The following is a 72089-nucleotide window of genomic DNA, read 5'->3' as shown; positions in this document are numbered from 1 at the left end:
TTTGTCTGACAGGCAGACTGCAACTCACACCACAAAACACCAGCTTTTACCACAAAAATGGGGACTGTAGGCACTTTTTAAATAGCCTTTGTAGACATAGCAAGTCTTGTAAGACCTGATGGCTCGCCCATAAAAAAAAAAAACCTCACATGAAGATGGAGCTATACTGATCGATTTCACTCCAAAGTCCATAAATCAATGAGATTGTGGTTTTCTCTGAAGTTTCTTTGACACCTCTGTCTGCTTCTTTCTCCTTACCCATTTTTTCTTTTTACAAGGTTGTACAACAGAATTTCATGTTGAAATTAAGAGCTTACAGAACGTAGTCAAAAAGACCAATCTGCCACATGCCTCTTCAGTCTCTTCCACACATCTTCCAGCTAACTAACTTGATCTCCAGACTGTCATCACACACCTCCTGTCCTTCTTCATTCCCGCTTCTCCTGCCCTTCTTTATTCTGTCGCTCCTTTGTCCATCTTCCTCTACATATTTAATACTCTTCGCTGACTCCTCTCAACCCTCCGTTCCTCTATTCCTGAAAAAAAAGGAGCTGAAATTGGCTGGAGAGATGAATAATGTCAACGCCATTAGCAGTGGCGGGGACGGATCAGCCTTTTCATGTGTGTGGAGGTGAAAAGATGAGCTGCAGGAGAGGAGAGGTGAGGATTGGGTGGGCTTCAGTCTTTGTCATTCTCTCTAACTTTTATTCAGACTATACAGTGGAAAAACAGACAAGAGAGAAGGACTAAACTGGATGGAGTTTTTCTCCATAATTTATGAATAAAACAACCCGGTCTTTACTTTTTAGGCTTCTGAAAAGGGTGTGAAAAATAAAAGGCGAAAAAAAATGTAAAAATACAAAAACACATTTAATAGTTTACACATTAATATCAACAGAAAGAAATTACTATCCTGCGTGGCCAGTAGGGGGAGGTAGTGATCCACAACAAGCTCAACTTCACTGAACCAAAAGACAAACAAGGCCCGACTGACACTTCTCGTGGCTGAAAATGAATATGTTGTTTGGAAATGCAGTGAATGTCATCCACTGGCAGAAAGAACATCTGGTGCAACCTTTGTGAAATTAAGACATGGTGTCATCCTCTAAATTCCACCAGACGGCTTCCTGGGAACATAATTGGCAAACTGTTGTTCATCCGTTTGAATGATCAAAGATGGGACACACATATTTTCATTTAACATCTTTCAGTTTTGTGACTTGATTGAAAAGGTGCTAAATTAAGCTTATCATTATTAAGATAAATAATGCGCCTCACACTGTGTTTGACACATTTTGAAGGTTAACCTTTTCTTCTGTGGTTGATGGAGTGACCATGAAAGTGATGAATCCTGTTTTATATGTTCACCACAGTTTTTTTTGTTTTTTTTCCCCCAGACTTTATCTTGGGTGGTATCTCTCATGATGGACCATATTACCGTCCTTGAACAGTAAAACGCCATGAAGACTGTTACCAAGCCTACGGTCCACTGCACAGGATTCATTTGAACTTAAGCTTCAGAGATCTATTTGTTCTTTCTCTGTGTTTGTTTCTCTATCTGCCAATCCATCCAGCCATCCACTCATCCATTCATCCATCCATCTTGCAAATCCTCTTCAATTTGATTTGGTCTTGTTGTGATTGGGAGGATGTTTCCGTGAACTTACAAACTAAAGGTTGCAAAGATTTGACTCTTTTTCTCCATTCCTCCCTGAAAAGCAGCACAGATTATACAGCCTACAGCTTTTATCACATGTATGCCCCTCTTCAAGCTTCTTTTTATTCTCATCCTCCCGTCTCTCGACTTTCAGAGACCTGAAGATAACGGTACGCCACATGACGCCATTGTCCTCTCTCTCTCTCTGTCTGTCTCTCTCTCTCGTAGGTGTAGATTTAAAGTTCTGTTTTAAAACTGCCACTGTTCCAATCCTACTTAACCCTCCCCCCTCCTTCCTCTCCTCTCGTCTCCCCCTTCCTCTTGAGTATACTACCTAACCCCTCTGAACTTCAGTCAGAGTTACTGAAGACCCAGAGTACACTGGGGAGTCAGCGGCACCGCTGAGAGAGACACAGAGATAGACAGAGACTTAGCTGCCTGCTATTCTACCACTCTGGTAATAAGAAAAGTTTCTGTTCTTCTCTGTGCTACAGCAGGGAGATATAACTAGGGATCACTCACACTCTCACACATGCACTTTTAAGTACACACACACACACACAGCACAGATCTGGGAAGACACAAAATGGAGGAACAATATGGACAAAGTTGCATTCTCTCTCTCACACACACACACACACACACACACAAATTTAAAGTGCTTCACCCTTTCATACCCTTCTTTTTGCACAAACTCTTGTAGACAAAGAGAACTAAAAGACAAGATGAAAGCAAAAGAAACAAGTTTAGTCTGTAAACGTCTCAACAACCTGATTCGAATTAGAGGGCGATTTCCACAAAGGTCAATGTATTCAGCTGATACCCTGAGAGGGAGGAAATTTAATACCCCTTTTTGGTTGAATTAATTAATTATAATATTAGGCTAGCTCTAGGGGCCCATTTCTTCAGTGATTAAGTGAGCACATATCTTTAAAAGACTGTGTTGGTCTCTGGGGCCCTGGGCTTCTGAACCTTGGGGTGAAACAGAGAGAGATGTATTATACATGAGAGGACGGAAAAACAGACCAGTCTGCTCACCTCCACAGCAGGACATTCCGTGTTCCTTATTTAGACCTTCGGAAGCATTCGTCTTTCTTTGCAGACGTGCTTTTCTCTCACTCTTTACCTTCCGCAGGTGTCCTCGGTGTTCGGCTCAGCTTGACTCAGGTTTAAATGTCACAGACATAAGTTAGTGCCGAAAAAGCAGCGTGGCAAAAATGTAGGGAAAAAAACAAAAACATCACAATATGCTTAATGTATGCAACTTCCAGAGTGCATGAAAATTTGAACAGCAAAATATATTCAACCGTGAGAAGTGAAAGAGCTCATTATGCAGAGTCATTTCTCAACTGTGATAAATTATTGATGCATTAACCTGTAAGCAGCATTGTAGAGTTACAGGTTACTAAGGTATGGATGAATGTGATACATCTAGACTAGATCTAAAGGGTTTGTATTCCATAATTTTACACACCTGCACATGATAAATATATATTCTTAATCTAACTTTTGTATTTTACTTACTGTATTTTCCAATTTGTCTTGTTAGTTCATCAACAATTCAGATGATCAGCTGAATGAAAAGTGATGAGCAAATTATGGTTTATTTACTAACTCAACCACATCTAATAAAGCTAATAAGCACACGGATATTTCTTCATGTTGAATAATTAGTTTTGAATCTATAAGTAAATTAACTGCATATGTGCATAAAACAACACAAATTAAGCTCCTCAAACAAGACGCCACTGTCTCATTTCCAGCACCTGAGTGAATCGTCTTAGTTACTTTCCAGATTTGTGGAGGTCTTTATCTGCACAGGTGCAGTTGTGCAGTTTCACGTGTCTCCATGTGCATGTGCTAACCTCTGTGCTGAGCCGGTGCGAAGCCTCCCAGCTGTTACTCATGTCAGGGTTGTGTGTGCGTCTGTCAGTGTGAGTGACACATCTCTGACATCAAGTCTAAATCATGGTTACTTAATGGTTGTTCTCTGTAAGAGAGGCCGATGATGGAGACAAAAAGGAAGTGCAGTGACGACAGGGAGATGACAGAGTGGCAGTGGAAATTATAGGATGCTGCTGGAAAAATGCAGGCTTTTAAATGAATGTGTGTGTTTATCTGTGTGTTATAAACACAACTATGTGTTGAAATAAAATGCCTCTGACCACGTCCATATCAGTGCAAAGGTGTTATGATCCAAAACCAGCGAGTAGGTATGCATAACCGCTCCCCTCCTCTGTATACGTGCACAGTATAAACACACACACACACACACACACACACACACACACTCACACAGGCACAAAACCGTAGGCATCCTGCCCCCACTGCCTGACCCTGCTAAACATTCAGGTACAATTAATTATTCCTTCCTGATCTAACGAACGCAGTTCACTGATTGGACACCCTCAGGGTGTGAGGGCACTATTTTAAAAACACTTTCTGGTCATGAATTTTAATCACTTCAAATGTATTGATAAATTATTAATTAAGTGACTTTAAGTGATGCCAGGTGGGCATAATTTCAGAAAGAGAAATAAAATGCTTTTGGGGGTGAAGTGCTGTGATGTGGAAGCAGAGCAGAAGAGCTTGTTATTTTCTTTTAAAGCAGCTGTTTTATTTAAAAGCGATTCCTCTAAGTGTTCAACAGTCTACAGGGCTTGTTTGGTCAGGCAGGAAGGACGCGCCATTTTCTAAAAATTAAGGCCATTTTTCAGTCTTTGTTTTACTCCAGCTGTAGGGTTCTAAAAGTAGCAGTCCTAATTTTGGCTGAATAGATTTTTATTTTGTAAAGATACACCAAAAGAGTCTATTTATTTTGTGTGGCCTTAATCTTACAGAGATGACATTTTTGTACCAATTTAATTATTATAGCTCCTGTTAATTTTTCTCCCCTCCCCCCCTTTTTTTTATTTTTTTGGTGTCATTAGGTTCAGGTGACTTTATTTGTACCTGTAGGTAGATTTTTTGTACAGCATTTTCAGGTTTAGTGTCAGAGAAGACCGTAAATGAAACAAAATAGACACATAAACAGACATTCTGACATTCCCATTGGCTCACAAAGTCAAAAATCAATAAATAGTTTTATTAATAGACAAAAATAATTTAAAATCCTAAAATTTATTAAGAAGGACTGCTGCAGATGGAACAAAACTGTTCCTATAAGCATTAATTTCTTATAAAACTGCCAATATTAGACAAATGTTTTAAAAATGAAGGCTGCATCGCTACATGACTCCTACTGGCGGGTTTCGAGTAAAAACACAGGATGTTTTAAGTGTGGGTTCCGGTGTGTCAGTGTCGCTGAAGTCTGTTCCACACGTTCTATAGGTTAACCTGCCGAACAAGACCCGAGTGGGAAAAGCACAAATTACAAATTACCTCCCTTATTAGGCCTGACCCCAAATTTCCTTTCATGAATATTCATTAGAGTGGCCACTCGGCATGCCAAGAAATGAATTTGCCCTCTTCTCGGAGTGGACTGTGAATAAGGAATGATTAATGGAATTCTGCGTGGTATGAATCCATCATTCCAGGGATAGAAGCTGGCTTGGTAATAAGGATCCAATTAGAGCCACAGTGGGTGGGACACAGCAGGAGCCAAGGCAAAGACAGGCCCTGTAACACCTACTCGCACTCATACAAGCACACACACTCATTCAAACCCACTAACACACTTTCTTCTTTAAATTTTTTTTTTATCTTCAATTTTCATTACAAGAAATTTGAATGTGTAAATTCATTGTGAACAAGGCTAACTTATCCAAAATCTCCTCATCTGTCTCTTGGCTTGCCGCTGAGTTTACAGTGGTGCTGAACAGCCACCTCTCCACCTCTTTCTCCCCATGTGCCTCTCCTCTCAGTGGGGTGTTTTTTTTTTTTTTTTGAGCTCCACTGGTACCTTCACCATCCCTGGTTAATTTCATGTGCCGGTGCGTCCTGAGACAGCTCATCCTGCTGCCAAATATTTGTGCTGGGAGACTGGCTTAATCTGGAGCGGGGTCCGTGATCCTGTAGCCCTCCAGAAGCACACGCACACACACTCACACACAGTTATCGTCACATGACTGCATCTTTGTGCGCACCTATGCATATTTGTATGTGTGGTATGCTGCTGATATCACTGTGACTTCTAGCTTCTTGACCAGGGAATGGATGATTTGGCCAAGTTCCAGAAGATTAACAATATTTACTGCTGAAGTGTAACTTCTCTGTTTACAGGTGAAGAGGTGGCTGAAAAGTTTCTTAGTTTCTGTCTATTTTCTTTTTTAATAAAATGCCTCAGATAGCCTCCACTTACTCTGGGTTTGTGCAAGAGCACTGTGTGAAAGAAATATATTGTTCTGCTAAGTCCACATTAATTGAAAACAGCCCATGTTTCACCTGTGGCCGACGTAAATCCCTCTTCCTCTGCTTCTTTATTGTCCATTCATCTATTTTCCTGTGTCTTCTCTCCTCCCTGACTTTAATGAGGTGTTCTTTCCTTCAGCTTCATCAACTAAAACCTTTTAGATGAATTACATCTCCTTAAGATTCATCTCCAGCGCCGTGGCTTCTTTTCCCCTTTTATGATTGTATTTAATCCACATCACATCTTTATTCAGAACAAATACCCCCATATGACGTGCTGTAGAGAAGAAGGATGTTTCAGCCAAGGTAGGCAGACGTGGAGATGTGCCAGCACAGCCGCCTCAGCTTGTTCTCTGATGATATCCTTGATAAGACTTTTAGCTAATTACTGAATGATGCCTCTGAATGCTGCTTGAGTGAAGAGAAAGGCAATGAACCTGCCTGGTAGCTCAATAGAGAGGCAGTAAGAAGAAAGAGATGGGACGCAGCTGTTGAAAGAGAGACAGATTAACATTTGTTCTTTTACATGCCTCCCTCTGCCACACACACAATAACTTTGCTTATACTAATTAACAATTAGCAAAGACTGGTTGGCTAATTGTGTTATTGCTCCTAATCAAGAGGCTAATTACCAGAATGTCAATTTAGATTTAATTACTAAGTGCTTTGTTAATTCCCACTGAGCATAAGTTACCCTTTCTCCCTCTCTCTGCTTTTTTTCCCCCTCCATTTCTCCTCCTCTCTCTTTTTACCTTTCTTTTTCTCATGTTCCAAGTTGAACCTTGGATATGTTCTTTTACCGCCGGGCCTCCAATTAGCCAACTCTCTCTTGCCAACATGACGGAGAGGAGGGATCCAGTAAGCCATACTTCTACTCCTCACTGCCTCCATGCCAGCCGCTCACAGCTGTCCAAGAGACACAACAGGCATCACTGCTATGAGCCCTTAATGGCATTCAAGACTGACCCAATCCATCAGGTGCACTACAACAATTTATTTTTCAATCCATTAATTTATTTTACTTCTTACTGGGGACCAGGCTGCAGAGGCTGCAGTTGGAGCAAAGACTTCCCCAGACCTTTATCTCTCTTTCAGGTGTTTTTGGGGAACACTGAAGCTTTCCCAAACCAGCTGACAGACAGATATAATCTCTTTGGCTATCCAGGGTCTGGCTTTAGGCATCCTCCCTGTGGGACATGTCCAAAACACATCTCCTGGGAAGCATCCAGATCTTGATCACATGACTAAATCACCTCTACTGGTTTCATGACGGAGCATCAATTCACTATTATTATTATTATTTATTTTATTACAGAAACGACAACAAAAAGACAAACACTGTGATTTCCCTCTGTAGGATAAATAACTTAAACTTTCATTTATTTACATTTTTTATTATAATAGATTATATTCTGTTTTATTCACTTTTACTCTGTGATGCCTCCATTTTATGGTGTTCATTTATTTTCTCACCTAACTTTGTCTTCTGATCTATGAGGCTCTTCTGTAAAGCCCGGGGCGTTCTATGGTCATTAGTTGTCTCCCCGTCTTAGACGAAGCAAGCAAACCATGATACATCATACTCACATACATACTTCATCCCATTCCCATCGTAAACTACATTTGTTCTGTCCAAGGCAGACATTTATCTCTCTGGGTTTTTCCTCTTACATTGATGTAAAGTCTCCAACAGACTGTATTGGAGGCCATGACCATCACATTGTTGTTGGGAATTAAAGGCCTAAATGTAGGTCTTGTTGTTGTGTTGTTGTGCATCTGTCTTGTTCAACCACTGCTTGGTGCTGTTGTCCTACATTCATTCATCCTCCTGGACCATTGCTGAAGAGCTAAACACATATATGCGTGTGTGTGTGTGTGTGTGTGTGTGCGCGCACAAACACACATGTGCACATCTCTGCCTCAAAAAGAGCAAGTGCTTTCACTCTCCTCTCTAACTGCCTGGCTCCTCATACTCCTGCCAAAATACCATAAGACAGGGTATAATATATATAATTATCCCCACTTACATTAGCCATTATGCCAGTGGAGCATTGCCTGCAGAATGACACACGACCTGTCAAGACTTCATTCACGCCATTAATAAGCGTCATTAGTGTCTGCTTTGAATACCCCTCTTGCACACTGCAGTCATTTCAACATGTCATAGATTTTAATTTGAGGGTAAAAATAGCTGTGAGGATATTATGCACTCTCGCAGCCAGTCTTTGTGGTCTTCTGATGGGGAGGAAGTTCACAGTATGACCTTGGATTTTCTCTTTATTGGAATTAGAACCATTACTGTTCTTTAGTGCTATGGGCCAGCTTCTAGCACCAAAGCTACTAAGCTTAGTGTGCACCTTCCTTTGTGGTGTCCATCAACAGCATTCAAAATCAGAATTGAAACTATTATTTTGTCACAAATGACAACGAGGCAATTGACCATCAAGCTTGTGTAGGCATGCATGAAGTCATGCTGTCCTAAATTATTTCTATAACGTAATACGAAGCTGATAAATGTTAGCTGCTTATCAATTGTTCACTTCACTACAATGAGTCCCTCGTGAAAGACGTTAGCCAATGGTTAACTTCTTTATTCTTTACATAAAATATTCCACTACTGATTAAAACAATTTATTTTCATGTGATTACAAGTTTAAATTTGTGAATTTGTTTTCATGATAAGTTGTTGGTAGACGCCACCAGAAGCCGGATTTAAACACGTCACTTTTCATCACCTTAAATATTTACTTTCTGATTTACATTTTATCCTGTTTGTCTGCAGCATATTTGTCAAATGTACTAAAAATGCAACATTATTTACATTCTGAAGTAGCAAAGAACCTTTAGAACAGTTTCAAACTTTTCAGATTTTGGCATAAAATATGAAAAAACAAACTGCCTGACGAAAAATGGGGAAGAACCCAGTTTCTAAGAATACATGGTTTAGCTGGCTAGCAATGCTGGATGGGCTTGATAAAGTTACGACTTATGTTTTCATTTTGATAAACAGCTAAACAACAAATGTCTCACACAGTGTGTGCAGTATATGACATTTCAGTGCTGTGATGATTTTTTTTTTTTTTTTAGAGAGATCAGCCATTGCTTTAACCTGCTTTGATTTATGTGTTGAATAGTAACATGCTAATCCAACAACAGCGGAAGCACAGACAAAATGCTGCATTATGCCTGACTAATGCAGTATGTAGATGAGAGGAGGGGGTACAAAGCAAAGAAATACACCATGGATAGCTCTGATTGGTTAGACAAACAGCGAAGACAGCATTATCTTTTATAATCTTGCCACTAACCCACCCGGCTTTCGTGATGGAACCAAGCAAAGTAAATATGTTTATTCTTTATAATGTGATTATTATATGTAATATATTTATTATTTATAATATGTTTATCAAATATTTATTACACAACATAGAATAAAGAAGATAATTGAGCTATTTGTTTTTTTCCAGGGATGCATTGACAAGACAAGTTTTTAAACCAAGTACTACCTAATGGGAGACGTGTAACTATTGGCCTCAAAGGGTTCTAAACTTGAAACTTCCCTCAGAACACACAACCTTTGTGCAAAATTAAAGAATAAAACACTCACAGAAAGCAAAAAGAAAACCAAACTAATCTTTTTTTTTTATTAACCATACAAAATCTGTACTTAAACTCTTTGGTTAAGATAGAACTAATGCATTAATATGTTTTGTTGTATTCTTTTTACTCTTTTTCTGCATATTATTATCAGCATGGAGCCTAATCAGTGCATTTTTTATAGAATGAACCAGCAGCCTAATAAAGTTCCAGGGCCTAAAGATTTCTTTCGAGTGGTTGTACTTTATGAAATATTGAGAACTTTGGAGATGAGGCTGGCAGTTCTGAACACTTGAATAAAATCTGCAGACTTTTAATTTACACACTTTGTTTTTTTCAGTCAATAAAATAAGTTACCTGTTGAGTCTAGCATTTGGCAGCTGAGATATATGTTATTAACACATTTATTGGTGCTTCAAGCAAATATTATTGCCATCAATGTTTGTTTTTTTTTAAACCTTAATGGTACTTGTGGGGCAGGGAAAGAGGGCGAACAAACCAAACAACAAACACAATAAACAATTATATATTCATTTTCAGTAAATCTGACATGTTCCAGTAAATGTGTGGTCTAATATGTACTTGTGATTCCAGTCAAATAGTTCTGTTGATTCCTTTGCTGCCAACAAAATGACAAGCTGTGATATAACTGTGTTGGCAAAGAATGTAATTCTATCTAAACCATGATCTTTTTGTGACCATGAAGTTGTATATCCTAATTCTAACCCAGCATAAATAACACAAAATAGACGGTATTGTGTGAGTAAGGAGTGATTCTTCTAAACAAAAGTGGCTGAATAAATCAAGGAAGTTAATTAGCTTGTTGAACTCAAGCTGGAGTAATGAAGTCTATTTCTCGTTTTTTTTTTTTTTTTTTAAAAATCATAGTTGTCATTGTTTAACATAATGTGTATATAAAAGATGGATGTAGCCACACTGACATCTCTCATTGTTTTTGTTAAATACTGTTTTAAAGCCTTCAGTTAAGCCTTTTGCCTGCCGCATGTCATGAAAAGGATGCGAGCAGGAACCATGGAAACTACAAAAAACCCATCCATTAGCAACCTTGTCAAGAAAAAACCATGGGCTTAATTTAGTGTTAATTTTACACTCAATGAAAACATCCTTAACAAAAAAAATATATGATGTATTGAAGGAGATGTAAAACTAGCAATTAAGATACTTAACTCATCTACAAAATGTCAGTTTAAAGAAGGGTCAGTGGAAATAACCTGCAGAACTGTTGAACATGTAGACATTTATGTTGTTTTGCTGCAAATGCTCTTATCTTGATTTGAAGTGGAGCAGCTTTTCTTCTATCCAGTCATGAATCTGACTTTTTTAATCCCCATTAGAGACGTCTCACCCACATCTGTGCAGCATTTCTTTAAAAAAAAAATCTACATTCCCATAAGGATATATTGTCAGAAAACAGAATGCTTACCTGGATCACAAGTAATATATACATATACATATATATATATATATGTATATGTATATACATATATATATATATATGTATATGTATATGTATATACATATATATATATATATACATATATATATATATATGTATATGTATATACATATATATATATATATGTATATGTATATATATATATATATATATATATATATATATATATATATATACACACATATACATATATATATATATATATATATATATATATATATATATACATATATATATATATATATATATATATATATATATATATATATATATATATATATATATATACATATATATATATATATATGTATATATATATATATATATATATATATATATATATATATATATATGTATATGTGTGTATATATATATATATATATATATATATATGTATATGTGTGTATATATATATATATATATATATATATATATATATATATATATATGTATATATATATATATACACACATATACATATATATATATATATATATATATATATATATATATATATACATATATATATATATATATATATATATATATATATATATATATATATATATATATATATATATATATATATATATATATATATATATATATGTATATGTGTGTATATATATATATATATATATATATATATATATATATATATACATATATATATATATATATATATATAGTATATTGTGTATTTATGTGTGAGAATGATCAAATGAGCGTTCTTTTGAAATGTGGGGCACTTCAACTCAGGCGTAAGAGGCACTGGGGAATCTCCCACAGGTACTACACTTGACGAGTGTGCTTGTGCCTGTGTGTGCGTGAGACAGAGACAGAGAGACCGTCCCACAGGTACAGCCGTGTGCATGTGTGTATCTGTGTGACTGTCCCACAGGTGCAGAGAGTGTTTGAGCCTCCTGACAGGCTGCGTCTTTGATCGTTTGGTGAGTCAGTCCTTGTTTGCCTCGCCTGCGTGCAACTGCTGTAGGGGCTAATTAACCAATGAAAAGACTTAATCACTAGAGCCTGCTGTCAACTGTACACCTAAGCTTGCTTTCAGAAATCTTCAAACATGGAGGTTGGGGTGAGGGAGTGGGATGGAATTGAGGGAACTTAAAAGAGGTGTTTGTTTCCCGTTATTTTGTATAAGTAATAAAATGATTAAAATGTTCAGTTCTGCAATCAGCCACACAGTATCTTTGATTTCCTTCCACATAACAATGAGGAAAGGAAAGTCTTATAAAAGAATAAGAGAAGAACTCTGAAAGGCATGGTCATTAATCCTGATCAGTGACCCGTCACAGCTTTCTGCTGAAAAAGAGAGAATGACGATAAGGAACTGAAAAGGGGAAGTGAGGAAAGGAGAGAAAGGGTATGGGCGATTGACATGCCATGAACCTCTCCTCCATGTAAAGAGCCAATTAAAGCCAGGAGAAACCTCTTTTGTTGTCTCCGTCAGCTCCAACATAAGGCTCTAACTCTCCTCTTACCCTACTCTATTCTCACTTCACATCAGAAAACTGCCAGCCAGGCCTCTATGCTTACCTTTGGTCCCCAATAAACAGGCATTACATAACAACCACAAACTGATGTATGAGGTTATGTGTGTTTTGTAGTAGTGGCAATAATGACCTGCAAGTAGACACAGAAGTACACTTTTTCATCCGCAGAGCCAGTAATTAGAGAAACAATGTCAGCTGCAGCGCCGAGTATTTTCACTTTGGATTAACCTGCTCTTCAACTCCAAGAGGATGTGGTGATTGTGTTGTGTTGGTGTCTTTTAATTGGTTTTTGTTATCAGCTACACTGCGGGTTGATCCTGCAACTCCTCACACAGATCTCTGTCTTTTGTCAGTTTCTTTTATTTCTGAAAATGCTTGTTTCTGTTAGTTACGATGCAATGAATTGTGGTGTTCTTCTTTGATTTATTGGAAAGTTAAATGTTGTTCAGTAATTTTTATTATGCTCTAGTAAATAAAATCAAAATGAACGCAATAGAAGTTTTCATCACAGATGCTAGAATTAATAAAACCCAATAAGGTGATCTTCCATTAGAGCATCAGTTCATCTTTGAATGGAACTAGAATGAACAAACAAGCAGCACAGAAGGTAAATAAGACAAGTACAAGCACAAAAAGAACATGCATCTCCACTCAGAAGAGGCCCTCTTAGGATTTAAAGCAGAATTCTATTAGGGGACATTGCTAACCACTGCACCACCCTGTCATTTAGTAAAAATACAGAAAAAACAACAAACTACACTGCAAGTGAAGTCCCAACATGAAAAATAACAAGGTTGAATTATGAAAAATATTACGCTCAAGATGTAATTAACCTGATAAGCACATGTCTGGTGCCACAGATTGATGAATATATACATAAATGAAATCATTAGATTATCATCACAGAGGCATTATAAGCTACATCTCGATACTTTAAACTACTTTATTCTTTCATGGCTTTGTCACTTCTTTCATGTTCTCCATACACACCATCATCCTTGAATCTATACAGTGAACCTCTCCTGACATGAAACCATGTAAGAAGTTCAGAGGGGAAGAAAAAACAAGAGATTTGAAATGTGACCACACGCTGATGACTTACTTCTTGTAAGTGGTTAAAAAACAACCTATTTAATCTTTAAATAGTTCCCTCTTATTCAATGCCTTTTAACCTTATCTAGCTTCTACAAAGTGCTCTTACAGTGTGTTACTCTGGCAGCCATTCAAAGAAAGAGCAATTCTTATATATTTGCACTCTATGCTGCACTTTTTTCACACTGATAAGTATATTGGGGGCAATGTAGGGGGTCATTGTCTCCCAAGGACCTTTCAACTCTTAGCATTCTGGGATGAAATCACCTATATTTTCATTTGAAGACCACTGAGCCAGTGTGTTTAATCTGGAAATTACACACGTGCAGCTTTAAGTACTTGCTTGTTAAATCCTCAATATTTTACTTAAAAAGGTATTAGGTAATTAGTATTAGTATTTAAGTAAATGCAGCCAACAATGCAGCCATCTTTGTGCAACAGCCAAATACTACCTGTGTTCAAAACATTTACCACCAGATCATTGCATGCTTGATTTTTAAACACTTGGTCTGTCACCTTGAACTTTTGCGCCCCGACAGAACTGCATCCAGTTCATTGTGAAACTTGGAAGAGAAGAAAGGAGGAAACGGGAAGATGGGATTGTAGGAAACCCATTTCGGAAGGCAGACAGATAAGAACAGATGGTATAGAAGAGAGGACTAAGTGGAGAACTAATAGACGGTGTTGGAAAGTAATGAGAAATGAGTTGTAAGCTAAATACCACCCCCCACACCCCTCCCTGCCCCATTTCCATTCCTTCATTCTCCCCTTCAGCTCTCCTCTGAAGAGTGACAGACAGGGATGTTTAATGCCGTTTGACACCAAAGACAGAGGTGACTATGTGAAGGTAGCTATCGGACTGGGAGGTTTTGGAGTGTGTGTGTGAGCGTGTGTGAGCGTGCATGTTCAGAATGGGGTTGTGTAATGAATTACAGACATGGGTCCGATTAAAACGACTGGTAATTTCTCCGGGGAGATGAGAGCCTGGAGCTGCATGAATCAAACGACTGCCAGGATGACTCACCAACACCATTTCCCTTGATCTGAGAAAGAGATGAGAGAGCAGGAAAGACTGGACAGTAGGCTAAATGTAGAGATGGGGGGGTTGGGTCACAGATTATGAGAAGGTGGACACAGAAAGGCAGCATACAGGACCACTGGATTAGGAAGATGTGAGAGGGATGCAGGTCTGTGCTGTCCAGAGAGGAAAGAGAGATTGAAAGACTGCTATTAGTGCTCATGAAGAAATATGGTAAGATGGAGGTGACAAGATGATGGGGACGGGAGGGGTGAGGAGAGTAAAAGGAAAGGTCTCAAGCATCACTAGTTTCAATCTGTTCTCACCATTCCCACTCATATCTCTGGCCTCATTGCAGGTGACAGCAGCGTGCCTAGATTACCTCCCGCTGGCACTTAAATTAAACAGGGCATATAGTGAGAGTGAACGACAGCCAGAAAGAAAGGGGCAGAAAGAGAGGGAGCGAGGGTGTGTGCGTGCGTGCATGTGTGTGGAGATGCTTATGAAAAGAGTGTCCATGGTCACATTAATGCAATTTCTCTCCCGATCCCTCCATTCCCTCAGCCCAGGCCTGGATAATGAGCTAGCGAACACTCTCCCTCCCCCCCCACTGGGTCTACCTGCTATGCACAAAAGGATCTGAACGCTATTTTTGGAGCCCCTCTTCTCATTTATTTCCTTGATTTGGTGATGATAATAATCATTGTGGCTTGAGGTGCCATATTCAAATTAACTGCCATTCCTCCAGTGCTATCTGCCCAGCATCACCCAGTCTGCAAAAGTGTCCCTGCACCTCCTCTGCCTGCTCCCACTGTTCCCCCTCCCTACCTCACCTCTTCTGGAAGCAATACAAAGACCATTGAAGCAGCACCGGCTGATATGTTTCCTTGTTGAGCTTATTCAAATCAGGTGTTTGAAAACTAACCTTGTTTGCATTGTAATGTTGCGTGGCGGAGCATCCACGATTGACAATTTACTGATACGGGCCTGTAAGAGGGCTGGGTGCTGCAGTGCTGTGAATATGAAATGAATTAGATTCGCGCCTGTAGTTATTCAGATCAGAGTGTAACATGATAGCTTACATGAGTGGGTTTGAATGGAGGTCTAACTAAATAAATTTGATTTGGAAATGGTGTGTTTGGCAGATTGTGCCACTCACCAGGTGCTGCAACGGATAAAGCAAGCAGTTTATTGTACATAATAGGATGCAAGAGTCTTTACATATACATGAATTCTATTAGGCAACGCGGCACAGGAGGGAGGCACAAAAAGGCAGCAGCACACACAGAGAGCAGGTAAAGGTGCAGCTCACATCCATCAGTCTGATAGAAAAGATCTGTGTGTGTGATTCTCTCTTTTTGTGTGTATTTGTGTGTGTGTGTGTGTGTGTGTGTGGGGGGGGGGGGGGGGGGGGGGGGGGGAGAAGGCCATTGTGCTGTCACTGTCACTTTGCACTTTTTTTGGGAGAACAAAGAAAATAAAGTGTTTCTGTGAAACAAAACACCTGAGGGATACCTGTCACTGTTGGAATTCTTCTCAGCTCTAAAGCAGACGTGTATGTGTGTGTGTGTGTGTGGGTGTATGTGCATGCATGTTGGCAAGTTGGTATGTGTAACCCAAGGTTAAAACCTTGACTGATACAAAAACCTTTTTTTTTTGTCAAAATATTTGCGCAGGCTCCAGTGAAGTCTCATATTTTTCAAACAACTGAAGTTTTCAAGAAGTAGAACAGGAGCAATATTTCCGCAGTGTGTGTGTGTGTGTGTGTGTGTGTGTGTGTGAGACACTTCCGTATGACAGCATCTGTGTGTTTTATCTACTTGAGCTTTGCAGCTGCTGTGGATGATCTGGGCTGGTTGAAGCTAATGGCTGACTTGTTTTCTGGTCTAACTGAGCTCCTAATTACATGATTGAGCTTGTTATAGCCTAATTAAAATGGTAGAACACAGAGCAGAGAGCGAGAGAGAGAGGGAGAGAGAGAGAGAGGGAGAGAGAGAGAGAGAGAGAGAGAGAGGGAGAGAGAGTATGGGAATGAGTGAATGAGCAGAGAGAGACAGGCTGAAGCAGTTGGACTTGGACTACTCAATCCTGCTTGCCTCCCTCTTCCCCCCTTTATTAAACTGTTAGCCCATGCATCCCCCTCCCTCCCTCCCCACTGCCTGCCGCTGGCTATTTGGATCAGGCCACGAACTTGCAGCTATAATCAGCAGGCCTGCATTTCAGTAACTCATTTTATCATTTAACCCCAAGTTGTACATGTCAAGGTGGCAGAACACGCTTCATTTGGGGAATTGAGGTGGGGAACAGGAGTTGATAAGAAAGTTAAACACAAAAACAAAATTACCAGCGAGTTATTGCAAGAGCCCGAAGACAGAAAAAAAAAAAAAAAAAAGTTTGTATCAGAAACTAAGACACAAGAGGGAGGAGAACTGGGGGGGGGGGGGGGCATCGAGAGAATAAGGACGAACAATGTTTTTGTTGTTCAGATTTAAGGAGTATACTTTTGGGTCAATTAACAATAAAGATCAATTGATATCTCTTTATCCTTTCTTCTGTGATTCTTTAGCCTGCAGTAATGAGATAAATATTTATGAAGGCAGAAAGTCCCCTGTTTCTCCTCCTTGTGTCAAATGCTTGGCATGATCAAAGGCTCAGCCCAAAAACACAGACACACTCAAAGCATCAAGGCTCTCTTAGCATTGTTTTTTTTTTCTTTTTACTGTCCCACAGCTCAAACACACAAAACTACCCTCAGTCCCCCCCGCCACCTCCTCATGCTGTCCATGAGAAGAAAAAAAAAGAAAACGCAGATAGGTTTGGGACCAGCACACTGTCGCTTTAAGATAAAATATTCTATCTTCTACATCATAATTATCTCCTTAAGGTAGAAATATTAGCATATCCACCAATCTTATTATCTGAGAAATTGGCTCATTAAGTCGGCTGGCTCCCCTTGTGCCCACCTTGTTCTCCACTGTCCATACTTCATCAGCGAGGGAGGCTGCTGAGGGGCATTCTGACTGACAGGAGGCACACAGCAGTTGGAGCAGGCCTCTGTGGGGACCGACCCAAGCAGGCACAAGCTGATGGGACAGCACTCTGATGTCCTGTGAGGGGGGGTAAAAAAAAAAGAAGAAAGCAGCCTCACTGCTGCTGAAGTCAGATCTCATAGCGAACTCTCCCCTGGGAAAGAAAAAGACTGAGATGTGCTACGTGACCTAGTGTAGCTTTTTTTTTTAAAAAAAAATCCTTTTGATTACAGAGTTTTTATCGAGCATTTAAGCAATAATTGAGTGAAAATGTATCGACTTTGCTTATGGCGACATAAAAGTTGCTGAACATGCTTTGACCTTCCTGAGTTGTGCTTGCTGGGGCTGGCTGTGAGAGACCCTGGATAGAAACAGTGTTCAAAGCCCAGTTTATGGTCTTAAAGAGCAAAGCATACATTTGCTTAGTAATCAGAAAGACAGGCTTTCCAAATTACATTTCCTGTGCTATTAGATATTAATGACATGCTGGAGAATAGCCCTGGCCTCTAATCTGCAGGATTTAATCCGTAGAATGAAACCTGACACCCGTGGAGGCTAATGAAATCATCCTTTTAATCCAGGGAAATGTCCCCCATAAGCCTGCAGCTTTGGGGAACCACAGGAAGCATGGCGGACGGAGCAACGGACAACACAGCACGGGAAAGGTTCCTGCAGAGCAGGGGGACTTACAGGAGAGACTAAAGTTACTCCAAATGCAGAAGATGTTTGAATCTATCTTTTTTTAAAATTATTTTTATTAAAAAATCAGAGGCAAATTCTATCGGACAGGAATTAAGTTTCTGGAAAGGAGTAAAAGAGCTGGAGTTGGCAAAAATATAGACTGTGATTAAGGATGAAACAATCTTTTTGACGCTTCTTCAGGACACAGGAGATGCTTCCACACAATACAGGAGCACTTTCTCCCTCCCTTCCGCTTGTCTGCCTCACTCTCTGTGTGGCTGTGTGGGATTGAGTTGTTAATTAGAATCGTGGCCGGGCCAAATGAATTCAGACCCTCTTCCTTCTGTAATGGCGCTGCAGACCCCAAGCTGCGGGCTTTAATTCTCCTCTCATCAGCCTGATGGAAAAATCACCTCACTGCCATTCAGCTCAGCCACTCATTAACCAAGCCAAGAAAAGGTGATCGGCACAATGGGCAATTTTATTGTATTTTTCTTCTTTTTCCTTTTTTTTTCACCCGGGCTTTTTTGATAGCACATATATGCATATAAATCATTCTGTTAAAATATATGAAAATATGCATAGGTGTGATTAAAAAAAGAGAAAAAGAAAAAAAAACTGCAACTCCTCTATTTAACACTCCATTTTTCTGCAAGAAAGACAAAAAAAATATTGTTGGTTTTAAAAAAATGTAAATAACACACATGCATCAATAGGAATCTACTATAATCTACTAAGAACATGTGTGTGTGTGTGTGCCCCTTCACTGTAAGTGTGAGTCTTGAGTGTCTAAATACTTTTGAGGGTGCAGCTGCTCTGCTCGTGTCTTAACAGGCCATGTGTGAGGCAAGAGGGTCGAGTTGTGATATGCTTAACAGCCAATTTACAAAGGTCAGGTGAGTGGGATCAAACGGGTGGGAAGATCACACCTCACACTCCTAAATGAGAAACAATCATCCCTCCAAAGGTCATCCAGACACAACCAAGGATTAGAATAATAGAGCAGGCCTTCTGCTCCTCCTTCTCCCTCACCTTTGCCTGCTCATCCTCCTCACCACAGGGAGTTTTTTTTTTTTAAATATTTTTTTTGTCTGACAATTTCTGAGCATATTCCGTTTCTTCACCCTTGATTTACCATGTAATCATACTGATCTGTGTGTCTGCTGGAAAAAAGACAGGTGACGTCACAAGATGACTAATTACCAAACCAAAATTCATGTTATTCTCAGCACTGTGTAAACTGATTTAATTAGGAATTTACAATGTTTTAATACACATTTAATAACAGCACTGATGTGAAAATAAATTTATGACCAAATTAAGGATTATGGACAGTCTGTGCAGATGTATATTTTTTTCTGTTGCACAGTTATCACCAAATGTCAGTCCGTGGCAGAGCAAAGGCTCACAAATCATGCATGCACCAAACAGAGCAGATGTAATCTGTAAAATTCAGACAGTTCTGAATATTTGTGCATCCTGTATTTGGCTAGTCATATAGGAGTGTTTTCTGTAAAGAGAATAAGCAACTAAAAAAAAATTTGAAAAGTTTTAGATCTGTTTAAGATTTATAAGAATGCATATATGTTTATTTGTCTCTTTTAATAGTTTTAAACTGAAAATAGTTGAATGATAAAAAAGGATTATTCAGGGATGACAATTGACACTAGATGTGGAAATGAAGCAGCAGCATTGTTCAGCTTGTAAAGATGAGCAGACTTACAGTGAAGCACCAACAGGGGGCAGTGTGGGGTCATACTAGGCACTTAATCTCTCTCTGTCCACCTTTCTTCTCTCTCTCTCTCTCTCTCTCTGGCCAGAGTCCAGTCTCGCCACCTTTCAGGATTAATTACACTTTTTCAATTAATGTTCTAATGAGAGCTGCTGGTGCGGAAGTCTGATAAGGCAGTTAGGGAGTGAATGAGAGACTCTCTCTCTCTCTCTCTCTCACACACACACGTACACACAGTAGAGAGAGACACAGCAAGATACACTAACTAAAATGACTGATTGAACAAAACAGAAGCTGATGGAGTTGATACCATAGAGTTAGTGGCAGAAATCAGTTTGAATACAAAAATCTGACTAAGGTGAGACAATAAGTATGGACACACACAAACTCACACACACAAACACATGCTTGCATCAAATGTATTTAGAAGAAAATACAAAACTGATAAAAACACAAAAGCTGTGTGTTTTGATGAGGATGCTCATTTTGGTGACACAAAACCCTTATATCTGGAAACTGGGTTTCCATGGTAATGAGCTCAACTGGTGCACACACACACATGAACTTTGCCGGCACGCACCAGGGGACCTGTCAAGTATAAATTAGCGCCGTTGATGTGTCACAAGATGCCCCCGAAGGTCATTAATTGGTCAGTGATTGGAGGTTGGCATGTCATTTATAGGGGGGTAATTTGCATGAGGCGGTCGACTATTTTACCCTCAAAAAGCATTTTACAGATTACACACATGGTGAAGCTTACTAACTGGGAATTCTTCTTCCTCTTTTTTTTTCCTCCTGCTAGATACAAAGTCAGACTTCTAAAATGGTGCAGCTTTAGATTTTAGGGAAGCATCCTGTGAGAATGCACAACCCTTCTTTTATCTGCTGTTCAAAGTGTGATAGATTCATTCATTTTCTCCGCATATAATGCTTCAAGGCCATATGCCCAACAGTTGGTGCAAATAATTAATTATGCTGAAAATATTTTTCATCCACATGAAAATAGCTGCAAGTTTAGGAGGCTTTATTTCTGTACGAAATAAAGAACAATGCCATCTTGAATATGCATGAATATTTTGGGCTAAAACATTCACATTATCTCTTTAAATTAAGTCACAGAGAGAATAAGTGCATTTTGAATGGACAGAAATAAAAAATCAAGGGGGATCTAATGAATCTTAAAGGGGTCTATTGTTCAAGAGCTCAAACCAGATTGAAGGTTAAAGGGGAGGAGGCAAAAAAAAAGGGAAAATCTCTGACTTTTTCAATGACATTCTTTTGAAAAAGTGGAAGCTGACAGTTATGGGAGGACAAAGGAAAAAGATAGTGCATGTGACTGTGTGTGTGCGTGATTAGAGGAAAAGAGAGTAAATGAGGGAGAAGGGTGTGGAAATATTGTTTAAATATATAAAAAAACAGTGAAGCTATTCTCACTTTTGCTAATCAGAGCAAGCCATTCTGTTACATTTTACACTTTCAAAGATAATACGAATTAATAGTGTCTTGTCTGTATATGCATTAGTCCGTATGTGCATTACTTAAGAGTTTGCTAAATTAGAATACATTCTCTCTCATGTACTTACACAGTCTCCACCAAAGGAGAATATGAAAGTATGAGTGTGAAAGATTACTGTTCTCTCCACTGCTGCTGCTCCCTAAAACGCACACACACACACGCACAGACACACACACTTCCTTTCTCCCTCTGTTTCATTTTCTTTCTCTCTTTCGTGCTCTCCCCCTCTTCGTCTCATTGCCCCATAACCACAGAGAGATGAGTTCAAGCCACCATTAAAGCGTTAAAAATTTAAATATATATATAAAAAAAATCTTAACGCTCTTTTTAATTAAAAAGGATCCTAATAATCCACATCATATTATACGTCGTAGATTCATCGGTCAATTTAATAACAGTGAGGCTTTTGGATCTTAATATCTCTGCTACCAGGTTTCCTTCATAACTGAGAGCCCGTGTTAATTACAGCAGAGCCTAATGGTGGGGAATATTCAGGGCCTCTCCATGTTTTGATAAATGGCTTTCCACTAAGATTTATTCCTAATTATCTCATTTGTCTTTCTCCATTACTTTTTATAGCTTAAATTTATGAAGTCATTAAGACGTTAGTGGGCCTGATAATGATTAGGAGAAGGAATTGTATGAAAGTGAATTATATGAAAATGATTATGGCTAAAGGAGTGTTTAAAATGAGAGCTGCAGAAACCCGGATGTGTGTGTATGCGTGTGTGTGTGTGTATTCTGTGTGTGTATTCATGTGAATGTGAGATACATGGCTTGTGCTATGTGCTACCCCCCAACCCAGTTCTATCCCATCTACAGCAAACTCCGCCATCCTGCCCAGTTGATGCTACCACCTTCCTTCCACTAGAGGAAATAAACATGTTAAAAGCTCTTTGTCCCTCTGCATACTTGTGTGTCTCTACTTCCTGTCGGCCCATTTCAGCTCATCTATCCGTCTGGTGGGACTGTGTTAACATGGGACAATGTTCTCTCTGAGTCATGAGAGATGATCTTGTTTTCTAACACACTCCCTCACACACATACAAAAGACGCTGTTCTCCCAGTGAGCTTGTGTTTATTATACTTTTGCCTAAGAAGATAATGAAATACATAAATACAGTGGTCCATGTCTGCGTTTGGGATTTTTCCAGTGCAGGAACTCCTTGCCACTCACCTTTTTGGCAGACAGGCAGAGCTCCCTTCTTGTCATTCTGGCCTTGCCTTGTTTTTCAGCAGTCTGCTCCCTACCCTCCACAGCCTTTTTTCTTCTCACCCTGGCAGGCTGTTTGCCAGAGATCATAAGAGGCAGAGCAAGCCCCTGCTTAATGAATTAATTATTTGATTATTTAATCATCCAGATGAAGAGCGTCTTTAACACTGGTGTTAATTAGCCAACATCTGGGCCAGTCAGCGAGCCAGCCACGCCGAACCAGTGAAACATACCAGCACATACTCCCTGCTATTAGGTGTCATGCATCTTTTCTTTGATACTCATGTCAACATTCATTTACTGGATTAACATTTGTATTTTTTTTTTTTTTTTTTTTTGCTATTTGTTATTGAGAAGTAAATTCTATTACAGAGAAAAACATAATATTTGTTATATTTCACACCATTTGGTTGTCAAGGTGTGTTTAAGTTCAGACAACACTCAGTCTACCTTTCCTCTGTGTCTCTTCATTTCTATTTGTCTGTCTTCTCACCATCATGTAATTCTGCCTTTTACCATCAGGAGGAGCAGTGTCTTTTCTTTTGACCCCCATGAGACAGATGCTTTGATTTCACTTGGTGTCATGGTTGCTTCATACCTTTCCACTATATAATTATTGATAAAGCTCATGGATTATGTGCATGTCAATAGTAAAGAGCAGAGAGGTGCACAGAAACTGCTACACAGATTCACAAAATATCACCTTTTACGCCTTATATACATAGTGGCTACATGTGCTTCAGTAATTTAAAATATAAAACAAACCTAAAACCTAAAATCAGGTGTTTTTCTTGTTCAGCTGCAATGAAGCTGTGCTGAGCAAGAAAGGCACTGCCCACTGAAAGACAAACAGCAGAACAGATAGAGGAGGAGAACTATATTTGTGACTCTCTAGCCTGATTAAGACCACTTCAGTCTGGATGGAGCCACTTTACGCCAGCCAGCAACAGTCTTCTTGGGAAGGAGAGGAGGGTTGGAGAGGTGAGGGTGCGTAAAGGGAGAGTGGTGGAGGGGAATGGATGAGGGAGTCCCTTTAATTGCAATCATTCTGGCAGCACTGCAGGGATCTACATGCCATGCATACAATTAGAGAAGAGACGAGACAGCATACTGCTCCTCATATTTCTTTGCAACCTTGCCATGATAAAACTTCCAAATCAATCCGGAATACACATAACACACATTTAACAGTGCACTCCTAAACAACCTGCTTCCTTAAATATATTTGGACTTTTGTCAGCAAAAATGATCTCAGTATCTCAGTTGCCTCACTGTGGTGATACTGTGTTGGCAGTAGCATCCTGATTCCTGTGTGTACATGTTTGGATGCGTGCTTTCTGTGTGCTGCTGAGGTTAATTGAGACACACAGCTCATCTCTGCCCTGATGGGGGTCAGAGCACAGAGGCAGATCTGCATCCCATTAATCTAACCCCAATTTATGCTGCCACACACTGTCAGTCGCAACCCTGCACCCCCACCCCCCAGTCACACACATATACTTGAAACCATTAATTTAGCCCCAATTTGTGTTCTGCTCAACTGCTGTGATGCAAAGCACACACTCTTGAATACACACTCACAAGTATGGTAACAACTCACAAGCGCTGAGTAACAACAAGAGCTCAAGCAGAATGATTTAGTTGGAAATCAGCACGTTGTGATCTGCAAGGTAAAGTGAAAAATCAAATTTGGTGTTCAAGAAAGCAAATCTTTTCCCAGCAGCACACACATTCACGCACAGTTTCGCACATCCATGTGGCCTCTGCTATTCCTGCACAAGTTTCTCACAGAGCACTGGCCTGACAGGAGCTAAACTCTGCAGCACGCACAGAAGGAAAGGCAAATTAAGCAGCTTCACTCTAACACTGAGGGACCATTAAAGTCGAAACGCCTGATCTCCCTGGCTGGTTTTTCCTCTCCATCCTCTCCCTCGTTCCTCTCTCGTTTTCTCACTCTCCAGTAGGGAAAGGTTAACCGTGAGAGGCTCTCAGAGACACTCCAGCAGACACACAAGTGATCTTTCCTTTAATTGGCTTTTCCACTCCCCTTCTCCTCCTCTGTTCTGCCTTTCAGGTCAGCACGGTCCACCGTAGGGCCCGACAGAGGAAACACACACACTCAAATCCATATCCACACACAGAACCACACACGGGCAGTGAGGCTGAACTGAAGACTTGATGCACACAGCATCAAGTGTGTGTGTTTCGGTGTGTATCTGTACACCTTTAAATATCTCCATTCGACCAGTCAATCTGTCGTTAGTAGAACAGAAGTAGCAGAGCTGCGTAATTGAGCTATCTGGCTTCTCGGGCCTCCAAGATGCCCTCATCCATGAAACAGCTGACACCGTTGCTCTGCTCCTCTTTGTCACAAAGAGAGGGGCATACAAGAAATTCATAAGAGCGCTGACAGCTGTGGAGCTATTATCAGCCATAGCCGAGTCTAGTTTATTATCAGCAATGAGTCCTGCAACCATCCATCTCTTTCTAAAAGAGAATTTCCTAAAATAAAAATGTTTTAGTGGGAAATGGAGGTATGTAATTTAGAAATCTGCTCTCAGACCAGCTTTCTGCTCTGTCAGAATGATAGAGTACTTGCATGTGTTCTGGCTCAATCAATGCTATTGTTTCAGAACTGCTTTTTAAAGCAAAGCTGGACTCCTGCCGTTGAAAACAGAAAAGAGAAAACTTATCCAATTCTAAGACTTCTCATCACATCTGGAAAAAATACTTAATTGTGTTCTTCTAAACACAATCTGGCAGCTAGCAGATCTAGATAGAAGAAAGAGAATCACAGTGTGAAATGAGGTACATGCTACACTGACTTACCCGAGGTTGTCTAGAATCAGAGCAAGATGATTGGACAAGGCAATTCAGACGAGTGCACCCTGGACCCCGTTATGCCGACTATTCTGCTTCATCTCGCACTATGCACCAGACTGGACACGGCCATTATCCACAGGGCGCGATGTGTGAGAGGACATCATTACCAGCTGTCTGCAGAGCTGCCTCTTTCCCATATCTCTGCAGACACCATCCTATCTGACGGCCTGGTCCGAGGAGAACCAGGGCAAGGCCGGCAACTGAGAACAGCATCATTCCCACCTGACACAGAAACAGATAGGACACCAAGATAGCTGCAGCCTGCTGGTGACTTTCTAGCCTCTGTTAGGCTGATAATGGAGTGAGGCTCATGACTCATCAAGCAAGAAGTACAGATGCTCAGTCTCCATCTCAGTTGCAAGACTATCTGAGATACAGTAGATGTAATCATAGCAGTATAGAGACAGTGCTGCTGTAGTATGTGGGAGATAAAATTAGACTGAAGTCTTTCAGTTTGGGGTGTTATGAGGGCCATTTTAACAAGCTTGCTTATCCAAAATAAAAGAAGCCCCTCTAAAAAACTCAATACTAGTAAATTCTAAAAAAAAATTAAAACCCAGAATGTTATGTGTGGTTAATTTAATAGAGATTGATGCTACTGTTTTAAACCCTTCACACACAAAATACAACTGTACATCTCAACTGTAAGAAACTGAAGGAAAAGGGGGGATAGAAGAAAAGTAAAAGCTTTGACCTGAGAAAAATACAAATTCAGGAGTGTTTAACCTATCAGTTTTTCAAATAGACATATTAGTCTCATTAAAGGTGTTGGATTAACATTTTGTAAACATGTTTCGCTAAAAACTGACATCACAATCCAAAGGCCTTGTACATCTGGAAAAAAGAAAAAGATGTAGAACCCCAAATATCTTGCTTTCTCTTGATCAGGGGTGTCCAAGGTCAGGCCTCGAGGGCAAATGTCCTGCAGGGTTTTCCACGTATTACTGGTCCAAGACACCTGGCTGTTGGATCCATTTAATGTAAGCCAGGTGTGTTAGGACAGGGATGTATCTAAAAAAAATGCAGGACATGCAGGACTTTGAACATCCCTGCTCTTGATATTCAACTCAAACCTCAAAGTTTCCTCTAAAACTGAAATCTACCAAAGAAATGCTTATCATATTTACTACGTACCATGAGGCACATGGATAATCCAGAATATCTGAAACAGTTGTTTATGATTCTGTATGATTATGTACATTCATCTGAGATTTTCTAAGTCAGAGTTCACGGTGTCAGAGGCAGGTTAAATATAGTTAAAGCAAAGTTCTTGCCTTCATTAGATACTCCAAAAGATGGGTTAAAAAAGTGAATTTCAAATAATTTTTGAAGGGAATTGGTCCTTTAAAGACTGGTGACCTGTAAGTTATGGAGGTCCATTGCATAAGTTGGCTGTCTGTAAGAAACCTTTTCAGAAAAATAAAATACGAGTGTTTTTATGTGTTTTTTTTTCAAACGCAAATGAAGCATCATACGATCTTGCCTTGCAAAAACAGAGGTGGTGATGCTGGTGTTTTTGATGGAAATCTGTGATGTGCCGCAGTTTGACTGAGTTTGAAAGCTGTCTTTTCCCAGAGGTGGACATGTGACAGCAGGTGGGCAACTGCACAAGAGCAACAGGCAGGGAAAGGAAATGGGCTCTGAGGTTGTCATAGTAACGAGAGCGTTGTGACCCAAACAGTCCCCGGGATATTACCCCAGCCTGTACTACTGGCCCTGTCTTGACCCCCCCCCCCCCCCCCCCCCCCCCACCTTCACACTTGCTGAAGTGCAGCTCTTGCGTTGAAGTTAACTGGACCAGATCTTTTTGAATTGCAGCCATCTCACCCACCCACGCTGCCGTTACTGCTTCCTCCTTTCTTTAAGTCACACGTGTTTACATTCACAGACAATGGTCCAAGGACTGCTCACCGAAGGACAGGAAGTAAGTGTTTACTTGACAAGGCGCTCTTTCCTGCAAGCTCCCAGAAGGCAACCAACCCCCTAATCATCATGTGTGTTTCTGGAATTCACTTTCCTGTAAAAACACTGGATATAATTCTTTCTGAAAGCTTTTTCTCTCAACCTTGGTTTTCCTTATTCTTTCTCGTTTTAATTGTCAGCATGTCACTCCCTCCTTCATGCTCTCAGTTTTTACTGGCTCTGGAAAACAATGAAGTCTTGTTAGCGCATTTAACATTAATAGGCACATTATTATTTCTTCTTTTTTCTCTCTCTCAGGATGACCGGGTAAATGTGATCACATTGAGTTTTTCACCTGGCAGCTCATGGCTCCACTTCTCCTGTTGGTTATGGGTAAAGCAGACAGTACTGAGTGTACTGAAGCCAGGGTAGACGCAGAAACCAGAGAGGCTGTTTAGACCTGTAAGATGTTGACTTGTTACCACTGCATTTTGAGCGTGCGTGCATGTGTGCATGTGTATGTGTGTTAGGACAAGGCTGTGGTCTGTGCTCTCTGTTTGCTTAAGGTGGCATGACTCAGCTCAACTCAAAAACAGGAGCCTGTTTTCGTGTGGCCTGCCAACTTCTTTCCTGACATTTAGCTAGGTTTCTGTCTCATACTCTAACACACACACATTCAATACACACTCACTAACAAGTCAGTTGTGGAGCCAGACTAAACCTACTGGCTCTCTACCCACCCAAAGTTCTCTTTTCAACTCAAGGCATTTTCTGAGATCAGATTTCCACCAAACATAATAACAAGTAAATAAATTCTGTTTATATTTCCATTTTTCATGGAGTCAGGATTTTCAATAACCATTGTAAAGGCTTTGGTTAGAATGAGACAGCCCTGATGCTCAATAATGGGTGGTTGGATACTGGTTGTGGGTTCAGGCACATTTGGTGGCTCAGGAAAGCTGGGATAGAACTGAGACATTGGGCTTATTTGGGGGTTTTGGATCAGGAATGGGAGCACATGGATGTGTTAGAGGGGTGTCTCTGTGTCTTCTCACTTAACATTCTCCTCAAAGTATTGCTTCTGTGGTTATGAGGAGCTAAAGGGGTTTGGCTGAAGGCCAGAAGTTGCATAATCAAAACCTTAAATCAGTGGGGTGCCATGCCAGTCCATCTCTCCTTCTCTCTATTTAGTTTTTGTTACCTCAGCTCAAAATCCTCTTTTTATTTATAATTCTGCTTGGTTGATGCTACATTAATAATCATATAAAAAGACACAGCATGTTTGTAGATCTTATAATATACATTCTGAAAGGTAGGCTGTTGTGGTAATAACTCAAATTTATAGAGTTCAAGAAAAAAAAAATTCAATATGGTTTTTGAAAGCTTTGCTTAAACAGAGTTGTCAATATATTCAATCAATGAAATAAACAATGGCACACTTAAAATGAGTATAACTGCATGTACAACCAATGGATGAACAATGTTTATGTGGAGTCCACAGTACAGAAGATGATTAAATTTGTGATTTCAGTGATGAACAAGGTCCCCCGCCCCTCTGAACCCAAATGGTGTTTTGTTGCTGGACTTCTGTGCTCGGCATGGATTGTCCATAATAAACACCATGTTCGAACATAAGAGTGTCCATATGTACACCTGGCATCAGGACTCCCTGGGCCGCAGTTCGATGATCGATTTTGTAATTGTATCATCAAACGTGCAGCCACATGCCTTGGACACTCTGGTGAGGAGGGGGGTGGAGCTGTCAACTGATCACCACCTGGTGGTGAGTTGGCTCAGGTGGTTGGGAGGAATCCGGTCAGATCTGGCAGGCCCGAACGTATTGTAAGAGTCTGCTGGGAATGTCTGGCAGAGTCCCCCATTAGAGCGAGCTTCAACTCCTATCTTCAGCAGAGCTTCAACCATGTCCCAAATGAGGTGGGGGACATTGAGTCTGAGTGGGCTGTGTTCCATGCCTCTTGGCTGTAAGGTCATTGGTGCCTGTCGTGGCAGTAATCCCAGAACTCGTTGGTAGACACCAGCAGTGAGGGATGCCGTCAAGCTGAAGAAGGAGTCCTACTGGGCCATCTTTGCCTGTGGGACTCTGGAGGCAGCTGATAGGTACCAACAGGCTAAGCGCCATGTGGCTTCGGCTGTTGCCAAGGCAAATGCTCGGACTTGGGAGGAGTTGGGCGAGACCATGGAGAATGACTTCCGGATGGCTTCGAGACAATTCCGGTCCTCCATCTGGTGACTCAGGAGGGGGAAGCAGTGTTCTGTCAATACTGTGTACAATGGAGATGGGGAGCTGCTGACCTAAACTCGGGACGTTGTGGGTCAGAGGAAGGAATACTTCGAAGACCTCCTTTATCCTACTAACACGTCTTCCGATGAGGAAGCTGAGCTGTTGCTCCTAGTTGCTGAAGTGGTTAAAAAGCTCCTTGGTGGCAAGGCCCCGGGGGTTGATGAGATCCGCCTGGAGTTTCTTAAGGCTCTGGATGCTGTTGGGCTGTCCTGGCTGACACGCCTCTGCAGCATCGCGTGGACATCGGGGACAGTGGCTCTGGACTGGCACACCGGGGTGGTGGTCCCCCTTTTTAAAATGGGGACCGGAGGATGTGTTTCACTTATAGGGGAATCACACTCCTCAGCCTCCCCGGTGAGGCCCATTCAGGGTCCTGCAGAGGAGGGTCCGTCGGATGGTCGAATCTCGGATTGACGAGGTGGGTATGGGTACTGGACTCCCTTGTACGAGCTGTTCAGTCCCTGTACAACATGTGTCAGAGCTTGGTCCACATTGCCAGCAGTGAATTGGATTCATTTCTAGTAAAGGTTGGACTCCGTCAAGGCTGCCTTTTATCACCGATTCTGTTCATAACTTATATGGACAGAATTTCTAGGCGCAGCCGAAGTGTTGGAGAGGGACTGGAGAATGAGGTGGGGCTGGATGTCCAACCCCCTCAACATTTTGATTGGATTAACCCTAACCCTGACACTAACCCTAACCACGCCCATTTGACATCCAGCCACGCCCATTTGGCATCATACTCCACCCAATATCCAGGCTCACCCCATTATCCGGGGCTATTGTGGTGTTGAGAGGATCCAGTTTGGTAGCCTCAGGATTGGGTCTCTGCTTTTTTGCGGATGAAGTGGTACTGTTGGCTTCATCTGACTGTGATCTCCAGCTCTCACTTGAGCGATTCGCAGCAGAGTGTGAAGCGGCTGGGATGGGAATCAGCACCTCCAAATCTGAGACCATAGTTCTCAGCTGGAATAGGGTGGATTGTCCTCTCCGGGTCAGGAGTGAGGTCCTGCCTCAAGTGAAGGAGTTTAAACATCTTGGGGTCTTGTTCACGAGTGAAGGAAGGATGGAGCGTGAGATTGGCCGATGGATCGGTGCAACGTCTGCAGTAGTGTGGAGTCTATGTCTGTTTGTCGTAGTGAAGAAGGAGCTGTGCCAGAAGGCAAAGCTCTCGATTTACTAGTTGATCTATGTTCCTACCCTCACCTACGGTCATGAGCTGTGGGTTGTGACGAGAGAGAATGAGATCTCGTATACAGACGGCTGAAAATGAATTTCCTCCACAGGGTGGCCGGGCTCTCCCTTAGAGATAGGGTGAGGAGCTCAGTCATCCGGGAGGGGCTCAGAGTAGAGTAGCTGCTCCTCCCCATCAAGAGGAGCCAGTTGAGGTGGCTCAGACATCTGGTCAGGATGCCTCCTGGAACCTCTGTGGTGAGGTGTTCCGGGCACGTCCCTGCGAGAGGAGACCCCGGGGGAGACGCAGGACATGCTGGAGGGATTATATCTCTCAGCTGGCCTGGGAATGCCTTGGGGTCCCCCCCGCAGATTTTGCAAATGTAGCTGGGGAGAGGGAAGTATGGGCTTCCCTGCTTAGGTTGCTGCCCCCGCGAAGATGGATTGAGTGATGGACAAGAGACAATTATAATCAATCCATCTACAGAAATCAGCTGTGTATTATTGTGCACACTCTAGTCCACTGCAGACCCTTACATGGATCCGGAGTTATTTTGTTATGAGTGGCAGCTATGAATCTGAGCAAACTTGAGGAGACCCGCTAGGGCCAGTTCTTGGACCTCTTCTGCTCAACTTGTATATACGAGTACATCTTTTGGGTCAAATATTACAGATGTTTAACATCAATTTATCTCAGTTCAAAATATTTTCATTACCTGTTCATAGAATAATATATGAAAAATTGTGTACAAGGTTACTCATAATATTTCAACAGCAAAAGCAAACTATGGATATTGTGCAATCCCTTGATGAAGCCCTAACACTGATGAAAGTAGTTGGGGTTTCCTCACATTGGTGATGTGTCTGGAACACCTCATGCCTGAAGGTATAAGAATTAGATATCCCTCCTGCCAGAAAATTAAGTGCATTATACCAGCTTTATGGTCATGATCGGGAAGATTATGCTACACTGAAAGTGTCCCGTCTCCATGCTCTTCTCAGCAGTTGCATCTATAATTTTCAGGACGTTTGACTGAATAACAGAATTAAACTGACATATTTACTTGTTCTTGCCAGATCCTTTAGTTACTGACTTGACACTTTGTCTTTACAACATATTTGTAATATTAAGTAAATATTATAAATATTTATCTTTATGTGCCTCTTTCTGATTGCAAAACTGGAAGAACTATCAACCTACACTACTTTATTTGAAGGGACAGTGAATGCAACCTTGGTTGCAGTTCTTTATACAACAATTGTTAAATGAGTGAACAAAGCTAGTACCTAAAACACATTTGTTGTTACATGACAGCTTAAGTGAAGTGCTTTCTATTAGAGTTATAAGAGTTGGTCCAATGTTTTTATACCCGTTTGTTGTAAATTTATAAGACCTCAAATATGCACTGAGGTCAAGGTTCAAAAGTCTGTTTTACAAAGAGTCATGTAGTGTTCACACTGATGTATATTATTCTCCAGAAGAAGACCTTTCCAGTGATATGTTTAGTGAAAGGCAAAGTTTTCATTTTCCTCATTTCATTGACAGAGACCTCCAGAAGCTCAGTTTCAGAGAACATTTCACAAGGCCCAGAGCATATAACTAATTTTTTCCCCTACAACTTTTTGGGAAATAAATTCCACAATGAGTCCCCTTTAGAGTTGTATGATTCGCAACCTTGGACATCCTTCTTTTAAGCATGAAAGAAGATGTGAAATGCTTCGGCACACAGTCTATGGGTCAGAGTCAGGGTTAAATCACAGATTATGAAATATATACTTATATATACTTATATATACATATGCTACCACTTCAACAACCTTTGATAAATAACATTTTCTTTTGAAGTGATGTGTATGTGAGAAGAATTTACAGAAGGCAATGGCACATATATTTTAAACTGGACATCAATTATTTTCAGCTGAGGTTTTGACCCTTAAGGGACAAGATTTTTAAGGTATATTCTACATATAGAACAGACTAGAACACATAGAATGTCTTTATAGTTATTGTAATAGGTACAATGAGATTTACAGTGCCATCCAAACAATACATAATAAATAAAACTGTTAGAAAACATACAATTACAAGTAGCATTAAAAAAATAATGAAATGAAAGATCCAGAAAAACACAGAGCTGTTTTCCTTGTTCTGCTTGTGATAGGAGTGAATTTACAGGATGTAATTTTGGATCACATTAAAGGGCATGAAAGAACAATTTAAATAATGTTTGCTGTTGAAGGACTTTTAACAAATTCTTATTAGAGCAGCTTTTTCTGTCTGCAAAGAGAAAGAAACTTCATTACCATACGATGAACACATACCAAAAAAAAGAATGACTTCTTTTTAAAAAAACAAAACAAAAATCTTTCATCCAATATCATGGCAATTCATTTAGAATTTTGCTAACAAAACAAGTACTTTAGTTGAACTGTACCCTTCTTCCCAGCCTTTTGACCTTTAGCTAATTAGTAAAACATAAAAACAGACTTAATTACATTGATTAATTGTGTTTTTTTTGGTTTTTTTTTTTAAAGAAAAAACAATATTACAATGTCAGCTGCATGAGTTTGACTATTTTCACAGGGCAATTAGTGAGTCATCAGACAAAATACACAAGATGTAGAGCAGCAGCCAAACAGGAGGAATACTTGTAGCTCAGAGCCAACATTTAGGTAGTGTTTTATTGCATTAGTGCCAGCGCTAGGTATCTGGCATCTCCCACCCACACAGATGAAAGCCAAGTCTTAAGTGGCAATGTCTGCTCTGAATGCGCCTCCCCTGTCTGATACAGGAGCTCTGCACTCAGAGGGAAGGAGGCATGCCAAAGCTATGATGGATCTAATGCATGTGTGAATATGTGTTTGCTAACATGGTACTCATTATGTTTGTGGTTCAGAGTTGCTGTATATCTCCCAGTCTTTCAATTTCTCCTCTGCATTCTTCAGTTTTTCTTCTCTCCCTTCTGAATTCACAAGCAGCTGGGGTGGATAAAGCATTTTAATCATCCCCACCTGATTTCTGCATTTGCTCTTAACTCGCTTCCAAGTTGTTGCAAGATGAAGTTACAGTTGTGTTTGAAATGAGCACGAGCAGAGGCGACTGCCGGGCTGGGAAGAGAGTTTTAACCTAAATCCTGCACTTCAGTTATTTGCATTGTCTCCTTCTTTCAATCAAGGCCTTGCTTTCCAAAATTCATCAGCACGTCTGAAAAGAAACAGAAAATATAAACTATATTAGCAAAATAATTATAATAATTAATTAATAATTTATATATTATAATTTATAATTATAAAATAGTTATTGCTTTTGTTCTATTGATATTGTAACACTGTATGCACTATTTTATATTCCCTTATTTTCCAAAGGACTCGCATTGTGACAATCATGTAATTAAAGTACAGAGCAGTGTGTTACACACATACAATGACAGACAATAAGCAAAAAATTTAGATTAATAAGAAGTGACTTGACTTGTCATGCTACTTTCCACATGTTACATGATTTCATAAACCCAGGCTCATTTGGTCATATCGATAAAAGGCACTGATAAAGGAGCAAATAAGCTACAGACAGTCTTGGGTTAAATTTTTGCGAGGAAACTAACCCCAGATCAGCATATCAGATTGATCAAAAAAATTCCAGCTGCGCTACAGGTATAGGTAGCTATTAAGCCAAATGACTTTACTCTGTCTCAGAGCAAAATCTTTCAGGTGATTCATCAGTGATTCATTATCTAAGGGATACTCTCACATCAGAGAGGTCCAGCTCACTAGATTAATCAATCTGTCATCGTCTCATAAGGAAGATATATGGTCATTGTTCAACAAAGCAGAGATGAAGTAAGGGGGCGGGTTTGTGGCAGCAATGGACATAGATATTTGTAATGAGAGTATCACTCCAACTATGTATTGGGATATAGGGCCTACTTTTGTTAACACACATAAGAACACAGTTAGCACCTGTTCTTGACTTAATAGTGCTTCTTGCACTTTATTTGCTGTGGAAAGCTTTTGTCTTTTCGACTCTGACGTCAAATCACACATCAGATTGTCTGAGACACTTAGTTGCACACATTGCTAACGATCATCTGTCCCCCGTCCCGGCATTCCTCCCACTTTTGCTGCTCAGGCCTCCTGCTCTGCGGCTGCTGCTTCCGTGAGACTGAAACAGAAACAAATCTCTTTCCTGCCAGCTCTGTGTGCTAGTGTTTATGTGAATGTATGTGAGTGTGTACTTCATGGAGGCCAACTGAGTTGTGGTTCCCTCAGTGGTCCTGCAGTGGTAGTAACTCGATACAGTACACACACATTTTTGTTGCTGATCCAGGCTTGTCCGCCTGCCATGATTTTGGTTCAGTTAAACTTGTAAAACCCTGCTGAGCGCCGTTAAAGAGGAGAACATGTAATCAGCATCTAATGAACACAGTCCGCCATGTTATTGAAGATAGTTATACACCCTTTAATGACACTGATTTGTTGCCGTGGACCTGTCTTTGATTTAGCATTTTAATGGCCTTAAATCATATTCCAGTATGGTCCTTCTTGTTTTCATGGTTAAAATCTGATTTGAACCCAGGCTGATCTTCACAACCTCACTCCAAATTCTGCATTATGTGTATTCTCTTAAAACTGTTTCTGTCTGTCTCTGCTCCACGACTTCAGTAGAAAGAAAAGATGTTGCTTCGAAGGAACTTGTTGGCAAACGTTCCACTGACTCACACAGCTGCTACTGAGGAGCTCTCCTCCCCTCCGGTTCACGGCCAGTAACTGTACTTGGTATTTACTGGTACTTTAAATCCACCGTCTACAAGTTTTACTGCCAATTGTGTAGATACATTTTGAAATCTTCAAAGTGTGTAATAATTAGAGGGAACTCTATTGGCACAAATGTAATATGCTGTGTTTATAACAATATTTTCATTAGTGTAGAACTGTGTGAAAATATAAATCAGTGTTTTTATTATACTACATTAAGGCATTTATATCAACAGACGGTGTGGGTCCTACGATTCACTGTCTTCCATGTTGTACGTTATGTCTAATCATAGTTTCTACCATACAAATGGAAGAGGAGGATGATGCACAGTTCTCAGCTGGTGGTACTGCCTCATGGTGCCAACAAATGCTAAACATAATACTTAATTTGTATCTTTTCAGACACTCTGCTTATCTGTTTTCCATACTTGCACATCTTCAGTCCTCCTTCAGTCTGAAACTTTCTCAACTGACATGACAGAAGAGGGTGAAGGACAATATGGTGAGAGAGGAAGTCGGGTGAAAGGTCAAATTGAGACATTGTTGCTTCATCACGAGACACACAGTGTCATAAGACATACAGCAAAGTAACAGGTGACCACAGAGAATGAAATAATGTGAGAAAGACAAGAGGAGGAGATTCAGAAGAAAATTTCAACTGACTGATATAGTGGCTTAGATAACTGCTGAGTACATGGGTGATTACTTTAAAGAATCAGCGGACTATGACACAACAGTATCATTTAACCATTATTCTGTTGCAGCTTTCATTTTACTATTTCTGACAAGTAAAGACTAAAAGTTTTTGGTACATTTTTATTTCGATTCACAGTGTAGATTTAAGTTGCCCTGTCATAGTATCCTGGTAGCATGAATAAAATAAAATCCTCTGTTGAACTTCTATATAAATACACAAGGAAAGATTGGACATTTACAGCAATTTCTCCAAAAAGACTATCTGATTGGCATTATGTATATCAATGGCACTAACTGTGCCATAGATATACACTTATCTTAAATTCTATATATTTTTCTTTTTATTCTCCGTTTTTAGGTCAACAAACATATTTACTGTAATTACCGTTTGTTACAATATTCTGATTATTTAAACAATTATTTTTTAAACAAGATATTCTGTCATATTTTCCAGGCATTGCTATAAACCATGAGTTTTATCGTGAAGCATGGCAAAGGGTTCATATCAATCTAGCATGCAGGAATAAACACAAATGCATGAAATTTGCTAATAATTCTTTCCTTTGTGACATTGTAGACAGGACACTGCTAACCATGTGCAACAAAGAAAATATGTCTTCATTTAGTGTGAAATTAAACCTGCTAGTCTTTTGTCAATGGTAATGTTCCTGAAACTAAATGTGCACATGGGGATCTCCTTCTAAGACTGCGCAGCAGCTATCATTAGCAATAAGTTCATAACATTTGGCTGCTAATTTCCTGAACATGAATAATCTGGAAAATGAATGATTTCAAATAATTTGCTGGGGGATAACCATGTAAAACGTCCCAGTTAAATATCTTTTTATTGATTTTTCTGAATGGACATTTTAATTTCAAAGCTGACAAAACATTAACATTTTATATTTGGAGGTTCCAATTTCATACCTCACATAATGGTCAAAACTAGATTGAAAAGCTCTATGATGCACAGTATCACTAAATGGTAAATGGACTGCATGCAGCACTTTCCTGGTTTTAATTACCACTCAAAGTGCTTCACACGTCACATTCACCCACTAACACCACATACACACAGTCATACACAAAATGGCACATTGGGGGCAATTTAGAGAAATTAGACAGCTTAGTGTGTAGACTGGAGGAACCAGGGATCAAACTACCAACGTTCCAATTAGTGGACAACCTGCTTTACCTTTGTGTTTTTTTTAAATTTTTTATAACATTTATAATTAATTCTTGCTTGATATAATTATCTTCGGTGTTTCCTATAATGTCTTTGTTGTATAATATTTTTTTTACAACACCATTTTATTAATTGTTGACATATACAGTTCCAATTATGTCCTGATGTTATTAGAACTTCTAGTAAACAGAATCATAGACACAGAATGCACACATAAAATACCTCATTCCCACACTGTTTTACTGTGCTCATTACAGATCTCGCTGCTGCACCCGCTGACTGAGCCAGAACTGTGACGGCCTCTTGAAATGTCATGTAATCATCCAGCATTAAGCCAAGATACATAAGCTGTTAAGTATATGACAGCGTTTAATTAGAAACAACTGATCTTCTCTCCAGTGATTTCTGCAGGTACTATTTGGGTCTGTTTCATCATCAAGGTCTCTTCCAGCAACAGTCTGCGGCAATGTTCAGCATAATTATCAGATTTTTTTTCCTCTCAATAAAGTCGAAGTGTGATGAGCAAAATCAAGCGATGCATGCTTTTCTCATTTACTGTTAACCCAATAGCTTCATATGCTTTTGAGCACAAATAAGTTCATTCAAAGGCGACTGTGAGTGGGAGCTGCTGGGTGAAATATCAGGGTGGAATCATGTTTGCAGCAGAATGTAACTCTTTGTTAAACACTCATCATACACAACCAAAAGGTCCAGTTGTTCCTCCAGCAAACTGCTCTGAATCATCACAAAATGTGTTGCCAATACGAAGCGCAGATGAAAGCCGTAGAGCTGATAGGATTATAAAGGATGCACAATAGCTGACTGTGTAATAGAGGTCCCCATAAGAACATCGAACAATAACCCCTACAGATGTAGCCACACATGAAGGTTACATGGTTGTCGCTGCATACAATAATCACATCAGAAAAGTATCAGGCATAGTGTATGTGTTCCATGTCTGTTGTCGAAATCCTTTGACCCACTATTAATAATAAATCGAGCATTTCCTTCTTTAGGTGTCTTTCTGACTTCAGTGGAGTAAGGTTTGGTGGGAGCCAAGGGCGAGTGGCTTGTCATGTCAGGGGTATTAATTTATGATTTCCATCCCAGCTTCTGACCTGTTCACCTCCATTAGAATGCAGCCTTTGTAATTTCATGGTTAATATTCAATAGCCACTTGTCCCCTGTGTCTGCTTTGTGCATGTGAAATGTCTGAAGGGGGTTATGAATCATTTTTGATTTGTTCACACTGTGTATGTGTTTGTGCATGTGTGTGTTAGTGGAAAAGGAAATGAGGGTCGACTGCAGATTGGGACTCTGCAAAACCGTTGCAGATGTCCAGAGATGTCCTCTGTGTCACTACTCCCACTCAGAAGCTTGAATCGCCTCTCTGTCTGACCCAAGTCATCTGAATTGCCTCCCTTCCGCACACTTTTTTTCTTTTTATTTCCCACACACACATTCGAAACAGTAGCTGTCCCCTTTTATAGGCACTTGCCCTGGGGCCAAAGTCTGAGACTCTTATAAGTAAACTCTACCCACAGTCCATAAGAAACAGGGGCTGGCCAACATCTCACACCCTGTGGAAAGCACACATTAAACTATGCACAAGCACAAGAACTGAGGCAGGAGTTGTCATGAGACATGCAGTATGCTAACTGATGGCTAGAGATGAAAAACGAGAATGCAAAAGGGAGGAGAGTCATAGGAAATTTCATCTTACTGATGTAATGGCTCGAACACACGACGCTACTGAAGAGTTTGGCAAATCTTTAAAACACACACACACACACACACACACACACACACACACACACACACACACACACACAGAGACACACAGAACGGCTCTGTTCTTCATATTACTTTGTTTTCTTCTTCGCCAGTGTCTCTGTGCTGAGAGCTCATACAGACCTAATCTGTTAATGCTATGCTGATGCTAAATATGCGGATGTTAAAGCTGATACAGATAATATATTAGTGGACAAAAGATAAGCTACTGTATCGCACGGAAATTAACTATGTTAAAGGGCCCATTTGAATGTACATTACTTCATTTTGCTGGATATTTAGAATAGCTTTGCATCCATGAATTTTAAGATTGTTTACATTGATGTATCCTCTTTTTTTCCCCCTCCTTATTTTCAAAATGTTCCTTTTAAAGAAACTCCAGTCCCATAAGTCCTTCCTCCAGGAAGAAAAAAATTACTTTGAGTTGACATTAAATCAAACTTAGATTCTGAGACACCTGTATATCTTTTTTTTTTGTGGGTCACAAGGCAAATATTTAAACCAGTAAGGCTGTTTTATAATGTGAAGGCTACATTTTCCAGGCAGCTCAGAAGCAGGATATTCTGTGGCAAAGTGAAATGTTGTACATGTACTGTTGTTTTGAAAATATACATTAGTTTTTCTGTCACTCGGGGTCAGTCTCATAATATATGATAAACAATCTGAGATGTGGGATGCTCTTGATTAATTTAGTGTGCCATTGTTTGTTAGTGAAGTTTTACAGCAATTGAAAAAGACCTAATTTACTTACAGTGAATAGCTTGCTGCTACGTGTGAAAAAAATGTAAGCATCTGAAAAAGAGTTTTTATAGCCAGAAAAAATTGTAATGAAGGCAAAATTTGACAACTTTATTCGGTCATTTAACAAAATCTAACACAAAAGAAATCAACACTATTTTGGAGATATTTACTATTTATTACCATGTGACATTATTACAGTGTAATCTTCTGCTTCCTGGTATCTATTAGGGGAAGACGACATATATCAGGTTGTGTTCAATGAGATTTTGGACAAAGTTTTTACCATAAAGTGATGCAAAACTAAACGTACCAAATATGTCATCCAATGTTAAATATCAGGGACTAAAATAATTGATCAGGACATTACTAGTAAATGTCTACATGCCTGCTCAGGCTGTTGTACCTGCGCCATAAAGTGTATAGTGGTTAAATGTTTAAATAGTTTGGCTTGTATCTTTTACTTTTTTCTTTTACCGCTAAACAAGCACATCTTAATGCTAAGATACTGATATATTAATCCCTCATAGTTTTTTATGCTGTAGAATGGTTGAACTGGAGTATTTATGCAACCATAATGTAACAAGTTTTCATTGTAAAATAGAATAAAAAAAAAACAAGCAAAACATGAAGTGAGGAATTCACATTGTTTATTCAGTCTTAAACAAAGAGATGTTAATGTGACTTCCAAGACAGCAACTCAAACTGACATTAAATTGGGGTAATGTAAACAAAATGACATAGTGGACTACACTCTAGTAACAACTCAGCTGGGCTAGAATAACTTTCAGATTACTGGCAGAGGCAGCCAGTCCTTTAATTCAATATTCAAATTTCATCTCATAATGACACAAGTCCATAATATTTCTATAGGCAATGCAAGTCTTAATAAAAAATAGAAAAATGATAAAACTGAATACTGAAACCACTGAAAGTCAACATGTTTTCCAGTATTACTGTGATTGCTTAAAGGAACAGCAGGGACATATTTGACAAAGACATGAGTAACTTTTTCTGCTTTTTGTTGTTTATGTCCAGCTGGTGTTTCCCATTACCAGACCAAGCAAACAGTGTCTCCTATGCATCCAAACTGTGCCCCCTTCTCTGCACTACTCTGCAGAAATATACATCGGTATATGTTCAAAGATATTCAGACACCAAAAAAAGAACATTTTTGCATGGAGTTTGCATGGATTCTCTCCTGGTTCTCCATATTCCTCCCACCATCCAAACACATACATGTTTGGTTAAATGGTCTCTAAATTCTATCTTGAAGTGAGTGTGAGCGTGAGTGGTTGTCTGTCTAATTTGGACTTGTGATGGCCTGGTGAGCCTGTCCAGATTGTACTCTGTCTCTTGCCTTGTAGTTGCCGCGGTGGGCTCCAGAACTACCCGCCCCATACCTTGCGACCCACCACTGGAATAAGCGGGCATAAAAAAATAAATGTATGACAAATTGTTTTAATAGGCAGATGGCTAACTGTAATCCAGTGGTACAAATCTGCTTTTATCTTCTGTATTCTGTTAAGTAACCAGTGCTGTTTATATTTTGTTATACCTTGTATATCTTATAAGATGTAACGGTTTACATCTTAATTTCACATGAAGATGAGAAAACATTGCAGACACCAGAGATATTTACCACAATGTCCTCCGGCTCTGGTGACTGAGAACACTTCTCTAGGTGAAGCTCTGCAATTTCAATTTGCACTTGTAATGTTTTGTAAATAAAATAAAATAAAAAAAAAAAAAAGATTGTTACCACTTGTTTATATATCATCACATGGTATCATCAATCCTCCCTTCATAAACCTCAAAAAAGTTGCATTGTTTCCAGGGCTCTCCAGGTTTTGAAAATGTCTCAAAAAATAGAAACACAATCAGTCCGACTCATCTCTTCTCACGCTGCTTTAGTTCACTGCTTTGGATTATATGAAAATACAAGTGCATTTAGCATTTTCTGCTTTGGTGTTACTGAGTACTATTGTGGTGTACTTTCATCCTCAGTGTAATATTTAAACCCCTAAAATAGGATTTCATCAAACAAGTTACTCCAGAACTATAGCACTTTTATGTAAATGTATGGAAAGGTCTAGAAACTAAGGCCCAGAATGAGTAAACTCTTTAATATTTCCAAGAAAAAAAGGATTTTTCCAACAGTATTTCACCAGAAGAAAGATTTGCATCAAGTCACCATAAAATGCACAACAGATCTACGTGACATTTCAAGAGGTATTGGGTTGGAAACGGTATGCAGCACTCGATATGGTGAGTGCAGGCCTATTATCATACTGTACCATTCATAACACAGGCATATGGATCGAGCTTAGCATAATTTCATGAGATTTTCACTCAAGGAACTGATTTAGATTTGAAGCCGTGTCTGCTTTAGTACAGCCCAGCAAAACCCGATAACAGAAATGTGATTTCTTTTCACATTAGAGGAAAAATGCAAATATCTTAACAAAAATCTACAAAACAAGGATTAATACAGATTTTGTAAAGTTGAGGAACCTACTTGAAAATTCAAGCCTTAAGCTAAGCTGAAGCCATCTGTTCACGTGACAGGAATGACAGAAAAATGAAATGTATTTAAAAGAGATGATGCCTTCCAGCCCTTTACCAGATGAGCAAAAAAAAAAGGTACAGTCAAAGCCGCTCAAATGAAATGTGAAAGTAAACAAAATGTGAAATATTAGACGAGGAGAGATTTTTGAGTATGAAAGCTCTCCTTTCACATGTTGGAGTAGAAAATGTGTCTATTACTTACAGTACTCGTGTAATAAGTTGTATGTCCTGGCAGATGCACGAGGCTTTCATGGTTCCTCTCTGAATCCGTCCAGTAAGAAAAAAAATGCATTTTAGCCAAAGTGATCTGTCTAGAATATTGCCACAAGCCACCGTTGATGTTTTTATTTATTTTCTACAATGCAACAAGAGCGAATACAGTGGATGTTTCAGCACGTCGCTGTTGGAATGTGTATTTTCTAAAAGCCACTGTGAGCACTCACACTGGAAGAGTTTAACCTTGCCAAGGACAGGAGGGCAGACTGCGTTTTTACGGAGATCTGAGCGTCCATTTTCCCATTATGCTACTGCTCTTATCTACAGAAACACTAAAATCCAGTTAAATGGAGCCATTTTCTCATTTGCCTTTGGAGGTCATTTTTCATGCTTGAAGAACTCCAGTAATTCAGATGGCAATGGAGGCTTCGTTGTATTAATAGCTGGTTCAGTGAGGGTCTGGAGGCTCCGTCTACACAACCTGGTAGACTCTCGAGAATCAGTGCTGGAATTTTCTCTCAACCATACACTTAGCTGTAGAGCAATGAACCAACAGCTGAAACAAAGCAGAGAAGATAATTGTCCTGTGATGTGATCAACAAAGGAAGTAAGAACTGATCTACGACCGCCCTCTGTGTTATGTCACATCTTATTTGACAAACCTTGTAGAAAACCTTGTGCATAAATCAAAGCCAACTCCATGCAACGTGATCTGGATCACATTGCTTGGGCAGCATAGATTGGGTATAGCTCTTCTTAGCTCTGTTGAGGTGCTGGCCATAGTTATTCCTGTGTCTTTGCAACGCAGATTTTCACTTTTCAACACTTAGTGGTGGCTATGAGCCTCAGGAGGAGAAGCAAAGACTGCAACACTCCATGCAGATCTCCAAGCAGTCTGCAGACTCGCAGCAAGCGTCAATGATGCCACAGTCCATGTCGCAGGGCAGGTCACAGTCGCCACATTCCTCCGATGCACAGCAGCAGCAGAGACACGAGTCGTCGCCCGCGCATGAGCCGCAGGTGGCACAGTCCAGCACGATGTTGCACAGAGTTAGGAACTCACAAAAAAGGCAGGCCAGAATACAGTGAACGCAGCAGTCTGGGTAAAAAAGAGACAAACTTATTGTGATCATTTTACATCACTCAATATTTCTTATAGAATATAATCACTTTGCAAAGAAAAAAAAAAAAAAAGACAATGCTGATCAGATCCTGCCAGCAGTACTGCACCACATTATGACACGGTCATTTATATACAGCAGGTGATAAAAATAAATTCTTGCCTCACTGAATTCCCCTTTTTGTAAGGCTGTTATCTTAATTCCTTTCTGCTTAGGCACGCAGGCCAACTCTCCTGTTAGCTGAGATCTCAGAGTAGGTCTTAAAAAGACGAGTCTTCTTAGTTTATTATTTCAGGTTAGTGGAAAAAAAGGTTGTCTCTTTAACCATCATCTGGAGTTATAAATGTCTAAAACATGATTTTCATATTGTAAGGACTATTCCTCCCGTCAGAGGGAGCTGAATAAACCAGTTTAAATACTATTTGCAGACATAAAAAGTGAGTTTTACATTGAACATTTTGAGGGAGAGATGAGATTAAAAGTTGTCCGTCTCCAGTTTATTAACTTCTTAAGTTTTTTCAGAGAAAACATACCAGGAGAATGCAGATACTAGAAGACTTAAAATCTGCTTCCATCAGTATCTCACCGTCTTGTGCATCGGTGGGAATCTGGGAACTGTTGCTCTTGGAGCTGCTCTTGCTCCTTCTGCTGCTCTGGGAGGTGATGGAAGGGTTGGACTGCAGCTTCTTGGTGTGTTTGGGCCCTGCCGAAGACGAGGAGGAGGTGGATGAGCCGCCTCTAGGAAGAGAGCCCAGCTTGGGATGTTTATGAGAGCCGCCGTTCCTGACAATGCCGGACTGAAGTGCATGCAGATGAGGCGTGTGCGTGTGATGTGGACAGTGCGTATGAGGAGAGTGTGTGTGTTCATGGCTCTTGGCTCCGTTGCGTAGCTGGCTGCTGGGCTGCGACGCACATGGCTGTGTGTGGTGGATGGGCGTGGATCTGGCTGCTGGTTGAGCTGGAGAATGAAAACACCACAAACATCCACAATTAACAGAAGATAATAAGCATATTTAAATAAATTGAACAGAATTAGCCCAGTTCATGAACACAGTTCATCTTTTGTTGGAGAAACACACTACAGTCCAGAAATGGTCTTTTATTAGTAAAATATAAACAGATGTAAGCAAACAGTTGTGATCTCAGTGAAGATAGAACAGAAACCTTTAACTTGATAGAGATCATTCCCAAATTTTGATAATAAATTTACTAAATTAAAATGTTTTACTGATAAAGAAGGAGGCTGCAGATTTCAAACATCAAAAAGGAAACATACTAGGAAGTTATGAAGCATTTAGAAAAAGTATGTTAACGCGATAAACTTCTGCACATTCTTGCCAACATGTCAGTAAAATGCAGTTGCACAACAGTGGGTGTGGAGACTTGCGCTGATTCAGTGAACTACAGCATGTATTTACTGACCTGACCCTTGATCTTAATTGTCTAGACAACCAGAGAAAAAAATAGCAGGAAAAAAAAAAAGAAAAAGAAATGTTCTCCAAAGTACCTGATGTTTTCTGAGAATGTTATTTTGATGCAACATGCACAAAATCTACAAACAGAAACACTTTGGCATGTTGATCTTGGCTCAGTTTACTATATATTTCACCTCCAAGGGCTGCAGAGTACTAAAACTCTGCTTATAAGGTGGCCTTAGGTGCCAAGCCAAACACGCACCCTGAAAATGATAAAATGAGAAGCTTTGCTATTATATGTTATGGTTGCATTTAATACTATCCTTTTGAGGCCCAAAATTTCTTTGACGCTGACAGCATATGGTGAGGATAAGCTTGGTGAGACTTAACAGGGCAGGGTAGAGTGCAGAAGACCCACAAAAATCCTAGCAGAGGCAGATATAAAGAAAGTTGCAGCAAGAGGCAATCTGAGTTTCAGCCTCTGAAGCAATAAGAATCTACGTTTGATAAGCAGTCTGAGGCAGATAACCTACACAGGTCTGCTTTCATTGGCGTGTGGTCATGGTCACGCAACCAAGCCAGTGTTATTTAAGATTCTTTCATTCAGCATTTTCTAACTTTGCTCCAGATGTTTGGCAGTCTGCAGGGCCAGTGTGTGTGAGTGTGTGTGTGTGTGTGTGTGTGTGTTCTGGAGTGTGGATGCGCATGCATGTGCATAGCTAGAAGAAGAAGCCATACGTTCTTCTCCAAAATACGTCAAAAGGCAGATCCTGCTGCTCTCCCATGTTTCCCAAATCCTTCCTCTTCGTGACTTTATGTCTTTTTTCTCTGTTTGGTCCTCAGAATAATTCTGATATTAACATTTTCAACTCTCCAAGTCAGACAGAGAATGTGGGGACAAGAAAAGGGGAGGGATGCTGTGCATGATATTTTACTATCCCCTTTGGTTTTGAATTGTCCTCTGGGGTGTTTTGAGTTGAGAAATTCATACTTCTTGCAAGTCTGTGTGCGTGTGAGAGAACACAGTACATATGCAGATCTGGCAGACAGACACAGAGTTAAGATGGAGAGTCAGGATTGTCTCCAGAGTTTGAGGTTGGACCCACTTATACACACACACATTTGCAACTATATGCATGCAAGGACACGTGTGGACACACACTGCATATGCACACAGAAAGAAAAGAAACCCAACAATGTCCTTTTGTGTGCCATCAAGAAAATAAAGGAGTAAGTAGGAGTAAGGAAAAAGTGAAGACGACTTTTGCTTCTGGTGCATTTTTGGACTTGGAGGATGCATGGGTGTGACTCAAACACAATGATTCAGCAGTGGGAGCCAGTTAAAAATAACAGCAAATAAAGAACCAAATGACTGTGGCATTAAGATGATGATACTGGGAAACAGCAGGGTGTATGCGTTTGCAGGGCACTGACATCGTAGACGTGCTGCGACTTCTACTAGGATCCATTTCTGAACATGTATTTATGTACAGATATGTTGAGCCAATAAATGAGTCACAATCATTTGTATGCTACAGCACACTGACATTCACACACCCTCCATCACTAACTCCTTTCCTGTTCTCAGCTACCCTGTACTTACACACCTCCCTCCCAGACCAGAGAATAGCTCTTTCTCTACTTATTCTTGCTGGAATGAGTCATGACTGTTTCTGTCTGTCTCCACTCCAGCTGCTTTAACCGACTGTCTCCTCTGTAGTTTGTCCATGTTGGCGAAATGTTTAACAACTGATATGAGAGTAAAACTAGGAAATTTGAAATAGAATATCTGTTATTTTTCCCCATCAAAATGAATTTTCATCTTAAATTCCTTTAAATATAAATAGATGAACATGTCCACCCACAAATCTGCTTCCACACCAACTACACAACAAAGGAGAATAGAGGGACATGTGTGTCTTAAGTATTCAAAACTATCATTAACAAGAAACTCTGTATGCAATTTTTTAAACATTTGGATAACTAGTGCTATAAATCATTTGCCAGTAAGATTATTTGTTGGTGCAGTTGTTTAAAATGTGCCATAGTCATGGGCTTTGGTTTTATTTGTGATTTTGTTATTTGGTGTTTGGATATTGGGTTCTGTATTTCTGAGAGTTTTAAAACTGTTTTTTTAAGACACTGATGAGCATTTCAACTGTGAGAATTTGGAAATGATAAACTGAGGCTGTAAAAATACTATTCTGACTTACATTCAGTGAATCTCTCCCACATTTTTGGCTGCTGTACAGAGCTCAAATCAACATTACTGTGTTAATGAGACTTGTTTTTTTGCACCCACTCTCTACAGTGAGAACAGTTCAGCGAGATGCACAGCAAAATTAAAAGGAAGCATGAGTAAGAGAAATGCAATGCAGATCTGATCAGTTTTCAACTAACACGATGAAAATAGCAGTTTTATTTCATAAAAAGATCTCTATGTTGTCAGAACTGTTTGTTTTTTGCATGTATGTAGGAAAGATTTTACAAGAAAAACTTGCAAGCTGTGTTTTGACTTGCACAGCTTATTCATCTTGGATTTACACAAGAAGTTGCATTTAAGCATAAAGAAAACGATCTTTTAGTCAGTGAAGGCTTTTATTTTAATAAGAGTAATGTAATAAGTCAAGCTTTGAAAGATCATTTTTCAAAAACTCTGTTAGTTTTGAAGCTCTTAATGTCAGCATGTTTAAAAACTCCTGGGACAGAGCGAAGGTTTACCACTGAGTCGTTTGACCGCTTTAAGCATTAGGAATGTAAGGAGATCAAATACGACAGGGTTGAATGGTTTCCCTTTCTTGCTTAATGTAGAATTTCATCAGTTCAGTGGTTTGCAGAAACCTTTGGCATATTTTTTATTTCACAATGCATCAAATGTTTTTGGTGGGTGACAAGTCTGGACTGTAGGCGGGCCAGACATAATCTTGCAACATGTGCAAAATATAGTTCTGCACCATCCTGATGAAATTAGTGAAGCCTTGTGTGCTGGCTGTAGAGCTACTTTCCTGATAGCAAGTTCGATAGTCAATCAAATCTTTATCCATGAGGGTGTGGTGAACAAAAGCAAAGTCACAATTTGGTTTATGAGACAGAACGTTTTTCCACTTTCTTTCTGTCCATCTTAAATAGGCTCGGACGAGGGCGGAAACATTTTAGGAACTTCTTCAAAGAGGACATAACTTAGTCATGAAATTATACACTAGATGAATAATACATAAATCTATATGAACACAGTGATACTAAGGTTTGGCATTGATCCAATTAAAAATTAAAAATTGATAAGGTAACCATTTGTATACCAGGATTTTTTTTTTACATTTGCTTAGTCTAAAAATGTCTTATTTGAATTGAATGAATAAAAATATGTAGCCCATATGTAGTTCATATGTAAGTTGCTTTGGATAGAAGTGTCTGCTAAATGACTGGAGAATAGAACAGAACATCAAAAAGCTGTTTAGTGTGTCATATAATAAAGTCTAATTGTACAACCTTGGTTATAATTATCAAGTTCTAAGAATGTTTTAGTTTAATTAAGCTGAGAAATAAAGTTCTGTTTTGATATTTTAGTTGCTTTCTTAGATTTGATGTGAATGGCAGAAATGATTTTAAATCAGAATGTATTATGGTGATATGTAATATGTAATATGGTCTCATTGGCTTTTGAATCAAACTTAGTAAAGTCGTAATATTATATTACATTGATACATTTACTTGATTATACTTGAGCTTTTCACCCCTAAATTAAGAAGGACTTTCTCATGCTGCCAAAAGAGTTTTGATGAGTTCCATAGAGCCTGGTGTTGTCCAGCCGGGGGGGGTGGGGGGTGGGGGGGGGGGGGGGGGTGTTGCCGTAAGGAGGGGTATGATCAGAATGCAAAAAATGTTTAAGTAGGGGCAAGTGTCAAAGTAACATTTATATGATGCCAGGAAACAGATTTTCCCAGAGGCACACCTCGCTCTCAAACCATATTTCAGTGGTTTTAATCTTGTGGCTGATCAGTAAATGCTTTACAGTAACATGCATCGTTAGGTGGAGAAAACCTACATGTGAAAAAACAGTTTCAACTCTAAATAAAATATCAGTTTTATTTTCAGTTAAATATAAGATATTAGTCATCATTCCAGGAGAGACCAGATACTACAAGACTTTAACTTTTTTTTTTTTTTTTTTTCAAAACCTGGTATCATCCACATTTTACTTTCCAGACTTTCCAGAAATTTATGGGCCTTTTCGAGAATGTTGGGGATTGCCAAGTCCCATGCAAATCTGTTCATTCTTGCTTAAAATAACACACATAATCTACATTACCAGAATTTAAAATACTGCCCTTGTCTGTACTCTTCTTCTTACTATCATCATACCATAATTTATTTGTTTCAGTCACAGATAATGAATTTCTTTATAAATAAGCCAACCAATAACTGAAAGACCAAAACAGGCAGAAACAGAAAGCTTCTATGCCTATTTAAGTATAAACTTACATCAAATGTGTTACCTTAAATTGTACAAATAATACCAACAAAACAAACATACCGTATACTGCATACATTATGTGAGCTTCCTTCAGATAATTTCATGCTGTTACATATCTCTAAAAAATAAACTGGTAAATTTTATTTTTAAATATAAAATGTTTTACCGTATCATTTCATCAGATTTAATAAAATTAATAAAAGATGTATATGATCATAATATCCAGCATTATTTATCAGATACATAGCACGTTTCTGTAACAACCCGTTATTTTTTATTTTGAAGAAAAACTATTAAAACATGTTCACAACAAAAGTTCATCAAATCAAAACTTTTTTGCAACACCTGCTAATCACTGCAATACTCTCCACAATGTGTAATAAATTAGCACACCATAGAGTTTTCATTAGATCAAAAACTCTCAGCACTTAAAACTATGAGTGACAGCAGTGTTTTCTCCTTCAAAATTTTGTAGCAGAGCGCTAATTCCCAGCTGCTCACAGGGTTTTTGTCTTGTGTTGGAATTTGCCAAATGCACTTCCTCGTTTCTAAGTTTGCATAAAAACACGATATATTACATTAACTGATGCATAAGATCAAAAACAAATTACGCAATCCCTAAAACTTCTGGAAAAACTTATACTTTCCTTTTTTGTGGTTTTGACATGCTGGAACTTTATTCAATCATGTCAAGGCAGAAAAAAAAAAACCCTCCATTTACTTTTTATTTTATTTGACTCATTTGTTTGACGTTCTCCTGACAAATGAATGGAGGAACTGTGTAAATGTTTGAAGAGGAGAGCAAGGTCTACAGTTTGAAGAAAAGCCATGCAGAACATGCATGCAACTGTAATCCCCGTCCTGCAACATTAACCAGCAGCTTCACCTACGTTTAACTTCAAAAGCCAGACCTTCCGACACAGCTCTATGTTATATTGCTCATCAATTAAGACAAAACTGTCACAATGCTCGGGCTTTATTTGCTACAGTCAACAGGCTTACACACACCCTCCTGTGTCAGTGGCGCCTGAACTTTATTCCACTAAAACCTGCATTTAGTTTGCCACATTCTTCAGACAAACTCCAGAATATTAGACAAGCAGTTTGTTCAGGAAATATACTGTGTCAATTCAAAACCAGTTAAACACCATGATACAGTTTTAGCCCATTAACAGCAAAGATCTGGGGGACATCTTATGTCAGCTGAACTCTTCTTGCTGTTTGGACATCATGTCCACAGGTCTCAGTGGTGTAGTGCTCCCTCAAGAACTGGGTATACACTCAATGTGTCTCCCTTTTATTAATACAGAAAAAAGTAGCCCAGAAAAAAAAAAGTAGTTTCAGAAAAAGTGACTTGTAAGACTACACAACTCATTATGTGCTCATTGTCACACAATTTCTGCTCTTTGTTTTCAGGGAGGAAGAGTTATAAAATGACTAAACCAATACTGGCACACAGACTAGTGAGAGACGGGCTCATAGACATAAATACATATAACAGATCTCTTCAAATGGCGGCCCGCCGGCCACATGCGGCCCACAACCAACTTCCATGTGGCCCAGCTTATGTAAAAAAATTAAGATATTAATGAAGAACCTTCAGTCATTCCTTCGCTGGCTAAGTAGCCTGCAATCCTGCAGACCATGAATGCAACACTTGGTTGCCTAGCAACATTAACCCCAGCGCGTGTTGTTGTGTTTTAAAGTTGTAAGAGTAGCGCTACCAAACATGTCGCTCTCGGTCCCAAAATGCAAAATTGACAACAAAAACCACAGATTTAACCCCGCCTGGACTGTAGCTGGCAGTGTATTCGGCACAATGTTTATGTGTTGCCATTGTAACGCCTGAAGTTGGCATTCGCGTTGTTTTTCTTTGTGAGTTTTGATGTAAATTGAATTCTTTTCACATCAAAACCCACAAAGAAAAACAGCGCAGATGCTGACATCTGGCGTTACTATGGCAACATGTAAACATTGTGCCGAATACGCTGCCAGCTACATGGACTGATAAGTATTTGTTTTTCTTACCGTCACATTTGAGCTCCAAACCAATACGCAATGAGTGTGTGGCGGAGTTTAAAGATTATAATGTGAGGAAGCGCCACATCGAGAAGTTTACATTGATATGACCTTTTTATGTTAAAAATTAGGAGAAAAATAGGCTCTGACTGGAATTTTATACCTTGTCATGTAGGACTGAATTTAAAATAGAAAAATTTATAAACTAATTATTTTTCAAAATGTAAATGTCTTTTTTTTTTTTTTTTTTTAATTATTTATTTATTTATTTTTACTGATTTATTTTTCCTTACTTTATTTTACTGGCTCTGATAATTTTTTTATGTGAAAATCTGGCCCACCTGAATATCTAATAGTGTAGCCCTGACATATAACTTTATTATGTCTATGTTCACGCTAAAGCTAACACCGCTGATAGCTAACTGCACTAGTGTAGCATAGGCAACCTTAGCAGAGCTGCTGGGTGACGTAGGTACATGTGTAAGTATACTCAATGCTGACTGAAAAAGAAGTGGTTATACTCCGTACACCAGCTTATACCCTGGACTACACCACTGACAGGTCTTTCTGTTGATCATAGAGCCAAATCTTTCACAGATGGTGAACTTGTCTTTAATTTCAGGCATCTTTCCAGAGCTGCTGAAAAACTTTGCTAAAAGCAGACAGTCTACACTAGAAACTACTATGATCATTGAAAAAGTTGTTTTTCAACAGCTAAATGAGTTGTTTTTTTTTAACACAAAACAACAGCTATTATATCTTCGAAGCAGGTTTTAGACAGCACCACAGCACCGAGACTGCTCTGACCAAACTGATTATTGACATATGTTTGCAAACAGACAATGGAAAAATGTCATTCTAAGTTTTACTGGATCTCTGTGCTGCATTTTATACAGTTGACCACAATATATTACTGGGTGGGTCTGGCTGGCACTGTGCTAAATTTGTGTAAAACATGCTTTTAGAACAGGAAGTATTTTGTATCAATAGGTAACACTGCAGCTAAGCAGACAAAAATTACATGTGGAGTTCCCCAAGGTTTCTTTCTGCAGCTCTATGAGAACTCTGCTCCTTGAGTCCTAACCAAGACCAAAAAAGCGTCAGTCCAGTTCTGACGTGGTTCGCTGGTCTATCAAGCTCTGAAAGATTCAGAAGGGAGTATGAACCAACCAGACTCTGCAGGTCATCTAGATCCGATATTTTCTCAGTTTCCAGAGTCAGAACCAGACATGGAGAAGCTGCATTTATCTTCTATGTTCCACATGACAGGAACAAACTCCCAAAAAGCCTTAGATCAGCTGAAAGACTCAGTTTATTTAAATCCCACCTGGTCTCAACTGCATTTCAGTAGTTTTTATTTATAAGTCCAAATATGCATTTGTTTCTTTGCGGCTTCATTTTTTAAACATGTTTTTAATAGTTTTCATCTAATTTTCATTTTTCTCTCTATTTTATCATTTTAAATTATGATTCTTGTTTTCTAATATTTTATTGTCTCTTTGAATCCTCATGCTGTTGGACTGTGCAACACAAACAAACTTGCTTTGCTTAAAAAGATGTGAAATTCAAAAGGGTGCAAATCCAGACTAAGACAGCCAGAAAAAAACAGAAGATAAGAGAGATAGTTACACAGAGGTGGAGCTTCAGTTCAGGAGCTTGTCTCTAATTAAAAGCAATGTCACAGTCATGCTGGATTTCCTGAAAACAGCTCCTGGTACACTCCTCTCTGTTGAAAAGATAATAAACAGCTTCACACAACATTTCCTTCAAACACACTTTCATGGTCTGATTTGCACATGCATCTTACATGTTCGGATAAAACATGTTCAGATAAAACCCTAAAAACTAATAAAAATACACAAACTGAAACTACCTTCCTATAAATGCTCCCACCGTGCTTTTGGTAAATAACACCATGTGTATCAGGATTTCCAGGCGAGAGTGTAAGCATTTAAACATCTGTGAACATGTGTGTCCTGCTGAGACTGTGACGTCAAAGACAACACTGAGCTCATGACATCACTTTCCCCAGCGTGTGTGTGTGTCTGTGCGTTTAAATCAAGTCATAACACACACTCACATATGTTAGTGCTCTCTGCTCATTGTTCTCAGACAGCTCGTCATAGGCTGCAAGCCAGACGCATTCTGCAGCTGTGATGTCATCAGTGCGAGGCCAAACATACGGGCCGTGGAATTTGCTGTTTGTGCTTCTGTTTCCTCACACTCTCACTTACAAACACTGTCATGCACACATATGTGTCCACAGATGTCCCACGTCTATGATCTCACCACAAGCTTGAGTCACAACTATGTTATAGTGTCTATGTGCTCATTATGAAGCCAGACACTGGACACAGATGATTGATTTATTGCCTGCAAATGACACAGATCACATTTAAAGTGTTGATAGTGGGTTATGAGGCTCACACAAAACACACAAACCAGCGCAGACTAAACAAAATAGATACAAAAGGCACGAGACAGACCCGTGATTATGCAGACAAAGGCTCTCAGTATCAGAAAAAGCCATAAAGCCTAGAAACAACAGTTGCTCAGTGCATGCTCTGCACCAGCGATCGCATATGATTGTGTAAGTTGGAAGAGACGTGAAGCCACATTAATGAAGAGAGGATGTAAATGTAGGCAAAACCAAAGCCAATGAAGACTAGTGTGCATGGTGGTACATTTTGTTCAAGACCAGAGAAGTTGCATAACCCTCCCTGCACGGCATATGGAGCTGGTGGGTTTCATAGATTTTACTGGGATGTAAAATAAAACACAGAGTGGGGAAGAGGGGCAGAAAGCTCCTCAGAATTCCAGCTTGGGCATAAAAATAGACACACAGTAAACAGGACAGGTAGAGGCAGCATAATCACACAGCAGACGCTAAACACGCCTGCTCAATTCAGAATAAACTACATTTCACCTACTTATCCATTTATCCATTTCCTTCCTGAAATGCAGGTTATTCAGTTACCACAAACTAGCTATTACAATGTCACCTATGGCTGGCCTTGGATTCCAGGAAAAAAATCTCATAGTTGCCCAACACGTACCCTGATGACAGCTTATACAACCCCTTTATCACCCCTTAATTCCACCTTTCATTCACCACCTATTCACTAACACCATTACTCAGTTTCTTCGAAATGACAGGAAGGACAGATTTAGGCCACTATGAAGCATTTCCATTTCTTCTTTTTTTTTCTCAGCTGTGCTGTCAGGTTAGTGGCTTAACACTGAGACTACTTTTCAAGCATTTTGTGGGTATTATCAAGGAGGCGCTTACTCTTTGGAGCAATAAATGGTAAACAGAAAAGATTTGTGGATTTGGCTAACTTTTTTATTTATTTGGTGAAAGGCAAAAAAAAAAGGCAAGAAAAAAAATGTTGTGGAGAAGAGAAAAGCATACTTGCAAAGCCCATGGCTGCGCTTCAGATTGTTGACTGTGACATCAAAGAGAGTGAAAGAGTCTCTCTGGCTGAGACAAAACCACAAGACTTGTAATATGAGGGAGGGGAATGAGAGATTGTGGTTGATGATATGGCACTGCAAAGAAAACCTCTAGGTGTTTTGATGCTCCTCGTCGGTGAAATGAGACAGAGTAGTGCTGCATGTGTAGAGAAAGTTCTGGAAAGCTGGAGACTTTGGGAAACAGTTCAGACTTGAAGGACTGTGTAGAAATAACACAATATTTAAATGACTTAGTCCACCCCTCTTGCAGTTTCTGACTCTGGTGTCACTGCTAAAAGGCTTTTAATTATAAAACAGGTAATAAATTATTGGTAGAGGTCAGCAGAACCGGCTTCACAGATCAGTAATTCTTTTATATTATAGTTATTAAAAAAATTAACAAATTATTCAAATTTAAATTGACACTTGTTGTAATGTAAATGAATAAACGCCACATGTGGAACATCGGTAATGAAAAGAAAGGTTAACAGTGTCTTGCTTTTTTCAATACTTGTTATATGAATATTTATCTAATAATGTAGTTTAAATCATCATCCACAAGCCCAAACTTGAAGTTAAGGTGTGAGAGCATGACTGGTCCAATGGAAAGGCATTGACAATGGACACAAAGTGGCAAAGTGCCTGCAGTCAATTTTACTAAAATTGCATTTCTCTAGACTTTGCATGTAACTTTACACTTTATTATGTCAGTTTATGCCTGTGATGTAGGTTACATTTCACAGTATGACACAATATTTTCTCACCCAGTGCATTTAATTATATAAACTTACTTACATATCTGTGCACAACCATCCATACACCATTTATGGTTTGTCTATATGGTAACATACATGGACGGATAGATCAAATTTAAACTCATTTTGGGGTTTCATTTGACTGGTTGAAGCGAACTCACATTCCACAGCTTCAGTGTGTTATTCATAAAGAAGTGCAAACTGATGATCACATGAGAAGTGTACTATGAAAAGACACTGGTGATGTTTCAGTGACAGCCAACAAGAGGAGCTGCCTGTCATGGAAGACTTTAGCAAAGTGAAGCTAATGGCAATCTGGCTGAATTGCTCATAACAAAAGCCTCTTTTGTCTAATTTTGGGCTTTCGCACAAATTTGACCTCTCAGGTGTCAGCATGCATGTGCCAGTGTTAAACGGGAAGTAGAAGTAATGTTGGTTAGTTATTAATTGGGAAGTGAATATTTGTGTCAACACTTTTAAATCTCTCCACATTTCCTGTCTAGACATCAAATCTGCAAATTGTTGAAATATTTTCAACCTTGAGGTTCTGTGACTTGAAATAATGTTTGCATGTGGATGCAATGTAAAAACACTGAAAATACTCGGGCTGCAACAAACGATTATTTTAATGGTCAACTAGTCTGTAAATAATTGTTTCGATTAGTCGATCAGTCACAATTATTTCTATCACGCCCACCATCTGTGCTTCTAGTTGACGCAGCTCTTTTTACAGGATCCAGTATGTTTTATCCCAATCTCTTTATCATATGAATGCATCATATGAATGTCACCCTGATTCCCAGTCAGTCACCACATAATGTCATTCAGTAAGTCAAAAGAACGACTCCTGAACCAGTTCAATATAAAATTTAATAAGCTTAACAGATTTCTATTAATTTATTTTGAAACATTCAAACTTAGCTATAGTGTCATATCCAAGCTGTACAGAATTTGCCTCAAAAGGAAAACAAAATAAATGAAATATTTTATTATCTTAATTTTCATAGAGTTCCATTGAAATTAATATTTACATCTTGAAAAAGCCTGTTTTGTAAGGTGACCAAAGGGCCAGAATCCTTTAAAAAAATTCCTGAATCCAAATGGTGATCCAGATCACCACCAAAATTAAAAATTTCTTCCTTTTCACATTTTCAACAACTTCTGACAACTTCTTTAAAATCTATCCATAACTTTTTGAGTTATCTTAAACACAAACAAACAAATAAGCGCCGGTAAAAACATAACATCTTTGGCAGAGGTAACAACATCACATCACCATTCGCTAACGGTGTGTTCAGACCAAACGCGTTTTGAGTGTCAAGAGTGGCAGGTTTCAATGTAAAGTCTATGGGGAGGCGCGGCAAGGGGGCATTGAGCTTTCTCGCGTCGCGTTTTGAGCGTTTTGGGCGTTGGCATTCTGCACGGAACTCGCGTCAAAAGCAGGAGATGGACAAAGCTGACCTTTGGCTGCTCGACTTGGGGCGTCAACCAATCAGAGTGATCAGCTTGCAGCTCCTGGAGGATTCCTGTGGTGAACCCAGACACGGGGCTGAGATGCGATTACTCCGTGCAATATTTAGGATAACCATTCCTTGGTAAAAAGCTGAATGTTACTGATTTGGCAACATAGCAGGATACGTTGCCTAGCAACGCTTTGTTTGGGGGTGGCGGCTCTCAGCTGAGTGCAGCTCTTGTTGCATTAACACTGACTAACTGCCCTACGACAACGTCCTCTAGCTTTATTTATTAAATAAAACCATGCCATATCTCTACTGAATCCGCCATCATTCAAACAGACCGGAAGGAAAGCGCCGCCTCCCTCCTCTCTTTTCCGCCGCGTTTGCTGCTCGCTTCAGACACACAAGCGGCAGGAGCGTTGGGAGTGTTTTGGCCGTCGGACACAAAAGTGGCAGTTTAGTGACCAGCGTTGAGCGTTTGGTCTGAACACACCGTAATGCTAACTTTGCCATCGGGAACGCTGGAAACCATGACTCCGGGGTGCTTTCCTTCCAGATGCTCATGCATGACTGTCGTGCTGCTGTGGTACGCTGCGTGGCAGACGACACATTTTACCTGTTTGACACTTTGTTTAGCGTGAAATATCCCCAAACTTTGGAAACAGGTTGCGCCGCCGTCAGTTTGTTCTTCGTTGTTTAAACAACGACGCTGCACAAAATGACAATACTGCCCCCAGCACTTCCTGTGGTGCTTTGCATCATTTGCTTGGTGATTAGAGTTCCTATACTGTCTAAAAAGCCGTGGTTGGTGAATAGTGTTAAGTTTCCTGGCACAGTGTTTCATTAGCAAAGCCGTTACAGGCGCTTATAACGCAGCGCGTCAACAATGAAATTTTGCATCGATGAATTTTCACTGTCGATATTGTCGACTTTGTCGATAAATCGTTGCAGCCTTAGAAAATACCAACGTCTAAAATGGAAATGTGTGCCATCCATGTTACATGGAAGGAGCAGAAAGTACAAACAAAGTTTCCTGATTATCACATTAAGACTTGTTTCTTTGATGAATACATTTTTGAAGATCCATCTGAGACCAAGATGTCCAGTGAACCAATATAACTAATAGCAACCAGAAAATGGAAGCCATATTCACACCTAACCCTAACCCACTCAACTTTTGTTGTCATGACAATACCCTAACAAATATCAGCAAAGACAAGCAGAATGAAAGAAGCAGAGAGGAAGACAAGAGAGGAATGACTTCTTTAAAAGATGCACATTTGAACGTGGGCTTTACTGTGTTCAGTGATTAGAAACCGAATCTACACAGTTCTATGTCTATAAATGCAGGCATTTCTGTCTGGGAGTACGATTACCTGACCTATTTCTTCAGGGTGTGTAAATGTATTTGTTAAAGGTCAGGACAATGTGACTCATCTGACCAGAGATCAGTAATGGAAATAAAACTCTCACCGGTCTTCATGAGTGTTTCTCAATGTGCGAATGTGTGTGTAGAGAAGAGTACTTTACTCACATGTGATACTGTTGTTGGGTGTTGTAAGCGTTGAATGTGAGATGTTGGTGTTGTCATTGCAACTGTCTCCATCGTCACCTAGCAACCTTTCTGGGGTCCCATTTACCCTCAATATGAGGGGCTCAGTGTAGGTGTGGGCCACATCTGCAAAGCAAACACAAAAACAGGTACACACAGACAGTTAAAAACATTAAACCAAATCGTAATGTTTTATTTCTAGCTTGTGAGTCGAGTAGGTGGGTGTGCTCATTTAGATTCTCGATTTTATTTCCTACTCGAAGAAATCAGGAGCAAAGCTATTTCCACACTTGTTGTAAACTCTCCTGTCATTTCCCATTCACTAACACTTAATTAATTTGAAGAGAGAAGTTCTGCTGACTTCAACAAAGCAAGATTTTGTCTGTGTGTTGGCGTGTGCTCTGTCCTAAACTTCCATCTGGAAGCAGTTAAATCCAACCCCTTGTGACTGTTTAGGGGTCTATGTGAATGCTTGTGAAACCTGAAATCTTTGTGGGTCTATGTGTGTGTGCCTGAGTGTCTGTGTTTGAGAGTTGATGTCTGTAAAAAATTAACACATAAGAGGACATTCACATGACATACGTGCAGTAAATATACGTTTGAGTGTTTTATGTGTTCAAAGATACTAAACAGTCAGCTAATGAATCTGTTATTACATAAACACACACACACATTTATACATGTATGAACGCACACACAAATGCACAACACAGAGGCCTTCAAAGCAAGGCAGGACTGGGCCTCTGAGAGGTGCAGACTCATTCCTGGGCAAATGGGAGCCAGCTGGGCTTGATAAACACACACACATACACGCACAAACCAAACCACGTCCTGTGCGTGGACTCAACACTTCCCGGCTATGTTTATTTACTCTATCCGCTCTGCCTCACTTCTCTATCTGTCCTCTCTTTTCCTGTCCCTTGGCTCTCACACTATTCGTCTCTGGTTCACATTCGTTTGCACATTTGGCAAAATTCCACAGATTAATCCGCACTGCTATAGCTAATTGTGTTTCTTTATAAAGTCTAATACAACTATAAAAACTGATAATGATACACAAGCACTAGGTCGGAAGCAAAATGAAAGCAGGGTGATGGAATAGCAGACATTTCTGTCAATAGAGAAGTGAAAAACAAAAAAATGAATTCAGCTTTAAGGATTAGCTGAACTAGTGGAATGGAGATTTTTGACTGCAATTTTGGATTTTGCCCCCCCAAATAAAGATTTTTTTTTCTTTTCTTTTTTTTTTTTTTTTACCCCAGATCATCCCCAATGATGCTCTGTAGTACTTAACATGTTTTTTTTTTATTATTATTATTATTTTACAAAATAATAACCAACACTGATATTAATCAATACATTTGACATTGTATTTTGTGACAGAAACACATTTAAATCCACATTAACCTCACTGCAATTATTAAAAACATTATAAAGGTATTGCATTGAGCGTACTGTATAATTCCTTGTTAGGACTGAGCATTACCTACAACTATTATTATGCATCTTTTCAAACCCAATAATGACTAAATTGTCAGGTTAAATCATCAGGAATCAAGTAACTTGTAATAAAACTTGATGACGATTTATAAATGAAAAGTTTGTTTGCTCTGTACATTATAATGTAAAGCAAAGCTGAAGATCATGATAAGCTGAATCATTCTGCATCATACCAACTTTCCAGAGCAAGTATAAATATCTATATCACCAACAGCATTAACTATGTCAACGTTACTACTTTACTCACTTGGTTATATTAAAAAAGAAGAACCTTCATTTTGCCTTCCCTTTAATGCAAAGGTTTGTACGTGCACGCAGAATATGTGCGAGAGTCTCTGGAAGGAATTTTGTGCATGTGAACTTAGAAAAGATGTAAACAAGGCTTGAAGTGATGGGAAATACTTCTTGCTCTTCAGTTCTATCACACATGTAATTCATCCTTACATCTCTACTTCCAGTTGTTGCCACAAAAGCTATTGTCTCCTGCATGTGGAAGTCATTTCTGTGGCTCAAGATGTATCCATTAAACTTCCATCAGACTGCAGATACATTATGAATGTGACGAATGAGGATTGTTGCCTTCAAAGCTCAAGACATTAAGTGTATATTGCAGCTTATGTGCGTCACTGGCTCTGTGTTTGACTAATTAAATTAATTCACTAAACCATCATCATCATTCTAAATGCCTCCAATAAAACCATTTGAAAACTGAGTGTGTAATCCATGAAAGCTGTAATAACACCATGTCTTTGATCATAGTATTTATAAGCACACTATTAATGTTAAAAGTCCTGTATTGTTCTCAGATAAATTCCATGGTGAAGACCATCAAAAGAAAAACAAATAATATCTAAACAGCACAGAAACTACTTTTATTGAGCATGAAAATACATAAATGTTAACTCCAGTAAGTGTGGCATACCATGCTGATGACGCTAAATCCAGTGTCATTAGCTCAGTCTGCAGTAGTGCACTTAAAAAGAATGAGCACAAATTATTCTCTTTGGCAGAAATCTGCGGTCCACTTATCTCATTTTTGACATCACAGTCTGCAATCAAACAGAAAACAATCTAAAATCAATGAAAAACCTCCAAATAACTCCACATTCAGTTATATACTTTCCATTACTTTTCCTGACAGCATACATAAAGAGGTATGAAATGTTTCGGTATCTGTATTAAAATATTAAGGGAATTGTTCGAGGGGTATTCCTACCAGTATTATTTTTCAAACAAGCTAAGAAATCAGACGATACTTGTTAGAATGATTTAATCTGACACCATCTGTTTCCCCTGTGACGACGTGTCATTTCCCTGCTTTATTTTACATATCCTGTCTGTTTCTATTGTACTGTAGCAGTCCAACAAAGCCCTAAAGCTTCGTAATAATCTTTAAAAGAAAAATAAATGATCAGCAATCATATTTAAAGTGGTTCACACACTTGCAAGATAAATAGAAGTTGTATTATCTGAAGCCTTCAGTGCATCAGTGCAGCATTATGCTGCCAGTAAGATCTAATGGGTTAAAGTGTGTGGATCATCTGACTTTGCTCGCTTTCTTTCTGTAAACATTCAAAACCACAATTGTTGGATCTAAACACATTCCCACCAAAGACAGAGTGCCATCCAAGAAGCCCTTCAACTGCGTGCTGGCATTAGCATCAAACCACCAAACCACTCAACCTCAGGGACATTTCGAAGATCTGAGAAAGATGAGCCTCTAATCAAAATCAGACCAGAGCAATCAAGAGCCGCTACGAAGAGATGCTTGTATGTCTACTAATTGGGGTGAGCATTTGTGTTTGTTTGCAAGTTCTTTACTGTGTACCTCTGTGTGTTCACGTGTACTTGAAGTTTGGTCTATGTACACGTGTCAGCGGCCCGAAGGGGCGACTCGGAAGAAGTTCAGCCTCCTAGTAAACAAACAGTTAACCATTAAAGCAAAAACACATGGATCACATAGGGTAATGATTAGCATAAACACGACACATGCACAAAAACACACACAAACCCTATTTATATGAGCAGGAAAATGACGTGACATATCCTGTATCACCTGCAGGCGAGCACATCCTGCTGTTCCTCTGGGTATGATCTCAGATGGGGAGTACTAGTTCATAGGGAACCATTGAAAAAACTCACATCGGTTTCCTGTTTTCTTTTAGAACCTTTCAAACCTCATTCTGAAGCCTCAAAATGACTTCAAATCTGTCTGCAAAGTGAGGTCTGAGTGTATGTTCATGCATGATCTCACCACTTACTAAAAAAAAATCATGCATTTGCAGACAAAATAAGTGGTAATAAAGTGTAGATTTCATGGATTCAAAAAGCAGAAACTCTGAAAGAACTGTAAGATTTACAAGAACAAATGCTCATCATAAGATTGTGCTTCTATAATCTAATCCCAGTCGTGCATTTGATCTTATTTGGCAACGGACAAGTTTCCAGTTAAAGGAAACATCTTCAATGCAAGCATTTAGCTGAAGTTGCTTGTTTAAAATGATTATGCTTTGGTTGCATAAGGCCTTTGGATACTTGATAATGAGATTAGATGATGAGCACCAGAGTTAGAAAGATGATACCAAAGTAGCTTTCTGAGCAGCATTAATGACAAACTGACTGAAAGGACACAGCAACCGGGGCTTTTAGCAGGACAAATCATTAAAAACATGCAACTATGAAAAATGATGTAGTTTCACCCTCTATTCTTCAACAAACAAGCATACATAAACACGCAAGATACAGAAGAAATAGAAAGCAAACGTTAAACTGAAATCCTGCCAAAAGTAAAACTTCTACATACACACATATACACACACTCAGGGTGCTGCATTGGAATGTGTCCAAAATCAGAGATTAGTTCCTGTGAAGACAATGAAGTCGTGTAAGCTCATTAAAGACAAAAACTGTCTGCTGTTGAACAGGCTTAAGGGTAATTTGATTGTGTTACTTTGTATCTGAGATTGTTCTGGGTCATGGGAAATATAACCACACTGCAAAGTGGGTTCTGAACTCAGCAAACACACTTTGCAGGAGCAGTATCCACTTCCAGTGTCTCTTCTTTTAGTGGCTTGAAGACACAGCTCAAGCATGGGGAAACAGAAAACAGTTGGAGGAAGAAGGATTATGTTATTTATTAGTATTATTACATTGTTTAAAGCCTTGTTTTATTTAGCAAAGTGTCAGAGTCTTTACCATTTGTTGCCTTCATTAACCATCATATCTTCAGCTTCCTGTTGCATGCTAATTTTGTCAAGGTGTGTAGAAAAGTGAAATGAAGTAGTGGTGAATGTGCCGTCTCGTTCCCATGTCCGCCTTGTGTGTCTTAACTTTTTTACTTAACACAAAGTTAACGAAAATGGGTTGCTCTATTCATCCATTGTATTTACTGGGGCTGGGCATCGCTACGACTTTTCTGACTGGATTCACAACAACCTCATTCTTTTGGATTAAATCCAATCAGATTTGATCGATTCAATAATAAGTATGCAACAGTACTGAATTTTCTTGAATAATAAAGACATTCTTAAAACTATTTAATAAAACCCTAAACCCGTTCTGGGATAATTGACATTTATCAGTTAATTATCAGATGTATTTTGGGGTACATGGTGTATACGGTGACGTTATTTCTAGTTATTTTCAAAACATTTGGAGTTTGTTGAAGATGACAGAGTCCACAGTCTTAGCGTTAGCTGCTAATGTAAGAGATAATAAGCTGTTAAATAGTTTATAAGGGAATGTAATGCAGTTGTTAATTAAAAAAATCTTTATTTGGCATGATCTCAGCAAGAGATGTGCCTTGTCAGAGCTGTGAACACAATAATCATCCTTATTTATTAGGTTTCTGTTAGTTTTCCGGCTGTAAAGTTATCATCAGGTATCTAGAAAATTATTAAGCTTTTAAGAACCTGAATTTTACATTATCTCGGCAACAGAAGCCGATTTTGGATGGAAGAGGCACGAGTCGCCTCTGAATTGTGTGTATGCTAAGCAAGCATCAGCAAATCACATGAGAGGATGGCGACTTCTCATATGAAAAGTTACTGTGTAAAAAAAATTATAAATAATATTACCCAATCTTTATAAATCAATATTCAAAGTCAAGCAACTCGAGTTCAGTAAAGCCACTTCTGTAATGGCTGAAATTAAGAAGCAAGGATGAATTTGGTGTAATACACTTTGAAGACAACGTTGTTGGAGCTTTGACACCCATATAAAATTAGACCTTTAATCTCAGATACATGGACACTTCTAAAAACTCCAAACATGATCATGCATAAGAGAACAGCTTGTTGGATTTATCCTGTTGCAAATTCTCTTTTCTTGCAAGAGATTTAACTTTTTAATGTTTTTTAGCTAGATTCTCACAATGTACCATTACATTTTTCAGATATACAAAGATCCTGAATCAAGTGTTATACAACAGAAGCACATTTTTGGCAAGTCTGTACTATCAAAACAGATAGGATACAGGGGTGGTACTTGTGTGTATGTGTACTTGAGTTCTTTCAGAGAGAAAAAAGCCAAAATTCATGCAACCGATTCCCAAATGTTTGCGAGGTGGAAATTAACATGCTCATTTTCGTTGTATAAATATCCTGTGAAAATGCCTCAAACTGTTCTGAGTTTATTTTCATCTTTGTGAGCAACAAATTTAAACACAAGCTTCAACAAACCTCAAGCACTAAAACAGGAAAAGTGAGAAAATAGCTGCATGCACATGGTAAAGCTTAGACGGCTGAAATGGAGATGAATGCAGAGAAAAGGGAGATGTAGTCTTCACTGTGACATGAACACAAGAATAAAATTCATAAAAAGGGCTGAGCGCCAAAGTAGACACATAATATCTTGATACCTAAATCAAAATACAAATGATTTATCAGAAAAATACTTAGAAAAAGAGAAAACAGAAAAATCCTCCTTTTTGGGTAAAATAATCAGTTATTTATATAGGAGGCATCAAGATGCTGAAATTACAATTACTAGATGGTTATTTTGGAAAAAGATATATTTGTTACAGTTTATTAAAAATCAGACATCATCAATGTGATAAGGTGTTGAGATAAACTGATTTGGTCAAAAAAAGTCAAGTCAAATGGACCATATGGTACAAAACATGGTTCAACACACACACACACCCACACACACACACACACACACACACACACACACACACACACAAACTACTTGACATTCCGTTTTGCTACAGACCATCAGCAACAAATCACACTTTAATTCTTTATTAAATACTTTTGCTTCATGTGTTAATAATAATACTGTAGCACTGCTGACCCAGCTGGTGACTTCGGTTCTGTTTGAATAAAGATAAGTAAACTTTTTATCTCAACTGTTGTCAATAATAAGTTGTCAAAAGCCATTATAATAAAAGAGCTGATAGGAGCTTCACATTTAGCATTAAAACCTGAACAGTTGCATCAAACATCCTAGTTAATATTTAAAAAGAAAAACAAACCAGTTTAGAAATTAATTAATTAATCTGAAATTAATTAATTTCCTTTTACTTATAACAATGGTGTGCAAATTTTAGCACGGATCATCGCGTACTGCAGATAAAATGCAATCTGTGAAAGCAGCAGAGATGTGTAGGAAGATAGAAAGACGTCAGATTAAACGCTGCTGGTGAGAAGGCGTGTTGCATTTGATGGTGAAAGGCAGCAGCTCTAAAAACAGACAGCATCATTGCATCTTCATGCGTGAGTGCAAGCAAGACTCAAAACACACACAACAAAAGGCAATCATACATCAACACACACACCACCGTTGCATGCGCCTGTAACTACTGAGCAGAGCTTTATTTACTCACAACGTTCCACTTTCTTGGTTTTAAGAGAAAGAGGGGATAAATGTTTCTCTAAACACATTTGATACATTCAGACTTCAGGCTTACATGCTGATGCTTCCAGCTTAATGTTATAATTAAACAATAGCCTCAGAACCTCTAGGGAAAACCTCTCAAACAATCCACACAGAAAAAAATGTCATTACAAGCAAACTACTACTTTTACTTGTACTTAAACGTCCATGTCCTGTGCAGCACATTCCCATCGACTGTGTTGCTTATTGCTTTAAAACTGACTGCATCAGTATCAATTATAGATGCAGGTCGTGGATCTTGAGCATTTGAAAGTACTAAAACTAGCAATGAAACTTTTTTACGGAGGTTCAGAAAGACTTTTGTCTGTACACACATACACACACATTAAAAGACATGCCTGTGAAACATCTATGCATTACATGTCTAGTTGCAAATTACAAAGGTTTTACATCAGTAGACCTCTGTGATACTAGCTGCGGACAGAAAAAAGAATAGCTACCCGCTGACTGAGAGAAACAGTTAAAACAGTCAGAGCAGACTGTAAGTAGTTACTGCATAGTGTATATTGGTATGCAGAAGGAGAATGGAGGGAACGTTTTCTTTCTAAAGTAGTCTACTGTCTGGTAGCAGATGTCAAAAGTTACTTTCTGCTTTTCTTCAATCTGAAAATGGCATTTAATAAGTGATCCTTGCAGGAATTGCCACAACTCCTTTACTCACTACTACTTACTGCTCGTGCTGATTCATGTAAATCACAACCTAACAAGAAAGTCTCTACGGCAACATGAATCCGACTTTATGAAGTGAAAAGAGATCACGCTAGTTAGTAAATGAAAACACAACATTTGTGTTTGATGTGTTTTTTGTTTCATCAGCTGTCCTGACAAAGTGAATATTGGGAACTATTACAACCTCCTCATTATGCAAAGTGGCCAAAAGTTTGACTGAAGTGTCACTTAGATCTGTTCATGTATGTTGGTGTCCGGAAGCGCTGCAGTGTTCGTGCAGAGCAATGTGCTGGGAGGTGAGGCAGAGCTGAAAGCAGGGCCTTGTTGCCCTCAGTGGAAGCCTGACCAAGCTTCTCCACACCCTGACTCACCAACAAACACAGACACAGACAAGCACACTAACACCCAAGTATAACTTTAGTAGAAGAATCCACAGTTAGACTTTGTGCTGGCTTCCTGTCATGCATGCACAGGCAAAACCTGCAAAGGGTAACATGATTGGGCACAACGTTCCTGTTTAATAAATGTAAAACTCTTCAGGAATTATCATTAACTATGATACTATATATATATATATACTTATACCCCTAGTGGTAAACCATCATGCCTGACAGAGAACAGTGATGTGTGTGAACTACAACTTTAACGCAACAATCACAGCAGACAATGCTGCGCACTGCTTAAAAAAGACAAAAGAAAGTAAGAATAAAACATCATAAAAAAAAAAGCACATCCACCAATGAACATATTTGTGGCAAGTCCCCATGGCAACAAGCCACTTAAGTCTCTGCACACTACCCCAACTGTTAACCACACCTTCACTAATTACCCCATAAGACCTGCTGTACTCTGATCTTCAGTCACTGCTGCTGTTTTCTCCATGAAACTTGAGGGAACTTGAATCATAACTGGCTGATCCCGAATGAGTCATTCAGGTGCATAACTGCCCCGAGTTGAGTTTGCAACCTCCTGTTCCCACCCCTCTGTCAGTCAACCCTTGCCATGACCAATCTGGCGAAGTGAAAGGGTCATAGGTTCATTTCCAAATTCCCCAGACCCCCATTGCGGCATTTCAGTGTTCCGCTGGGCTGAATTGGTCCTGACCTCTCAGATCATCTCCAGGCAGCACATCACCTGAACACACAACTGTTGCGCCTGTCACTCCGAATGCCTCTGACCTATGAATCACAATTATGTTTAGAAAAAGTCAAAAAGGAAGTTATAAGAGCACAGCCTTCGTGTGCTATTAGTGATTGTTAGTTGGCGATCAAAGATTACCATCAACCTATAAACAATTTACACTGTTGAGTAAAAAAATACGAAAAAGAAAAGCATCACTCCCCCCACCCCCGTCTCATGGCATGGAGCAAAGCAAAGTGCACAACACATAGCTCCTCTGTGTATCAACCTATAAGAACCCAGCGTGACTGACACAATACATACAGTTTCGGAGGCATTTGGCATCACTTTATGGTGCAAAAAAATCCTGTTAAACACAATTTTATTTTTGTCTTCTGCCCCTATGGAACATTCTGACATATCATGTGGTAACAAATGGTAAATATCCCTAAAATTCTGTTTTGTTCTGTGAGCATTGTGCTTTATGCAGCCCTATTATTTTCTATTTCACAATGGCACACTATGGCAATTCCCCATTATCTAAGTTTAAATGATGAGAAACAATGTATATAGAAAACTATCCATTCAAGCATCCATCCATCCATTTTCTTAACCCCTTAATCCAATTCAGGGAAACTGGAGCCTATCCCAGCATTCATCAGGTGAAAGGCAGGGTACATCACCAGTCCATCACAGGGCTTATAGAAAACTAATACAGTATATTTTATTTTCATTTATTAAAAAAACACAAATCCATTTTTGTATAAATGACAGATCCAACACATATCCTTGTAATGCAGCATGACAATAAATAGAAAAGTCTTCGCTCGCAGCACTAATCCAAAAACTTGTTTTTATAACAGCACATAATCTTGTACCACTTTCCATTGAATTGGTAAGAGTCATATTAATGTTTAGATACTAAAGAAGAATAAACCTTAATAAACCCTGGTATTATTGTTAATTTCCTTTGTTGTTTTTTTTTTTCTAAAACTATATTAAAACATAGAAGCTGTTACAGCAATGCACTTGATTTGGTTGTATGCGCTTGTGTTTTTGTTTTCTCCAACCTTACCTTCACCAGGACAAGTGCTTGGACTGGGGCGGCTGTTTTCGCTCTCTGTGGTTGAGGTTGTTTGGGAATTAGTTTGCGGAGCTGGTAGACCAGGGTCTCCATCATCAGGTGGCTCTGGAGAGATGGCTGTGGCACTCCTCTCCTCATCCATGGGCCTAAGCCTGGCTTGTCTGGGAGGAGGTGACTGAGCCTGAAGCAGCGGGAAGAGATGCATGCGCAGGCCACATTAAATATGTCATTACCATGATGTACTGAAGTTAGAAACGACACATTTCAGGAACATGTAGTGCTATTAAAATGAAATAAATACAGGAAAAACTGGAAATGGATTTATAAGTAATTAAATCAGACATTTCACCTCTCCAACAACATCTCAAGGAAGATCAGATCTGTGAACATTTCTCCTTTAGAATGCTTACTAAATACCTTTTCTTACATTTGTATAATATAAACAGGCCTCACTCTTTCGGGCACTTCACTAAAATCAGGTAATTAATTCAGATGAATTTCCAATTAATTTTATTCTTAGAAATCCTTGAAGTTTCTATCAAATAAACAAAGTGAGGGAAATAAATGAGCAAAACGCTAACAGACAGTGAGTCACAAGGAGAGATGAAGTCAGAACTAACAGAAAAGCCTTTCAGCTATTCTATAATCCTTAAAGGAATTGTCAGACTGCTCTCATGAACCAAAGTTCACACAGTACAAACATCTTCTATCCCCTTTCTAAGCTGTCTTTATTGGGCAAATAACTATGGTGGTTTTTATTCACTTCAAGTTTCAAGGACAACTTCAACACTGAAAAAGAATCTACCAAATAGAAAAATAAATCAAATAATTAAAAAAGCACACATGGCACAATATGTAATCAGTTATAAGAACAAGATGTGTAGTTATGTAAATGATGTGAGTTACACGAAAACAAAAAATAGACATAAAATCTGCAGAGTAAAGTTTAGACTGATGACAAAAGGCCTGATAATTATATCAAACTTTGCTGCAGTAGTTGGGCTGCTGTCTAATAACGCTAAAAATGTAAAAGATAGCCTTTTTGTGAAAGAATTTATTTAATTTGGAAAATATAATGTGCGCAGAGCTCCAGCTTTTCTCATCCAACTTTACATAAAAACAGGACGACTTTCAGCTGGACTCTTCATACCTGCAATCTGGTCGCAGGTGTGTTTCATCTGACATTTCTGAGGGGCCTCAGACAGCCAATGAACCGCGAGCACGTTCCATAACTGTTTCAGATGGGACAAGTTCGGTAAAAGCCTGCCTCACGTGCGTTTGGCGCGCGCCTCGCCCGCAGCGCGAGCTCAGCCTGGGCTGCTGTCTGCGCGCTCCCGTGGCTGCTCGCTGCTCCTCAAAAGTTTTGACAACCCGCAGCGAACTTTACACACATAAAACCTGTCATCTGAAGTCACGTTTTCTTCACAAGCAGTTAAACGTCTTTGGACGAGCGCAGTTTAGGTCTTCTCCGCTTCGCAACTTTGAAATGGCGCAAAGTTGAGAGAAGTTTGGGGGGAAAGAGAAAAGTTACCGCAACGCTCCACACACTACGTGCAAAAGCTTTGAGTAAAATCTCTGTAAAAGAGCTTTGGAGACAATGAAAGATGTTTTTTTTGGAAGACATGTGCACAGACACACTGATCGCTGATGGGTGTATTCTGTTTATCTTCACTGCAGGTCTGTCTTATTTATAACGAGTCTCTGCACGTTCAGGCCGAACTCAGCTTCAGTTCAGCTTTTTTTTTTCTTTTCTTAAAAAAAACAAACAAAAAACTGAACTAACAAGATAAGTGACTTTAATCAGCAACTCGACAGGCAACAGTCTTACCTTAGTTCTGGCTGGGGCTGAGCAGCCGAGGGTTTTACTAGATCATCTCCTGTTACTTCAGGTGGACGTTAAGCCCTCTTCAAGACCCTTTTGGTCCTCTTTCCTCCACTTTTTAAAATTTTACACCACCACAAAGTGCTCTTTTTCGGCTCATGCAGGTGACGTAAAGTCCAGATTCATCGCATTTTCTCCAGCAGAGACAGCAAAGCTCTCCCCGCCTCCAAGGCGTCTCGCTCCGGCTCGCCCCGTCCTCCAGCGCACCAGATGTTGGAAGTTTGCAAGCAACTCGCTGAAATCTCTTTGTTTCTGCTGCCCGTCTCTTCACATTTTATTAAGTTTCTTCAAGCAAAATCTAACGTCAGCACCTTTCCAGTTCTGTTTAAACTCTCCAAATAAGTTGTTTATCCTTTCTGTGTTTGCCTGCCTCTCTCCTCACACCCACTGTACTTGCCTCAGACTTCTGTGTTGCTGCTGCTGCTATTGGACAGGAAACTACAGTCAGCAGTGATTGTGCTTCCTCCAGGCTATAACGTAGTTGGGCAGAGCTGTACTGTCATATAATTATCCCCGTAACCCGAAACAGACAAAGCTCCAACACAGGCAGGCTTTCATGGGGAATTATGAGTCCAGGAATCATATGTTTTAACATTAATGATAGACAAACA

The 72089-nt window shown here is 39.3% G+C and overlaps 1 protein-coding gene across 1 annotated transcript; it reads right to left on the bottom strand.

Annotated features, from left to right (window-relative positions):
- Positions 1-43803: 43803 nt before the first annotated feature.
- mdfi (MyoD family inhibitor) lies at positions 43804-71553 on the bottom strand. Its single transcript, XM_079241968.1, has 5 exons — positions 71425-71553; positions 69588-69777; positions 59309-59452; positions 44788-45159; positions 43804-44179 (listed from the first exon to the last, which is right to left on the bottom strand). The coding sequence occupies exons 2-5, from the start codon at positions 69736-69738 to the stop codon at positions 43926-43928; spliced, it is 921 nt and encodes a 306-aa protein (XP_079098094.1). The 5' UTR covers positions 69739-69777; positions 71425-71553; the 3' UTR covers positions 43804-43925.
- Positions 71554-72089: the final 536 nt, after the last annotated feature.

Source organism: Telmatherina bonti, assembly GCF_933228915.1.
Source record: "Telmatherina bonti genome assembly, chromosome: 6".
NCBI lineage: Eukaryota > Metazoa > Chordata > Actinopteri > Atheriniformes > Telmatherinidae > Telmatherina > Telmatherina bonti.
The sequence above is the reverse complement of the archived record's forward strand: the minus strand, read 5'-3'. Positions and strand labels throughout refer to the sequence as shown.

Coding starts and splice junctions, on each gene's coding strand:
- mdfi (XM_079241968.1), bottom strand. CDS start 69,738: ATGGATGAGGAGAGGAGTGCCACAGCCATCTCTCCAGAGCCACCTGAT. Junction 59,453..69,587: donor AAGCACTTGTCCTGGTGAAG/GTAAGGTTGGAG, acceptor TTTGCTTTGCAG/ATGTGGCCCACACCTACACT. Junction 44,180..44,787: donor TCCCACCGATGCACAAGACG/GTGAGATACTGA, acceptor TTTTTTACCCAG/ACTGCTGCGTTCACTGTATT.